General features: G+C 36.3%; 1 protein-coding gene across 1 annotated transcript; it reads left to right on the forward strand.

Annotated features, from left to right (window-relative positions):
• Positions 1-5,084: 5,084 nt before the first annotated feature.
• LOC133336848 (uncharacterized) lies at positions 5,085-55,198 on the forward strand. Its single transcript, XM_061545124.1, has 6 exons — positions 5,085-5,397; positions 50,576-50,825; positions 50,895-51,100; positions 51,181-51,436; positions 51,527-52,236; positions 54,885-55,198. Exons 1-6 carry the CDS (start codon positions 5,085-5,087, stop codon positions 55,196-55,198), a joined length of 2,049 nt encoding a protein of 682 aa, XP_061401108.1.
• Positions 55,199-72,089: the final 16,891 nt, after the last annotated feature.

Consider the following 72,089-nt stretch of genomic DNA (forward strand, 5'->3'; position numbering starts at 1 on the left):
AATTTTTAAAAAAATTAAGGTTTACTGTAAAAGTGGGCTTTTAAAAAATTAATTGTGAGCTAGTTATTTTTGGATTTTTTAAAAAAATATTTTTTTCAAGTCTTAAATATAGGCGTGGATTTTTAATTTTTTTTCAAGTCTTAAATATAGACGTGGATTTTAAAAAAAATGTTTTTTCAAGGCGTGGATTTAAAAAAAAAACATTTTTAAAGGCGTGAATTTTTTTAAAAAAATGTTTTTTCAAGGCGTGGATTTTTTTAAAAAAATATTTTTTTCAAGGCGTGGATTTTTTAAAAAAATATTTTTTTCAAGGCGTGGATTTTTTAAAAAAATATTTTTTTCAAGGCGTGGATTTTTTAAAAAAATATTTTTTTCAAGGCGTGGATTTTTTAAAAAATATTTTTCAGTGTCCGTCCTCAAGGCGTGGATTTTTTAAAAAAATATTTTTTTCAAGGCGTGGATTTTTTAAAAAATAATTTTGAGGTCCTGACAAGGCGAGGATTTTTTAAAAAAAATATTTTTTTCAAGACGTAAATTTTTTAAAAAAATATTTTTTTCAAGGCGAGGATTTTTTAAAAATATTTTTTTCAAGGCGTGGATTTTTTAAAAAAATATTTTTTTCAATGCGAGGATTTTTTAAAAAAATATTTTTTTCAAGGCGAGGATTTTTTAAAAAAATATTTTTTTCAAGGCGTGGATTTTTTAAAAAAATATTTTTTTCAAGGCGTGGATTTTTTAAAAAAATATTTTTTTCAAGGCGAGGTATTTAAAAAAATATATATTTTTCAAGGCGTGGATTTTTTAAAAAAATATTTTTTTCAAGGCGTGGATTTTTTAAAAAAATATTTTTTTCAAGGCGAGGATTTTTTAAAAAAATATTTTTTTCAACGCGTGGATTTTTTAAAAAAAATATTTTTTTCAACGCGTGGATTTTTTAAAAAAATATTTTTTTCAACGCGTGGATTTTTAAAAAAAATATTTTTTTCAAGGCGTGGATTTTTTAAAAAATATTTTTTTCAAGGCGTGGATTTTTTATAAAAATATTTTTTTCAAGGCGTGGATTTTTTAAAAAAATATTTTTTTCAAGGCGTGGATTTTTTAAAAAAATATTTTTTTCAAGGCGTGGATTTTTTAAAAAAATATTTTTTTCAAGGCGTGGATTTTTTAAAAAAATATTTTTTCAAGGCGTGGATTTTTTAAAAAAATATTTTTTTCAAGGCGTGGATTTTTAAAAAATATTTTTTTCAAGGCGTGGATTTTTAAAGAATATTTTTTTCAAGGCGTGGATTTTTTAAAGAATATTTTTTTCAAGGCGTGGATTTTTTAAAGAATATTTTTTTCAAGGCGTGGATTTTTTAAAGAATATTTTTTTCAAGGCGTGGATTTTTTTAAAAAAATATTTTTTCAATGCGTAGATTGTTTGAAAAGTAGGCAAGGCGTAGATTTTTTAAAACATATTTTGTCAAGCGCAGATTTTTTAAAAAATATTTTTTCAAGGCGTAGATTTTTTAAAAAATATTTTTTCAAGGCGTGGATTTTTTAAAAAATATTTTTTCAAGGCGTGGATTTTTTAAAAAATATTTTTTCAAGGCGTGGATTTTTTAAAGAAATATTTTTTTCAAGGCGTGGATTTTTTAAAAAATATTTTTTTCAAGGCGTGGATTTTTTAAAAAATATTTTTTCAAGGCGTGGATTTTTTAAAAAATATTTTTTCAAGGCGTGGATTTTTTAAAAAATATTTTTTCAAGGCGTGGATTTTTTAAAGAAATATTTTTTTCAAGGCGTGGATTTTTTAAAAAAATATTTTTTTCAAGGCGTGGATTTTTTAAAAAATATTTTTTTCAAGGCGTGGATTTAAAAAAAATTTTTTTCAAGGCGTGGATTTTTTAAAAAATATTTTTTTCAAGGCGTGGATTTTTTAAAAAATATTTTTTCAAGGCGTGGATTTTTTAAAAAATATTTTTTCAAGGCGTGGATTTTTTAAAAAATATTTTTTCAAGGCGTGGATTTTTTAAAGAATATTTTTTTCAAGGCGTGGATTTTTTAAAGAATATTTTTTTCAAGGCGTGGATTTTTTAAAGAATATTTTTTTCAAGGCGTGGATTTTTTAAAGAATATTTTTTTCAAGGCGTGGATTTTTTAAAGAATATTTTTTTCAAGGCGTGGATTTTTTAAAGAATATTTTTTTCAAGGCGTGGATTTTTTAAAAAATATTTTTTTCAAGGCGTGGATTTTTTAAAAAATATTTTTTTCAAGGCGTGGATTTTTTAAAAAATATTTTTTTCAAGGCGTGGATTTTTTAAAAAATATTTTTTTCAAGGCGTGGATTTTTTATAAAAATATTTTTTTCAAGGCGTGGATTTTTTAAAAAAATATTTTTTTCAAGGCGTGGATTTTTTAAAAAAATATTTTTTTCAAGGCGTGGATTTATTAAAATATATTTTTTTCAAGGCGTGGATTATTAAAAAATATTTTTTCATGGCTTGGATTTTTTAAAAAAAATATTTTTTTCAAGGCGTGGATATTTTGAAAATATGTTCTTCAAGGCGTGGATATTTTGAAAATATGTTCTTCAAGGCGTGGATTTTTTAAAAATATTTTTTTCAAGGCGTGGATTTTTAAAAAATATTTTTTTCAAGGCGTGGATTTTTAAAAAATATTTTTTTCAAGGCGTGGATTTTTAAAAAATATTTTTTTCTAGGCGTGGATTTTTTTAAAAAAATATTTTTTTTCAAGCACCACCAACAGAGGCGTGGATTTTTTTAAAAAATATTTTTTCAAGGCGTGGATTTTTTAAAAAATATTTTTTCAAGGCGTGGATTTTTTAAAATATATTTTTTCAAGGCGTGGATTTTTTAAAAAATATTTTTTCAAGGCGTGGATTTTTTAAAAAATATTTTTTCAAGGCGTGGATTTTTTAAAAAATATTTTTTCAAGGCGTGGATTTTTTAAAAAATATTTTTTCAAGGCGTGGATTTTTTAAAAAATATTTTTTTCAAGGCGTGGATTTTTTAAATAATATTTTTTCAAGGCGTGGATTTTTTAAAAAATATTTTTTCAAGGCGTGGATTTTTTAAAGGCGTGGATTTTTAAAAAATATTTTTTTCAAGGCGTGGATTTTTTTAAAATATTTTTTTCAAGGCGTGGATTTTTTAAAAATATTTTGATCAAGGCGTTTTTTAAAAAAAAAATATTTTTTTCAAGGCGTGGATTTTTTAAAAAAATATTTTTTTCAAGGCGTGGATTTTTTAAAAAATATTTTTTCAAGGCGTGGATTTTTTAAAAAATATTTTTTCAAGGCGTGGATTTTTTAAAAAATATTTTTTCAAGGCGTGGATTTTTTAAAGAAATATTTTTTTCAAGGCGTGGATTTTTTAAAAAATATTTTTTTCAAGGCGTGGATTTTTTAAAAAATATTTTTTTCAAGGCGTGGATTTTTTAAAAAATATTTTTTTCAAGGCGTGGATTTTTTAAAAAATATTTTTTTCAAGGCGTGGATTTTTTAAAGAATATTTTTTTCAAGGCGTGGATTTTTTAAAGAATATTTTTTTCAAGGCGTGGATTTTTTAAAGAATATTTTTTTCAAGGCGTGGATTTTTTAAAGAATATTTTTTTCAAGGCGTGGATTTTTTAAAGAATATTTTTTTCAAGGCGTGGATTTTTTAAAAAATATTTTTTTCAAGGCGTGGATTTTTTAAAAAATATTTTTTTCAAGGCGTGGATTTTTTAAAAAATATTTTTTTCAAGGCGTGGATTTTTTAAAAAATATTTTTTTCAAGGCGTGGATTTTTTAAAAAATATTTTTTTCAAGGCGTGGATTTTTAAAAAAAATATTTTTTTCAAGTCTTAAATATAGGCGTGGATTTTTTAAAAAAATATTTTTTTCAAGTCTTAAATATAGGCGTTTAAATAGTTTTTAAAGTTAAAGTAAATTGCAAAATATTGAAATATTAAAAAAATAAAAACAAAATTAATTAATCGTAGCTTCCACTCAATGTTAGTTACAGATGTAAAATAAGAAAAGCTACTATCTTTAATAAGAAACTCTACTCATTTCTAGTTGGAAATCATGATCATGTTAGCCCACTCAAATGTTAAAGAATAAATGGTGGGGGGAAAGCTTTCACACTTACCTACTCTTTCTTTCGCTCTCTATGACTCTCTCTCTTTTCTGACACCAAACAGCTGGGTCTTGTTGATCAATTTTACCTCTAGCAGCTTGGGTTTGTGGCAACTGACAACTTGGCTAGCTCCCCATTGCATTAAGAGTTTAACCGGCCAATAACATATCAGCCTTGGCATTGACTTTGACTTCTTCGTTCGTTCGGTCGGTCGTTTTTCTTGTCTACAGCTGTTCAGCCGTTTGTTGGCTAAGAGCAAACCAAACACCGAAGACCATACATCAGTTGTTGAAGGTTTCGGCTAACAAAAGGTTGTGTTTCACGGGAAAAATACCAAAACGTCGACACGCGTAGGTTTTCTTCCACCAGAAGAAAAAAATTGCCTGAAAGAACAAAGAAATAAAAAAAATTTAAGAATTTGTTGCGCTTGAATCTAAGAATAAAGAATGCATAGTGTGAAGAAGAAAATAATAAAAAGAAATTAAAAGAAAATATAAATTAAATAAACAACGAAATAAACCCTAATTGAAAAGTCGTGTTTGTTGCTTAAGTCTTTTATTTTTGATATCGGAGAGAAGAAATTAAATAACAGCGGGTTGCAAGTTCGAGTTAAGTTCTAAGCTGTAAACTTGATTGAATGTTGAAAATCTAGCAAATCACTTGATTGATCATAAATTTTACAAAAACAAAAAAACAAGTGTAGTAGACAAAGTCCATTAGCTGACCCCAGGTTATTCATTCTATCCCTCTGCCAATCATCATCATCAGCAGCAGCAGTCATTGTTGGGGTTTTGAATTTTAAAAATATTATTATAAAGGCAATTCACAACTTAATCACATGCGTGTTTAATGCCAATTTCTGTGTGTGTGCATTATTTAATTTTTATTATTAAAATAATTACGACAAAAAAGATATAATAAATAACAAAAAGTAAAAAAGGCAAATAAAATATTCTTTACAAAATGAGTGTGCATCCAGCGTGTAATGATCAGCGGAACAATTGCAATGCAAAGAAACAGATCTCATCAAGACAGGCCTCCCCTTTGTGCATTTTTATTTGCACACTGTTGCTGGCCATTATTGGCAGCAATCATCATCATCAGGTGGTGGCTGAGGCATCTCCCGCCACTGCTGGTGGTGGTGGCATTAAAGGATTACGCATGCGTTCACCGAAAATTGCTCACATTCACGTGCTGCAGGCAGTAGCCGAAAGTTTACCAAAGAATACAGAAAATCAACAAAATAGTGAAGGAAAGAACCCAGTGGGTAAATATGGTAAGTGGAAACATAATAAGATTATGTCGTTAAAAGTTAAAAAAAATACTCTAAATTTTATAGGATTTCTTAAAAAATGCTCTATTATAAGCGTAGAGTTCTTCAAAAAAATATTCCATACTCTATTATAGGAGTGCATTTTTAATATTATGTTCATTCTCCTATTATAGGTAGGAATGTTAAAAAAACTATATTTCTATATTTGTTTAGACATATTTTGAAGGCTTATCAATAGACGTGGATTTTTACATTTTTTACGGCATAGCAATAGGCGTGGATTTTTTTTAAATATATTTTTTAAGACTTGTCAGTAGGCGTTGATTTTTTTAAAATATTTTTTCAAAGCTTATCAAGAGGCGTAGATTTTTTACAGATTTTTTTTCTAGGCTTATCAATAGGCGTGGATATTTTAGAGATTTTTTTCTAGGGTTATCAATAGGCGTGGATTTTTTTTATAATTTTGTTTTAAAGGCCCATAGTAGATAATTTTTTTAAAAATATTTTTTCAAAGCTTTTATAAAAGCGAGGATTATATTATTATTATTATTTTAAGGGAACATTTTTTCATGCATTTTTTCAAAGACTATCAGAGGCGTGGACATTTCAAAAATATATGTTTTCTATGGCTATTGTCGTGAATATTTTAAAACATATTTTTTCAATGATTATCAGAGGCTTGGATTAGGCATAGATGTAGGCATTTATACCTGTAGGCATTTATACCTATAAGCTTCCACAAATCATCTACGAAGTTGTATCCTCCACTCTCTCCAGTTGTCGTATACATTCACTTCCAAAGGAAAGACCTCATAGTCGGTCTAAAAAACTTCCTTCACACCTTCTGTAAGGGCTCAATCCAACTGGTCTATATAAACTTCATCCTGCCCTCGTCGAACTCATCAATAAACACTCGCTTCACCTCTCTGCCGTCAGCTCGTCTATAGAGACTCCCTTCAGCTCGTCTATGGAGACTCCATTCAGATAGCCTATAGGACTCCCTTCAGCTCGTCTATAGTGACTCCCTTCAGCTAATCTATAGAGACTCCCTTCAGCTCGTCAACTGAACTCAGGAAAATATGATTTTGAAAATATGCTAGAGAAGAAAGAGGAGCTGTTGACCTTTAATCAGTTAAAAAGATGCAAATGTGGCCCAGACTTGTAGTGTGTAGGCTATCATATGGTTGGGCCCGTCCGACAGCAACGCTTACTGGTTTTAAAAATGTTTTTCAATGATTATCTCCCTGATGCATATGTATGGATTTTAATGACTATCACAGGCGTAGATTTTTATACCCTACACAACTATGTTGTCAGGGTATTATAGCTTTGTGCAGCCCCAAGAGTTTGTAACACGACGAAATATTGGTCATAGACCCACCATTAATTATACCGATCGTCGTATCTCGACTAGCTGAGTCGATCTAGACATGTATGTCCGTCCGTCTGTCCATGTAGGATGGGTTCTGGCCAATGAAGACCCCTATTGTTTATTGTAAGATCGATTAATATTTAGCGGATGAAATGGACAAAAACTTTATTTTTGTCTGATTTTCTGGTGGCTCCAGAGTCCGCAATTATGGCCCAAACATTGCAAATTTTTACATGGAGAAGGGGATCGGGACAAAGTATAAGCGTGCCTGTTTTGATAAAGATCGTTAGTATTTAGCGGGTCAAATGGAACTTGACTTTTGTGTGAAAAATGACCAAATTTGCACTCTATGGCGTATATATTTACTCCTGAAGGACTTGAAGCCGAGATGTTGATAGTATATTTAAGAGGAGTAGTTGACCTTTAAATTGATTGTCGTATGTACTCGGATGTGGGAGTTACACTTAAATATTTACCGGTGCTTGCATATTCAGATATTAGTTATTAAACCATTACCATAATAGAGGACGGAAATATAACGCTTATCGCTTTGAAATGTTCCATGAGATTCCAGTTATGGTCAAGGACAGCGCCTATAATTTTCGGTGATGATCAGAATATTAATTTTGGGATGAAGTGAACCGAAAACTTAATTTTTTTGTATTTTTCAAATCGATCTATATGCCACTGTTATACGCCGAACATCACCGTACAACCCACGGTGAAGGCAATCTGGACAATTAATTAGCAGGGCTGTACTGAATATTAGAAATATTCGGAAAATATGTCAGTGTATGTAAGAGGTGCTGTTGACCTCTAATCGGGCAAGTGGTATAAATATCCACAGAAAGTTATAACTCCGTCGTAGTTGTGTAGGGTATCGTATGGTCGGCCCCGTCCGACTATACTGCTCCGCTCACTGGTTGTTTAAATAGTTTTTCATTATTTAATGCGTCTTGGCATTATTTATAGATTATTGTTAAGTAGAGATTTAAATTTAAATTGTTTGCCATATAAGGGAACCCCCATTCTCGGTGTTATTTTTTTTTATTTTATTCAAAACCGTTGGAATTTTCGGATTCCGATGTTCCTGTGAGGAGTTATCACGGCAGCCATCTAAAATAAGGACTTTAATTAAAAAAAAAACAACAACAAAACAATAACAAAAATTTTTTGTAAATTATTTTTCTTTTCTTTTAAATTTTCAAATATATATCTGCAAAGTTACAAACCTTAACAAGCAGTGGTATTGACTTACTTACTTACATAAGCTGAGCTTTGAAAAGATTTCCAGGCCTTTTGCGCAGTTTTTCCAATTTGAAAGACCATTTTCGGCAATGTTGGCCTTCCGCTTCTGCGTGAACCACCAGCTGGTTCGTTTTTTTTTTTTTTTTTTTGCCTTCTGGGCTGGTGCTTCTTTATCCATTCTCGCAACATGACCTAGCCAACGTAGTCCCTGCAGCTCAATACGTCTAACAATGTCAATGTCCGAGAATATCAACTCATGGTTCATTCGACGGCGATATTCACCGTCAACGCAGATCGGCCCATAGATCTTTCGGAGAATTTTTCTCTCAAACACGAGCTACCTCATCTGCTTGCGAAAGTACCCATGCTTCAGATCCATATAACAGCACGGGTAGTATCAGCGTCTTGTAGAGTGTGAGTTTGGTGTGGCGGGAGGTGGCATTTGTTTTTGAGTTGTTTGCTCAGACCATAGTAGCATCTGTTGGCCATCACTATCCTTCTCCGAATTTCAAAACTGATGTCATTCGTTTTAGTTATGGCGGTACCAAGGTATATAAAATCCTTAACTACCTCGAAGCTGTAGTTCTCAACTTCCACAGTTGGTCCGAGTCTACTGGACGTCTTGCGATGGTATCAACCATCAGCTTTGTCTTCTTGCCGTTTACTGCCAGACCCACTGTGGCAGACTCCTTCTAAATTTGTTCAAATGTGGCTGTTATCGCCCTCGGTGTTCGACCCATTATGTCGATGTCATCGGCGTAGACGAGTAACATGTGTTGTTTGTTATGACCTTTTCCATTAGGATGTTAAAATCACACGACAAACTGTCACCTTGTCTGAATCCTTGTTCGGTATTGGAGGGCTCCGATAGGTCCTTTCCGACTTCAACTGCTGATCTTGTGCCAGTTAAAATTAATTAATTTTGCAGGAATGCCAAACGCAGATATGGCTTTAAACACCTCTGAACTAATAGGGCTGTCGAATGCGGCTTTATAGTCGACGAATGGGTGGAATGTGTCGATGTGTTTTTCGTGGGTTTTTTTCAGGATTTGGCGGAGAGTGAAAATCTGGTCAATGGTTGATTTGCCAGGTCTGAAGCCGCATTGGTATGTTCCAATAATGTCATTGACCATTGGCTTCAGTCGTTCACACAGTACGCTGGATAGCACTTTATATGCGATGGGAAGGAGACGTATTCCTCTGTAGTTGGCACATATCGTCTTGTCTCCTTTTTTTGTGCACGGGACATAGGGATTGATTTACCAGGCCATTGAAAATCTGGAAAAATTTAAATCGAGAAATCGGAGGTTCCCTTAAAGTTTTTTTCCTCTAAAAACAATATCGAAATTTAAAACCACTTTGTTGTTATTATAAAACATGTTTTGACAATGCAATATTTAAGGGTCTTGATTATGTTGCTTAAAAATCGTATAATTGCAATTGATATAATTTAAGGTTAATTGTAATAAATCAAAAAGATCTCTTAAGCAGCAAATATATAGTTTCACCAAAAAAACTTGAAGTTGCAAAAAAGTGAAACGTTGTTTTTTTTCTGTACATAAAAATTTATATTTGAAAACGTTTGCAAACATGATTTACATGCCCACACAACCGTGATGCCTCCACTTCTTTGCTAAAAAATACTATTTAGTAATTTATTGCATATATAACATAACATTTACAACAAATTTTTAATTAATTTCATTTTATGGGCAACTTCGGCCGATCATTCACACCTCAGCCTAGACTAATGTGAAAATGTGCAGCAGCAGTGGCAGTGGCAGCAAACAAGCCAAAACATGCAACGTTTTCAAATTATTAAGCGATTGAACACTTGTAATTAATTTTTTAATTTTTTCGATTTTGTTTTTTTCATTAACATTATTTTGCAATTTATGTTGCAAATGTTTTTTACAACATCAAATGGTCTGTGTGTGTTTTGGATGGTTACTTTCGTTCGTCCGTTCATTCATTCATTCAGCCATTAACGGTGGAGATTGCCAATAAAATCGAACGAATGACTCTACCAATAATAAGTTTGGATATTTTTTTTGGCGATTTTCTACACCTTGGCAATAAATGACAAATGGTTGCTGTTGATGAATGAAAAAAAAAATAAAGAAGAGAAGATAAGTAGCTATTGATGTTGAAAAACTATTCGAACTAAATAGCAGTCAATAATAGCAAAGCGCATAAACTCTGAAAATTTCAAAGCGACTGAATTTTAGCTCTGCAGTGTCGATTTGCTTTGGATGATAAAAAATATAGTGGCCAAACTAAATTTCACTTTCTTTCAGTTTTTTTTGTGGTTAGAAATTTAGATTGATTTTTTGGTGTTTGAAAAGGGAATTTTTATTCGAAATTCGGAATTTAGAGGAGCAGTATTATTTTTTTGTTCAGTTTTTTTTTTCAAATTTGTCAAAATTAATTGTAGTTGTGATCGAGATTTGCAACAGATGGATTTAAAAAAGATTTGGAAATGATGTTATTTTCTTGTTTTAGAAATTATATGTGTTTTTTTTTTTAACTCTATGATTTGAAAATTAAATAATAAACCCCATCTGTTCGGCTTGGCTCAAAAGGCCAACATAACATGTTAAAATTTCCAAAACAAGAAAATGAAATCATTTTCCAACCTGAAAACCATTATATCATTTTTGTTTTCAAAAGCCATCTTGTCTCTACAGGTATTTTGGAATTGTGGCGGTCTGCCCTTTTATTTCTTTTTTAACCATCTGGCCTATAGCCAAGGGCGCCGCATGCCATTTTTAAACGAGCTTAAAGTACTTTAAATTTTATGATTTTATTTTTTTATGATGCACTTTCTTGTCTAGCTCAAGTCTGGCATGTTTTCTAACAAAAAACCAGAAACCAAACTTTATGTGTTGATTTGACCTATCACCTCTTCATAAAATGTTTTTTTTAACTTTCTTTGGGGTTGGAACTTTTGTAGAGTAATGCTGTAATAAGAAAATGCTGTAATAAATTAAGAAAAATTAAGGGTTTAATTATAATTTTGTTTAAGTTTTGCCGAATCGCTCTTTCCCTTTGCATAGATCTAAGAGATCTGTTTTGTGATACAATCTACAAGCTCAGAGGGAAATTTAAATATCCTACTATGTCCTTTTATGTCCTTTTTTGATATAGCGCCCTGGTAAGGGCTCTGACGGTTTTTTCTACTGAAAGCATGGTCATTTGGAATTTGATAATAAATATAACTTCTTTCAGAACACTTTTTACCCTCAGCCTTATGGCTAATGAGGATATATACACTTTGCTACGGCAAAAATGTGCCTCATCAAAATATTGGTTTCGGATCAAATCCGTTTCAGACTCCGTTTGGAGTCGATTTATACAAAAGATCGTCTGTCTGGTCTGGTCATATTTGGCATCAAATCGACATTCCACACAGTTGTTATTGGAGTAACAATTTGTCAAAATTTTGACCAGACGAAATTTTCTCTATAGAAAAAATCTCCTCAAGGACCTGACGAATTTTTTTACAGAAAAAAATCTGCTCAGACGACTTGACAAAATTGTTTCTATAAAAATACTGTCTTCAGATTCCGGATGATTTTTCTATAAAAAAAACCTCCACAGGGACCCGAGGAAACTTTCTTCAAAGACCTCAGGAATTTTTCTACAGAAAAAGTCTTCTAAGAAACAAATATTCTCTGGGACTTGATAAAATGTTTTCTATGAAAAAAACTGTCCTCAAATTACTGATGATTTTTCTACAAATAACAAAAACCTGACCTCAGATTCCTAATGATTTTTCGACAAAAAAAAAAAACTTCTCAGGGACCTGAGGAAACTTTCCTTAAGGAACCTAGGGAATTTTTCTATAAAAAAGTATTTCCTAAGGGTCCTGACGCTTTTATTCTATAGCACAAATTGTCAGCTGGGTTACGATTTGAACTTTGCACAACCTAATAAAATTGGAAGATGGGATTTATCGGTCCACTCCTTCTAGTACCACCCACACAAAAAGGTCTAAATTTTGAAAACTAGTTAATCTCATACGGGGCGAAGATAATATTTTTTTTTCCTTTTTAAATAATTTTTTTAAGAGCCAATTTACGCTTAGATTGTTTTAAAAAAGTTTTTCAAGGCGTTCCTTAGGCTTAGACTTTTTTAATTTATTTTCCATGGGAATCCACAGGCGTAACTTTTTTTAAATAATGTTTAAAGAACCACAATAGGCCCGTATTTTTTTTAAAAATTATTTTCAAGAGCCTTAATTAGTGTGGATTTTTTAAAATAATTTTTTGAACCTAAAGAACCTCGATAGGCCCGTATTTTTTAAAAATTATTTTCAAGAGCCTTAATTAGTGTGGATTTCTTTTAAATAATTTTTTGAAATTTTCTAAAATTTTTTCTATAGTAAAAAAATTCCTTAGGGACCTGACGAAATGTTGTTCAATAGAAAAAAAATTTGCTCTGAGACCTAAGTGTTCTTTTTTTTCTGTAGGAAAAAGGTAGTCCTCAGGATCTTGACAATTTCTTTCTATCGGAAAAAAGTCTTCTCAACATGTTTTCTATAGAAAAATCTTCTCAGGGACCTCACGAAATTTGTTTATAAAAAAGTCTGCTCAGGCACTTGACAACATCTTTTTAATATGGAACAACTGTCCTCAGATTTCTGATGATTTTTCTATAAAAAAAACCCCTACTCAGAGACCAGAGGAAACATTCTTCAAAAACCTGAGGAATCTGTCTCCCAAGGGTTTCACACGATTTTTTCCCCATAGAGCAAATTGTCCGCAAACCATAGGCTGAGGATCAAAATTATTATTTTTAACAGAGATGTTCGCTACACAAAAAGAACCCATAGTACAATATTAATTCGAATTCAATTGAAAAACGTGACCAACATCCTCGAAATACCGAATATTGAGGCTATCGAGAAGTTATATCAAAACGTGGACCCCATTTGCAATATCAAAAATCCTAGAAGTACTAGCAATGTATGTGCAAAATTTCAGAGCCCCATCTTAAATACTTGCGATCTCTATCGGGATTTCAACTGATAGGCGGATATGGTGACATAGAATTTTATTCTGAACAAGATTATGGGGCCTTGGTGATCCCACCTTTGACACCCTTAAGCATAAACAAAAGACAGTGACAACCTGTGATAATAACCCATAACCTGACAAATTATTCGAAAACAATTATGAAAAATCTAAAGTAAAGCAAGCTTCCTCGTTGTGTGCCAATAAAGCACGCTGGACGTTGGACGATGCACGTTGGGTGTTAATGAAGCAAGTCCCACTAAGAATATTAATTGTGTCATACAGAACTACTAAAAAACAGACAAAAATTAGGTCATTCATCCAAACCTCCAACACATTGGCCAAAACCTGACCTTCCATACGATAGGTCCATATTACCGATCTATAGATCAATTATAATAATCGAATGGTCAAAGATATGTCAAGATATGACTATCAGAAAGCTAGAGTCAATATTTCATACCATTACAAACTATATTACTCTCTCTCTCTCTCTCTCTCACAGCTTTAACTGTATATGGTATAAGGTACATATAAAGTCCCATTCAAAGTTCATACCAAAGAGGAAACCCCCCACAATCAAATAACCGCATTCAAAACAAAACCAAATTTCAAATATGAATCGCTGCTTGGTTGTTCCAATCAAATAAAACAATTATGGACAAAGAAGAAGAAAGTGTGCTTACAACAAAAAGCGAAACAAAAAATATTTTTTTATTCTAAAGAATAGTGAGTGAAAAGCCCTACCAATTATGGTTATAGTTAGGAGTGCGTAGAAGAAGAATGAATGATTAATGAACGGCCTTTTAAACTTTCTATAATTATATTTAAATTAATACGGTGCCGAACAACCGTTGGCAGTACACTTCCCAAAACTGCAGGAAAGGAAAAACAAAAACAACAACAGCAAACAATCAAATGAAATGCGTTCGGCTAAGGTCATAACAAAGCCAAGTTGAAATTAAAAAAAAACGACAATTTTATAATTAAGATTTATTTATTTTTAATTTAAAAACCTTCCACGAGGTTTCCACTTTTAATAGCTTCTTCTTTATTTTTATATAATTTTAAAAAGTCACCATAGAAAATTGTTATTATATTTTGAAAAAGAAGAAGAAAAAAATTTAACTTCCACCGAAGAAGACGGAGCTCCCTTTTTGTTGTTTTGTCGAGTAAACAAATCAACTAAAAATTTGCCGCATAGTGACTCAGTCAGTAGCATATATGTAGTTGTGCTATATCTACTATGTACTCGCGTGTGTCTGAGCTTTTGTGCAAAGAACAAAACAATGGTCGATTAATTTCGGCATTTCACCATTTGAGGACCGGTGTGCAGCTACCACCACTACCGCCGCCGCATTAGGCAATTGTCCGTAAAAATTTAATATGTAATTGTCTATTGTTCTCGACCACGAAAGCGATCTAAACCAACAAAAAAAAGGAAAACAAAAAATCATAACAAAAACTCATTGAAGTTAGTTGAGAGTGAAAGTTGCAAGTTTTTGTTTTTTTTTTTTTGTTCTCCTCTATTTCTTTGGTATAATATTTGTGGTAGCTTCTTCGTCTTCTTGACAAATCACCGTGTTTCGAAATGAAAAGAATTTTGAATGGTTTTGGATTTTTGTAAACCATAATGTACAGCAAAAAAAAAATTTCAGCCATTTTTAATTGAGATTTTTTCTAAAATCGCACCCAAACCCAAAAATGTGGAGCGATATTGACGATTCTCAAAATACTGCAATTTAGAGGACAGAATCATATGAGACTATCACCAATGTACACAAGATTTTATTTCGAGGGTGGAAGCTGCTGGTTCAATGTGAAAATTGTCATTGCAGAAAAAAAATGTTTGTATGCGTATGTCCCTGGAGCCTATATCTAAACCAGGACCAATATTGATTGCATCGTGTTGGAACTACCGAACATTTAAAGTTATCATTATATGAGGTGCTATGCCCAACATTTTTACATTACGCTCAATATTTATCAGTGAGCGGAGCAGTATAGTCGAACGGAGCCGACCATATGATACCCTATAGAATTTCCATGAAAATCGAACTTTCTGTGGTTCAATATTTTGAGCTAAAGCAACATTTCGCGATATTTGCACTTGTTCTTGACCGACTAGAGGTCAACAAATATTACTAATATTCAGTACAGCCTTTCTAATTACTTGTCCAGATTCCGTTCACCTTGAGTTTTGTTGTTATGTTCGGCTTATAATTGTGGCCTATAGATCGAAGCGAAAAAACACACAAAAAATTAAGTTATAGGTCCACTTCATTCAATAATTATTATCTGATCATCACCGAAAATTATAGACGTTGTCCTTGCCCATACCTGGATCCTCATAGAAAATTTCAGAGCGCTATATTTCCGCCCTCTAGTGTGGTAATAGGTTACTAAATAATATGTGAATACGTAGGCATAAAAATACCTTTAGGGTATAAAAATACCTTTAAATATTTAAGTGTAACTCCCACATCGGAGTACATTCGAAAATATAATTGGTATTAATTTAAAGGTCAACCACTCCTCTTGGATATACTATCAACTTCTCGGTTCTATGTCCTTCATTAGTAAATATATACGCCATAGTATACAAATTTTGTAATTATACACACAAAAGTATGGGTCCACTTGACCCGCATAAATATTGACCGATCTTTATCAAAACAGGCATGCTTATTCTTTGGGCCGATTCCCTTCTACATGTAAAAATTCGCGATATGAGGGTCATAATTGTGGCCTCTAGGACGGCCAGAAAAACAGAGAAAAAAACTTTTTTGGTCCATTGCATCCCCCTAAATATTAACCGATCTTTACCAAAAACAATAGGGATATTCATAGGTCAGAACAGGTCCTACATGCAAAATTTCGTGTAGATTAGTACATTACTATGGCCTGTATCGTGTTTGCATATTAAAATGGACAGACGGACGGAGGGACACACATGTCTAGATCGACTCATCTAGTTGAGATATGGCGATCGGTATACTTTAAGGTAGGTCTAGGACTATTACTTCGAGGCTTTACAAATTCTTGGGGCTACACAAAGCTATAATACCCTGACAACATAGTTGTGTAGGGTATAAAAATACCGAAAATGGGTAGGTATTGCTATATGGGAGCTAGGACTAAATGCGGACCCATATAATGCATTCTAGAACCTGACGTTCTAGTTTTATTTTAACTCGATATCCTCCGAAGGTAGAGTGATTACAATAGATCGCTAAATCAGCAAAATCGTCTTTATATATCTATCCCCAATATTATTGTGGAATACGGCTATATGGGGACACACCCAAAATGAACTCATCTATGGTTGTCTAGAAACAACGCCTCCTTAATTTTGTTTGCATGGTTATATGACGGATATGAGGGAGAAAGAAAATATTCCTGAACGGGAGAGAAAAATTTATTTATTTTAGATTTATCCAATGGTTTGTGGAAACCCTATGACCCCAAAAGGATTGACATGAAAAAAATCAAGATTGCATAATACTTTTAGTTTTAAATTGTGATATTTTCTTTTTATATTCAGTCACTGTTCGCTGTCCAGCCTCTTCACCTTCTTCACAATCTATACAGTAGGCATTTTAAAAATATAAGTCCGCATAAAAAATCAATAACTTTTTTTTGGCAAAATTTCAGTTTCATCCAAGCAAACAATCGTCATCATCCTTAGCCAAATATATATATTTTTCAATACCAACAATATCTAGTGGATCACAAGGGAAAAACAACAACAACAATGACTAGAAGAAAAGCATATCAAATGATGCGGTTTGCCAGACAGTCATTTCTTACAAAAAAGGTAACATAAAAAGATGCCGTGTTGCAAAACCACAACATTGTAGAAACTATGTGACAGTGAGGTCCAAAGTCAGATGGTTACAGTCTCATCTGCTTCATTGTATTATTTGTGGAATGATTGCAAGGAATTAATATACAAAATGTATGGTAGAAATGGACTGGGTTGGATGAATCGAATGCTACTGGATTGGAAATTAATTCTCAATCTCCAAAGCTTGCTTAATAAATCTGCAAGCGATGTTGATTAATTTTATATAAATATCCCTAGAAAAAATCGGTAGATATTTGAGAATAACATATTTTTGGAAAATATGGCGCCCAATGATAACTAAATTATCTCAAAACTTTTATGATGTCGTACATATTTCCCATGCAGAAGGAAAATTCTTAGATTATTGTTATTCTCACACTGAACATTTCAGAGGCAGAGGACTTATCTACCTAATCTATATATAATATTAGAAATTATATTTATATATAAAAAAACTAGAATGATCAGCAAAGAATCGAAAACTTGAAAAATAATTTACGTTGAAAAAATATCTGTCGGAGAATCTCAAATCTGCTTTAGCCTGTCCTAGGTGATTAGGTTGCCATCTATAGTTGTCTAGAAACAACAGCTCCTTTAATTGTGTGCAATGGTTGGTATTTTGGCTCAGTTAGTATTGCCAATGCTAACTAATTATTCATAAAACTTATATGATGGATTACATTTTTCCCATGCCGAAAGATAATTTTTGTTGACTATAGGAAATTCTTTGATTAATATTATTCTCATTCCGAACATTTCAGAGGCTGAGGACTTAGTATATTATACAATATTATTAAAAAATTATTCTTTATATAAAAATAACTAGAATGATCAGCAACGAATCGCTGATCTTCCCTAACTAACAAAATTGTCCAATACTGTCGGAAACATTTTAGGTTACGGTGCTTACATCATATGCTGTAGCCTGTCCTAGGTGATGATGCTGCCATCTAGTGTTGTCTAGAAACAACACCTCCTTGAATTTTATGCAATGGATGGAGTTTTGGCTCAGTTAGTGTTGCCATATTCTTCATGGTGGTGCTATATTCTGCCATTTCTATTTTGTGTTAACCTCATCTTACTGATAAATCAATTTTCACAATCAGAACTAATTTTTCTTAAAACCTCTATGGTTGATTAAATGTTTCTCATACAGAAAGAAAAACACCATACGCTGAAAAAATATCTGGCGGTGGATCTTTAATCGGCTGCTGCAGCTTGTCCTAGGCGATACAGCTGCCATCTGTCGTTGTCTAACAACCACACCTCCTTAAATTGGAGTCTTGGCTCGATTAGTGTTGCCATTTTCCTCTTGGTGGCGCTATCTCCTGTCATTTCTACTTTGCGATATCCTCCTTTATTTTAATATAAAAAATACTAGACTGATCAAAATCGAATCACTGATCCTTCCTAGAAAAGAAATTAAGTCTACGCTAAAAAAATTATCAGGCGACACTTCTTAAGTTGATTATGTTATTGTAGTCTGTCCTAGGTGATAATGCTGCTATGGCTCAGTTAGTGTTGCCATGTTCCTCTTGGTGGCGCTATCTTCTGTAATTTCTACATTTAGTATTTTGCTATAGAGGTAAACTAGCTTATATTTTTCCAATATATATATATATATATAAATATATATTTCTTTTATATAAAAATACTAGAATGATCAGAAATTCATCACCGATCTTTTTTAACAAAGAAAAGCCCTATACGCTGAAAAAATACCTGATGGTGAATCTCAAATCGTCTGCTGTAGCCTGCCCTAGATGATGAGGCTGCCATCTATCGTGGTCTAGAACAAACACCTTGAATTATGTCTTGACTCAATTATTGTTGTCATTTTCATCTTGGTGGCGCTATTTACAGTCATGTCTGAAAGAAGTCTGTCTCCTACGTTGGAAGGATTCAAGTCCGGGACCCATTGGTCGATATTCTGAGACTCTATTTTTCCTAGCGAAAAAATCCACCAACGCTGAATAAAATATCAAGCGGTGGATCTTATGCTTACAGAAAAATATTTAAGGGACCTAAATAAAATTGTTTTTTATATTTTTTTAATCCCTAGTCTTGAATCCTGTCCTAGGTGATGAGGCTGTCATTTATCGTTCTCTTGAAAGAACACCTATTGTCATTCCTGAAAGAAGTGTGTCTCCAACGTTGGAAGGATTCGAAATCCACCAACGCTGAATAAAATATCAAGCGGTGGATCTTATGCTTACAGAAAAATATTTAAGGGACCTAAATAAAATTTTTTGATATTTTTTTAATCCCTAGTCTTGAATCCTGTCCTAGGTGATGAGGCTGCCATCTATCGTTCTCTAGAAACAACACCTATTGTCATTCCTGAAAGAAGTGTGTCTCCAACGTTGGAAGGATTCGAAACCGGGACCCATTGGTCTTTATACTGAGACTCTATTTTCCGTAGCGAAGAAAATCCCCTACACTGAAAAAATAGCGGTATATCTAAACTTAAAAAAAATATTTTAAGCACCTTAACAATTGTTTTTAGTTTTTGTTTTTTTTTTCACATACAAAAAATCCCTAGGTTTTGAATCCAATTTTACTATTCATTCTTAAGCAATCTGCATAACCCTATCACGACCTATTCTTCGAGAATGTATCGTATTAGAAAACAATCAAATTTTGTCTTTTTTTATTGCTCAGCAATTCATTGCGAAATTAACATTTAAAATTTATGAAAATTATGCAACCACTTTAATGTTCTGTCAAAGAGCCTCCCTCCTCTCTCTCGTTCTCTCTCATAAATTGTTACATTGTAAAGAAGAATTTTGTCTGCACATACATGTTGTGCCGAGCATCATTCGTATAAAGTTGTATGGGATGTTACTTCCTCACTCACTTCGTTCGTTCGTAAGTACCTACCATCCACATGTACAGTATGTAGTAGTACATAAATATTGTCTGGCCATTGATGTTGACATGGAACTTCATACACCAACCATCAGGATGGTAGTATATGTGCTTGGTGGAGGTAAGGGGCCTTGAATACCATCTTTGGATGTTAAAGGTAAATTAAAGTTTGTTTAAAGTCATTGTCTGGCAATGCTTGCAATGGTATGATAATGTTAGTGTATATACCCAATGGTGCAGGGAACTAATTGAGGGTGTCAAGAATTTATTAAATGAGAAAAGTAGAATAATCAATAACCTCTCTATAGGTTATTGATTGATGACTTGTTACGAATCATAGAAGGAACCTCTATAGAAAACTGGTAAGGACTATTGATAGGAAACTGTGGATGATTTGTAAGGAATACATTTTTGGGTAAGGATATTCTATAGTTCATTGGCAAGGATATTCATCCGAATCCACCTAAATTTGTAATAAAAAACCTGAACATGTATGGCAGGAAACAGCTTCACCTAGAGGAAAATGGCAACACTAAAAAGCAAGGGCCCAAACCACTGCAAAATACTTTATAGGCCATTGGTAAGGAGAATCTATAGAAATTGCTAAAGAGTTTCTATCCACATGAAATTACACTGTAATAACCAACCTCAGCAATAACAGAAAATAGGAAAGACAAGACAACTAGAGATGGCAGCATCATCGCCTTAAACAATTTTTCCGAACGACACAAATGTACTAATTGATCATTTGTGGAAAAAGAACTATTGGAACGAAAGAACCGGACTTAATACCTAACGTTCCTTTTGCGGAGTAGTTCATTTAAACTATTTTTTCCACAACGACACAACTCAACTCCTTCATAAAACTCTTCGATCTTTTTCGGTTATTAATTTAGTTCCATAGCTCATTTTAGTTTGATTATTCTTTGGTACACTTCGGTTTAAAGGAACTAAGTGAACGAGAACAAAATGGAATGACTGGAGCAAAAGGAACATGAGGAACGAACCTAGTACCGATCGTTGATTTTGCAGAATAGTTCCTTTGAACTAGTTTGTTTCGAACGACACATTCTTTGTGGAAGCCCTGTCCTCCACTCAACGTACCCACTTGTTTAACGAAAGCACTTCTTGTCCAAATAATAATATAGAAGCACAGTGGCAAAGAAAATCACCATCAAGAAACCCGTGGTGCGATCAGGTTTGTCATAATGCTACTGAGGCGAAAAACGCAGGGTATAGGGCAACACTGCAGACAGTAGCAACACGTAAATCAATGAACATTATCGGGCGAAAAGGAGAGAGGGGTAACGTATTTTCAGAAAAAAGATGAAAGAACAAGAGCGTGAGCAAATCGAGATGTACAGGAGTCACAATGAAGTCTGGAAATTTTACCAACGAGTAAAACACCAAACCGAAGGCTTTGAGGCAAGCACATCCTTCTGCAGAGATGAAGATGGAAACTTTGACAGATACAGATAGCGTGCTGAGGATCTGGAAGGAGCATTTTGAAGAGCCTCTGGTATCAAATAGTGACGGGGAAGAAGATACCCCAGAACCAATAAGAGATGACGGTATAAAGAGTCACCTAGCCAAGAAAAGGTCAGAGTAGCAATTAATAGGATGAAGAACAATAAAGCAGCAGGTGCGATAGATTGCCAGCCGAACTATTCAAGACCGGTGGTCAGATGATGGTCAGGAGCATGCAGCAGCTCATTTGTACAATTTGGCTAGAGGAATGCATGCACAAATGGTCAATGACACAATTGGACCATACCAATGCGGCTTCAGGCCTGGCAAATCCACCATTGTCCAGGTTTTCACTCTGCGCCAGATCCTGAAAAAAAACCCACGGAAATCACATTTACACATTCAACCTATTCATCGACTATAAAGCCGCATTAAAAGCATTGTCTGCGTTTGGCATTCCTGCAAAATTACTACGGCTATACAGCATAACTTAACTGGTACAATGTCAGCAGTTAAATTAGGAAAGGACCTCTTGTAGCCTTTCAATACCGAACGGGGATTCAGACAGGGTGACAATTTGTCGTGTGATCTTTTTAACATCATACTGGAAAAGGTCATGTGAGATGCAAATGTGAACTGTACACCAAACAGCATATGCTACTCGCCTAGGCGGACGACATCGAAATAATGAGCGGTAACAGCCACCTTTGAACGAATTGAGAAGAAGGAAAAGACCAAGCTGATGGTATCAATGCGCAAGGCGTCCAGTAGACTCGGACCAACAGTTGAATTTGAAAACTACAGCTTCGAGGTAGTGAACGATTTTATATACCTCGGTACCGCCATAAACCAAACTAATAACATCAGCTGTGAAATCCGGAGGAGAGATGAGGCAGCTCTTGGAGTGTTTGAGAGAAAAATTCTCCGTAAGATCTATGGGCCGCTCTGCATCGATCGTTTAGTGAACCATGAGCTGTACAATCTATACTCAGACATCAACCTGCAGCGACTATGTTGGCTAGGCCATATTGTGAGAATGGATGAAGATGCCCCAGCTCAAAAGGCATATAAAAGCGAGCCAAGTGGTTCCTATAGGCGACTAGGAAGAAAATAAATTTCTAAAGAAGACTGGTAGGAAGTGTATAATATATATATAATGTTTCTTAGGGGACTCTGCAGAAAACCGGTAAGTAGTTTCAGAGGCAGGCGACTGATAAGAAATTCCTGTGGCCTCATATCGAGTTGTTGTTGACTTCTGGTTAGGTGACACTAGAGAGAACTAGTAAGGTGTAAAAATAAACGGCTGATATAGAGCTTCTATAGAGAGAAGCATATATCTTAGTAACCCAATTAGTAACCTGTAGACAAGTACCACTTTCCCTCCCCACACACACGCGAATAATGTTAGCGCGGCAATTTCAATTGCCAGAAATCATGCCTACCGACAATTCTACACATGTAGATGTATGTGCAATATATTTTTTTGCTTTTTTTTAATGAAAATTCCTTTTAGAATTCTTGTCACGATTTGTGTTTAAATATGTTACGGATGGATTGAGACGGGCAGAATTAAATCCCTAATGCCAAGGTATGGAAGAGTAGATGTTTCATATCCTCCTTCTTCTTCTATTGTGGGATGCATTTGTTGTCAATTCAAATTGGCAACACACGAAGGTAAGCATAAAATGCATCACACATAAGGTAACGATCAATGCTCGTGTCTATCCACAATTGACATGAGAGATGGGTATGGGAATTATTTGGCGCCCAATAGTTACAAGCAAGGGGATTTAAGAAATGCAATTCGTGTCCATGGAGACCGCGTGTGTGGTTTATCTGAGTAGGCTTGACCCAATTTCAAGAAATTATTTCTAAGAATACTTCTTGCGGAAAAAATAGAAGGAACCAGCTGACAGAGGTGGTAAATCTTAGGAAGATTTTACAAAAAAATACCGTTTAAATCTTTATCACATCACAGAGGTATTAGCTCAAAAATAAAATTAGTTAACTAAGTTGTTGACTGTCATGTTTAGTGTATATTGTTTTGTAGTTGTTGTTGTTTTTGTGGTACATCTCTCATCTCAACCGTTTACCAGTTACAAGTCTTGAAATGCCGTTGTCATATTTTTTAGCCAAACATGTTAAGTAGTTGTAGTAAGAAATAGAAAAAAAAACGAAAATAACGAAGGAAGATGTTCTGACTCACAGCACACAAATCATCTTCTTCATGAATATTCATGCATGTGCCTGCAAAAATGAAGATAGCAACAGAAAACTAAAATCTACAAAAAAATCTACTCTAAAGGAAAATACGAAATGTCGACAATGTTTTGGCGCTTATTGCCTACATGTTGGCAAAGTCTGTACTTACATTAGGGTGGAACGAAAAAATTGCTGCAAAGGAGTTCAGAAGGGACTGGGCGAGTCTTCAGCAAGACAAAAAATGTGGCAGCTTCAAAAAGTGATGTGATACGATTGTCTGGTAAGTAGTTTCTATAGGCGACTGGAAGGATACTCTTCAGACCATTAATCGAGACGTCTAAAATATCTACGCCTTAATAGATGCTTGAAAAAATATTTTTAAAAAATCCATGCTTGAAATACTAACTTACTTACATAGCTGGCTTGTTACAGAACGTTTGTTCCATAAGCCGAGCTTAAAAAAGATTTCCAAGCGCGTCGATCTTGTGCGCATTTCCTCCAATTTGAAAGACCACATTCCACGATGTTGTTTTCTACTTGGTCTTTCCATCTGATTCGTGGCCTTTACCTTCTACGGGAACCATCAGTAGGCTCGATTTTATATGCCTTTTGAGCTGGGGCATTCTCATTCATTCGCTCCACATGGCCTACCCATCATAGCAGCTCAATACGACTGACTATGTCGATGTCCGCGAATAAATTGTAAAGCTCGTGATTCATTCGACGTAGATATTCACCATCGACGCAGATCGGCCCGTAGATCTTTCGGAGTATTTTTCTTTCAAACATCCCAAGAGCTGCGTCATATGCTTGCGCAAGTACCCATGCTTCAGATCCATATAACATCACGGATAGTATCAGCGTCTTGTAAAGTGTGAGTTTGGTCTGGCGGGAGGTGACCTTGTTTCTAAACTGCTTACTTAGACCATAGTAGCATCTGTTGGCCATCACAATCCTTCTCCGAATTTCAAAACTGATGTCATTCGTTTTATTTGTGGCGGTACTAAGGTATATAAAATCTTTAACTACCTCGAAGCTGTAGTTCTCAAGTTCCACAGTTGGCCCAAGTCTACTGTACGTCTACTGGCGCTTTCATACCATCAGCTTGGTCTTCTCGCCATTTACTGTCATACCCACTTTGGCAGACTCCTTCTGAATTTGTTCATAGGTGGCTGTTACCGCTCGCAATGTTCGGCTCATTATATCGATGTCATCGGCGTATTCGAGTAGCATGTGATTTTTGGTGTACAGAGTGTCATTTCTGTTCACCTTTGTGTTCGTATGACCTTTTCCAGCAGGATGTTAAAAAGATCGCACGACAAACTGTCACCTTGTCTGAATCCTCGTTCGGTATTGAAAAGCTCCGGTATGTCCTTTCCGACTTTAACTGCTGATCTTGTGCCACTTAAAGTTATCCTGCATAGCCGTATTAATTTTGCAGGAATGCCGAACGTAGACATGGTTTTAAACACCTCTGAACGGATAGGGCTGTCGAATGCGGCTTTATAGTCGACGAATAGGTGGTATGTGTTTTCGTGGATCTTTTCCAGGATTTGGCGCAGAGTGAAAATCTGGTCAATGGTGGATTTACCAGGTCTGAAGCACCATTGGTATGGTCCAATAATGTCATTGGCCGTTGGCTTCAATCGTTCACACAGCACACTGGACACCACTTTATATGCCATGGGAAGAAGGCTAATTCCTCTATAGTTGGCACATATCGTCTTGTGTCCTTTTTTGTGTACGGGACACAGGATGCTGAGGTTCCAATCATTGGGCATGCATTCCTCTAGCCAAATTGTAATAATCAGCTGGTGCATGCTCCTGACCAGCATCTGACCACCAGTCTTGAAAAGTTCGGCTGGTAACACATCGGCTCACACTGCTTTATTGGTCTTCGGCCGATTAATTGCTATTCGGACTTCATCTTGGCTAGGTGATATACATATACATATATACAGAACCGTAATATCCTATTGGTTGTGGAGTATCTTCTTCACCGCCACTATTTGATACCAGAAGCTTTTCAAAATGCTCCTTCCAGATCCTCAACACGCTGTCTGTATCTGTCACCAGTTTTCCTTCTTCATCTCTACAGGAGGATGTGCCTGCACGAAAACCTTCGGTTTGGTGTTTTACTCCTTGGGAAAATTTCCGGACTTCATTCTGACTCTTGTACATCCCGATTTGCTCAAGCTCACGTTTTTCTTGTTCTTTATTATTTTTTCTGAATGTGTGTGGATGGCTTGAAAAAATATTCTTTAAAAAATTCACGCCTTGTGTGGATGGATGGCTTGAAAAAATATTCTTTAAAAAATCCACGCCTTGTGTGGATGGATGGCTTGAAAAAATATTCTTTAAAAAATCCACGCCTTGTGTGGATGGATGGCTTGAAAAAATATTCTTTAAAAAATCCACGCCTTGTGTGGATGGATGGCTTGAAAAAATATTCTTTAAAAAATCCACGCCTTGTGTGGATGGATGGCTTGAAAAAATATTCTTTAAAAAATCCACGCCTTGTGTGGATGGATGGCTTGAAAAAATATTCTTTAAAAAATCCACGCCTTGTGTGGATGGATGGCTTGAAAAAATATTCTTTAAAAAATCCACGCCTTGTGTGGATGGATGGCTTGAAAAAATATTCTTTAAAAAATCCACGCCTTGTGTGGATGGATGGCTTGAAAAAATATTCTTAAAAAAATCCACGCCTTGTGTGGATGGATGGCTTGAAAAAATATTATTTAAAAAATCCACGCCTTGTGTGGAAGGATGGATGGCTTGAAAAAATATTCTTTAAAAAATCCACGCCTTGTGTGGAAGGATGGATGGCTTGAAAAAATATTCTTTAAAAAATCGACGCCTTGTGTGGATGGATGTCTTTTAAAAAAATATTCTTTAAAAAATCCACCCTAATACACTTCCTAAGCAAACATGTGTATGTCAATTTAAACATTTTACTGCAACGTTGTTCTTTTGACATTTTGGCAAACTTCTACTGTGACTACCACAACTACATTCTTATTTGTTTTACAATTCACAGTCAGTAAAACTTGTTGGTGGTAGAGATATAACCAACAACAAAAATTAGGATTTCTTGGCAAAGAAAATAACCCCAAAGTCACTGCAAAAGACGGCATGCTTTTTTGTGTTAAGCCTTTTCTTAATGATTGTCTTGGGCGCATATCAAAATAGCAACAACAACAACGACGACAACAATTGCAACAAGAAAGTCATTTCACATGTCATTCGAAAATGAATTTGTCGTGGAGGCGCTCATTCGTGAATGTGTGTGTGTTGGTGGTGATGTCGATGTGTGAGTGTGCAAATGAGCGAATATTATGACAGTCATTATTCATTTCCTTAAGTTTTTTCTTCTTCTCCACTTCTTTTCTTTTGCTTAAGTCATTAAAAAATGGTGTCATTTGTCTGTGTGTATTTGTATGACAGTCATATGTCAGTCTATCCGCCTGTCTGTCCTGCCTGACAATTTCAAATGCCATTTTATTATGCATTTTTATTATTTGTGTATGTATGTGTGTGTAGATGTGACTGCAGCAGTTGATTAAAGTTAATTTACAATAAATTTCTTATTTCTGTAATCATTACATGACGACAATGGCGATGATGAAGCTGACGATGATTCTCATTATGACATTTCCATGGCAGTGATTGTGTTGTCGTGGTGAAGTTGGCATGCATTCTTGGAAAACAAAAAAAAATTGTTGATGCATGTCAGTGTCATCATCATAATCAACGTCATCGTGTCATCTAAGATAGGCATATACATATTTTTTAATATCAACAATTTTTATTGTTATGCTTAAATAAGTTGTAATTTATTTTTTGAAAGATATATTATTTTGACATATTAACGTCATAAATTATGGGGAAAGACGTTAGAGACTCAAGTCAGATTGGGATAACGATTTTATTGCCTTTGGATTCTTAAAAAATCCACGCCTCTTTGGATTCTTAAAAAAATATTCTTTAAAAAATCCACGACTCTTTGGATTCTTAAAAAAATATTCTTTAAAAAATCCACGACTCTTTGGATTCTTAAAAAAATATTCTTTAAAAAAACCACGCCTCTTTGGATTCTTAAAAAAATATTCTTTAAAAAAACCACGCCTCTTTAGATTCTTAAAAAATATTCTTAAAAAATCCACGCCTCTTTGGATTCTTAAAAAATATTTTTTAAAAAATCCACGACTCTCTGGATTCTTAAAAAAATATTCTTTAAAAAAACCACGCCTTTTTGGATTCTTGAAAAAGTATTCTTTAAAAAATCCACGCCTCTTTGGATGCTTAAAAAAATATTCTTTAAAATAGCATATGCCCGCAACTTCGTTAGCGAATGTGGTTAATATTTAAACATATCATTTTTATTTTCACAGCAAACTGCATATGCCAGAAAAACAAATTCACACATTAATATCGATCATAAATTAAATTTGATTACCATTTAGTACTAAATTTCATGATTCGATCTCTAATGTTGCACCCAAATCCAAATTTCCCATTTAGTACCCTGTTCAACCATCCAACAATACTTCATGTCTACCCCGATCCTACACCCAACAATGATTCCAAATTGAAATTTCAGGGTTCCAACTCTATTGGTTCACCCACAATTTAAATTGTACCAAATTTAGAACACACTGGTACGAATTTCCAAAACCTCCTAAATACACACCGATAGTGATTCTAAACCCTAGTTTCAGGATTCCAACTCCATAGGTTCACCCACAATTCAAATTGTACCAAATTTTGTACATAGTAGTACCAATTTCCAAAACTTCCCACATACCCCAATCATCCAAATCCAAGTTTCAGGACTCCAACTTTATCGGTTGACCCACAATTCAAATTGTACAAAATTTAGTACACAGTAGTACGAATTTCCAAAACTTCCTACTTAACTCAAACCAACACACCCACAGTGATCCTAAATCTGAGTTTCAGGATTCAAACTCTATCAGTTCACCCACAATTCAAATTGTACCAAATTTAGCACAAAGTGGTACGAATTTCCAGAACCTCTTTCGTACCCCAAACCAACATCCCCACAGTGATCCAAAATCCAAGTTTCAGGATTCCAATACTATCGGTTCACCCACAATTCAAATTCCACAAAATTTAGTACACAGTAGTACGAATCTCCACAACTTCCTACTTAACCCAAACCAACACACCCACAGTGATCCTAAATCTAAGTTTCAGGATTCAAACTCTATCAGTTCACCCACAATTCAAATTGTACCAAATTAAGCACAAAGTGGTACGAATTTCCAGAACCTCTTTCTTGCCCCAAATCAAAACCCCCACAGTGATCCAAAAACCAAGTTTCAGGATTCCAATACTATCGGTTCACCCATAATTCACATTGTACAAAAAAAAATTTCCTACATACCCTATTCCTACACCCCACAGTGATCATGAATCAAAATTTCATGATTTCAACTCTATCGCTTCACTCACAATTTAAATTTTACCAAATTTAGTACATATTAGTACAAATTTCTTAAACTTCCTACATATTTCAATCTTACACCTTAACAGTGATCCTGACTCCAAATTTCATGATTCTAGCTCTATTGGTTCGCCTAAAATAAAATTGTACCATATTTAGTACCATTTAGTACCCATAAGTATTAATTTGTTAAACTGAATCCTGACCCTAATCCTACATCCCTACAATGATCCTAATTCAAAACTTCATTGTTCCAGCTATATCGGTTCACCCAAATCCAAATTGTACCAATTATAGTACGATTTAGTACTTTTCGTACACATAAGTAAAAAATTTCCAAAACTATGTACATATCCCAATCCTACACTACGGCGGTAATGTTACTTTCAATTTTCAGGATTTCAGCTCGTTTTGTACTCCCAAATCAAATTTGTACCAAATATAGTTCCATATAGTACTTTTCGTACACATGAGTACACGCTTTCCAACATCTCCTCATATCGAAACCTACTTCTCAACCTTAATTTGCATTCAATGTTCAGGATTTCAGCTCGATTTGTACTTCCAAATCAAATTTGTACCAAATATAGTACCCTATAGTACTTTTCGTACACACGAGTACACGCTTTCCAAACTCTCCTCATATCGAACCTACTTCTCAACCTTAATTTGCATTCCAAATTTCAAGTTTTTAGCTCAATCCATTCACATGCTACGAAATCGTACCAAATTTAGTACATTTCAGTACTTTTCGGATACTTATAGTTCGAATTTTTTTGCTACATCTATTCTACACTCCATCAGTGACCCTCAATCTAAATTTCACAGTTCTAGCTCTACTGGTTTGCCAAATACAAATGATACTTTTTAATACTGTTCATACCGTTCTAGTACGAATTTCCAAAAATCCAGCCTTATCTGTCACCTTTGGACCAAGAGTGATAATCACCTAAAATTTCAAGATTCTAGCTTCAGCCGTTTCGTCTGGGCGTTGATGAATCGTTAAATCAGTCAGTCACTCAATCACTGTACTCTTTCGTTAGTACACATAATCCACGCCTTGTTGGATGCTTGAAAAATATTAAAAAAAAAATCTCGCCTTGGTTGATGATTCAAAAAAAAAATTAATCATCTAGAGGGTCAATTATGCCGGGTCTGCAGGTCTTCTTGCTATATATAGATGGGCAAACGTTCTTCTTTTAGAAACAAGACCAGAATGACTTCATAAATAAGACTGGATGTACTTTAAGAGAAGGCCAAAAGACTCTCTTGAAAGGTTGGCTAGAGGGTCACTCAACAGGAGACCAAAAAAACCTTGTTATAGAGGTCCCAAATATCTTCCACTAGGAAAATCTTCCAATGTGGCTGGTCAGGGAGTATAAAGTATAAAGTTCAAATTCCTGATGTTATCATGTCAAGTTCCAAGTGGATTAAATATAGCGGATTAAATATTTTATCTGGCCTAGAATATATTATATTTTTCCATCAGGAAATTTGTTGGTTCTTTTTCTTCTTGATATAAAAAAACCCTTCATTATATTCCTTTTCTTCTCCCTTCTTTAAAACTCTTCACTTCGATTCTTGGCGTAGAATCTCCCCTAGTTTTTTTTTTTTTTTGTAAAGAACTCTCATTTGTAAACATGAATGCAGTCAGGCATTTAGTCATTCGTCCATCCCATGATGTTCAACATTAAGTCCATGAGCATGAATATTTCATGGCATGTCACCCAACACTCTTCCAATCACACACTCATACACACAAGCGCACTCCCGTACGCATCCATACACACATGACAAACATTGACACATGTAGGTGAATTAAATTGTCCACTAAGCTGTTATTACAATTCACCTGACAAGAAGGGGTGCTATTACACAGTCAGCAAGACAGTTAGTTTGGGGCCGAACGGGACGGGCTATGAAGACATTTTCCATTTTCATCGTTGATAACAACAACCACAACCGTAATAGCGGATAATAATAGTAACAACAACTATAATTTTTTTTATAGGTTCGGTGCCCTTTAAGCGGTACATTTAATATACCTCCCGCCGGAAGGCATTGCCATCAGAATACGTGAGCCATTAAATAGATTTTCGTGGTAGTTGTTTTTATTGAGCCATGAAAATAGGCAGTGGTTCTAACTACCGAATAAGGATAGCAGTCGAGGGATTTTTTTGATGGAGATGGTGATAGTGTGACCGTTATAAAATATGCAGACCATTGCCGGGGCATGTAATGATGTGATAGGGTAATAAATTGTTCGGTGGAATGTCGTAATTCGATTGATTGTCCATAGTTGAAGAAATTGTTAGTTTTTTTATTGACAAAACAACAACAACAAATATTTGAAAATAATTTGCATTGAAATTGTTTTGGGTTACAAGAATGGGAATTGAAATAGCAATTGGAGAACGGGTGTTCGATTATTTAAATGAAACATGTCACGTGAGAATTTACCTTACATCACTATGACCACATCGTTTTGATAGTCTCAAGTTAGAATTGTAGTTCTTCAAGAAGAAAACCCAATGCTCTGAGACCAGCAGATTTTCTTGTATGCAGAAGGCCAAGAGGTCTCATTAAAGAAGGTCAGGAAGTTTTCTTATGCTAGACCATATGAAGAATTCCTGACCTTGTATGAAGGGTCAATGAATTTCTTTAAATACCTCAAGAGATAATTTTCTGAAAGGCCAAAAGTTAATCTTATACATGGCCAAGTATTAACCTTGGTCATCTATAAGATGGACTTGTTTTGTAAAAGAAGACCTTTGGGTCTTCTATATGATAAGCCAGGAGATCTACATATAGAAAATCACATGTCTTCTCGTAGTGGTAAAAGAGATCATCAAATTTTTTAATTATTTTTGAACTCTTGGCCATCCAAAATAGGATCTCTAGGCTTATCCTAAAAAATGCTTCGACATCCCATAAGAGGTACGCTATTCCATAAGAAGACCTATTGACGTAATATATACAAGAAACCCTTGGCTTTTATAAGAAAATCTCCTGGTCTCTTGAACCTCTAATTAAAATACCCTATGTTTTAGATCTACAGTTGACCTCTAATAATTTTGGTCTCACATGTCATCTAGAAGGCTTTTAGGTCATCTAGGTGTACATCTATTGGCCGTCTGTAAGAAGCAATAAGACTTCTAATGGGAGTCCTATTTTCATTCTAAAAGAAGATCTTATGGCCTTCTATAAGAAATGCTTTTATAAAAATACCCATCGATCTTCTATATGCAGACCTGTAGCGCATCTATAAGAAGAACTATTGGTCTTCCTAAGATGGCCTCTTGGCCTTCTACAAGATGATCATTTGGAATTCCATTAGAAGATTTCTTGACCTTCAATCAGATCACCTTTCGGCCCTCTAATATGAACACATATTGATCTTCTAAAGAGGAGTTATTGGCCTTCTATGTGAAGATTTATTGGCCGGTTGATTTGTAGAACCATTACCTATCTGTAAGAATATATATGTCTTCTAATAGTAGTTCTAATTTCTTTCTCAAAGAGGATCATCTGAACTTCTATAACAAACCCTTTCATAACCTGTCCTATTATAAAAGGACTACTTTGGTTCCTTCATAGGCAGATCTCCTGCTTTACCCTAAGAAGACCTCTGCCTTTAGAAGATTTATTGGCCTTCCGTAACTAGACCTTTTAGCCCTCTATATTCACACATATTGACTTTCTAAAGAAGCTTCCTATTGGAAGACTGTCATTAGAAGATTTATTGGCCTTCCATAGCCAGACCTTTTAGCCCTCTATATGCACACTTATTGACTTTCTAAAGCAGCTTCCTATTCGTCGATGTGATGACCTATTAACCTTATATACGAAGAAATAAATCTTCTGCTATAATTTTTATTATTAGGGATCCTTTTATAAAAATACCCATTTATCTTCTATAAGAAGACCTGTGGCCCATCTATAAGGCGACCAATTAGCTCTCTATAAAATGACCTTTAGCCTTTCAATAGTAGGACCATCTAACAATGTACAAGAAGATCATCTGACCTTTTATAAGCAGTCCACCTGGCCTTCAATAAGAAGACCGGCTGCACAATATAATGAAGACTTTCATATTTTTGGTAAGAACGCATTTAGAGTTCTCTACGAAGTCATTCAGGTCTTCGAAATGACATCCTATTTTGTAAATAAAAACTTCTGGACTTTATGAGAAACCCTTTTATAGAAATACCCACTGTCCCGCTATAAGAAGATTAGAAGCCCATCTTTAAGAGGATCTATCAGCTGCCTACAAGAAAAAATCCTTCTATAAGAAGGCCCATTGATCCTCTATGAAAAGATCTATTGCGATTCTAAAAGTAGACCTCTTGCACTCTTCACCAATTAAATATATCACCATTTTCGTATTCAATTTTTAAATATATCAAATACATCACCATTTATTTCAATATTTAAATATATCACCATTTTCGTATTCAAATTTTAAATATGAAAACGCCAATACAGCGTATTTTTCTATATGATTAATTCAATTGAAATTTGAAAAATTTTAATAAAATACGTCATTTAAATTGAGGAACACAGCCTACTCACCTATGAATAACTTTAATTATAGAATAATTAAATCAAGGGGCTAAGAATATTTTTACATCAAACTACCGCCCGCTTTTTATTATAGAGTGAAGTTGGCTGCAGTAATGTCAATTCAGCGTTTTTTCTTTCTGATTTATCATAATGTTTGGGTGTGGTCCCCAAAAACGAGAAATCGATATTTTAACGTTTCATTTCTAATTTTAACCCCGAAATGCGTATTTATCAATAAATTCTGTATACATTCCTAATTATGTAGAATTGTCGGTTGCGTCCAAATTTTTGTTATCTAAATATTCGGTTCAAAATTTTTGAAAATCGCTTCTTTTTTTTCCTCGAAATTTACTTAATGATGACAATTTCACCTGTCCTCTACCTCATTTGCCTTTCAACTTCGTATACATTTTCTTTTAATTTCTTCCAAACTAAGGATTTCCTTGATAAGTTTACGGCCCACTTGAACGGAACTCATGATACGCTCCACTTGTAAATCTAATATTCGCTAGTGTGCATACATGTGTGTGTGTGTGTGTCTCACTCTCGTCACAACCATACCTATGGAAATGTGTGAATAAATTAATGAAAAACCTAGCATGACCAATCTGGTATTCTCATTCGCATCCTCATTCATATACCTTGGCATTGACTCTGTTTTTTTTATATTCTTCTTGTTCTTCCTCATTTATTCGAAACGGTTACACCTGTCACTGCCAATGTTCGTTTAGTTTAGTTCAGTTGTCCGTCCATGTTGTTAGCTTTCTTGTTGTTGTTGCCTCAACAAATTGAGACATTCTGGCTGTCAGTGTTACCCAAAACAAACGGTTGGTCGGTCGGTTGGTTGGTTGGTTCGTTGGCTGGTTAGCAGTAACAATGCGTTTTGTGTTTCCTTTATTGTTCTGTTACTTCGTCGTTGTCGTCTTCTTCTTCCTCTTCATTGTCGACTATCGAACGAAGAAATCTTTTTTTTGAAGTCGATACAGTTGTTTTTCCATCACCGCAATCATCATCAGAGTTTCCTCACACGTTCTGCGGGTATGGTGTGTATGTGATTACATAGATTTAGCTGACATAACATTTAGACGATGAATTTGTTGTTAAAGTGCGGATTTATTAAGGGGGGTAATATAAATACAAAAAAAATGAAGATAAATTAAAATGGTCACATGTTTTCCAAAAGAAGACCTCTGGCCTACTATAAGAAAATTTCGTCTTAGTCATCTATGGGAAGATTTACTGGTCTTCCTCGAGGAGACCCTTTGATGGGTCTCCAGGATCCCTGATTTGTCTTCTATAAGGCTTTGCAAAAATTCGATGGTTATTTCGAGGCGTGGATATCCTTGGCGTAGGGGATGATAGATACCAAGCAACGACTCTGATTGGCTTTAACATGGCGAAGTCCAGGCTTATCTTGGTCACCCTTTCATCTCAATTGCGGACACTGACCTCCCCGTGGTGTCACCTGGGGTAGCTATTTTCATCACCCGTTGAAATAGTGAGCTAATATCTGCCGCGAGTTTACCCATAAGAACTATAAAAAATGGGTTGAGGCGTCGGGTTAGTTGCCCACACTCGGAAAACCCATCCTACTATGAAAAAGCTAGAAAAAAAAAACCAAACCCCCCTAATTTTGACGACCCCCGCAAACGTATAAAGGACCACGATCTGCATTTGGAATGTGTGCACGTTTTACATAACAGGCGCAGTTTTCGCTCTGGCGGATGTACTCAAGAAGTACAAAGCCGATATTATTGCCTTACAGGAAATGCGATGGAAAGAGACAAGCGTAAGTAAATCAGACGATTACGCACTGTATTATAGCTGCTATGAAGCGAGGCATGAAGTTGGCTGCGGATTTATGGTTAATAGGAGAATAAAAGACCTCGTCTCCCGATTCACTCCTGTAGATGAACGAATTGCTATAATCCGTATAAAAGCGCAGTTCTTCTACTTCAGTCTTATGTGCGCCCATGCTCCGACCGAAGACAAAGATGAGCAGACCAAAGACTTATTTTACGAGCGTCTAGAAACAGCATATGACCGCTGCCCTGGCCATGGCATTATAATTCTGCTAGGAGATTTTAATGCAAAATTCGGAAGCGCAAATGTCTTTGGCCCCACCGGAGGAAAATTCAGCCTCTATGAAGAAACATCCGACAATGACATGAGGTTGATTGACTTCGCGGCAGGAAAAAACATGACAGTTAGCAGCACCGGATTTAAACCTCTCGATATACACAAGACCACCTGGATTTCTCCTGATCAAGCAACGAGAAATCAAATTGATCATGTTGTGATAGACAGAAGGCACTCATCCAGTGTTTTAGACGTTCGATCGATCCGAGAAGCGAATATCGATTCGGACCATTACCTTGTGGCAGTCAAGGTTCGCACGCGTCTTAATGTAGCAGCAAAGGTGCGATCTACGGAGACACGGAGACTCCACGTCGAAAACCCGCAAACACAACAGTTAGCAGAAGCCTACTCCGCTCAACTTACCCACCTGCTTGACGAAAGCATTTCTTGTCCAGATAATAGTATAGAAGCACAAGGGCAAAAAATTCCCCACTCCCTATAAACTGCAGCAAAAGCAACACTTGGGTATCAAAAAATCACCATCAAGAAACCCCGTGGTTCGATCAGGAGTGTCGTACTGCTACAGATGTGAAACATACAGCGTATAGGGCAACCCAGCAGACAGTAGCAACACGTAGTGCGATAGAGAATTATCGAGAGAAAAGGAGAGGGGAAAGAAGAAGAAAGAACAAGAAAAACGTGAGCGTGAGCAAATCGAGATGTACAGGAGTCAGAATGAAGCCCGAAAATTATACCAACGAGTAAAGCACCAAACCGAAGGTTATGGTGCAGGCACAATTTCCTGTAGAGATGACGAAGGAAACCTGGTGACAGATACACACAGCGTGTGAAGATCTGGAAGGAGCATTTTGAAAAGCTTCTGGTACCAAATAGTGGCGGTGAAGAAGATACCCCAGAACCAATAATAGTTGATGGCATAGAGTGTATACCACCTAGTCAGGTTGAGGTCAAAGTACCAATTAATCGGCTGAAGAACAATAAAGCAAAAGGAGCCGATGGGTTACCAGCCGAACTATTCAAGACTGGTGGTCAGATGTTGGTAAGGAGCATGCACCAGCTGATTAGTAAAATTTGGCTAGAGGAATACATGCCCAATGATTGGAACCTCCTGTGTACCATGCCCCAAAAAGGAGACAAGACGACATGTGCCAACTATAGAGGAATAAGCCTTCTTCCCATCGCATATCACGTGTTATCCAGTGTGCTGTGTGAACGACTGAAAACAATGGTCAATGGCATTATTGGACAATACCAATGCGGCTTCAGACCTGGCAAATCCACCATTGACCAGATTTTTCACTCTGCGCCAAATCCTGAAAAAGACCCATGAAAAACACATCGACACATACCACCTATTCGTAGACTATAAAGCCGCATTTGACAGCCCCATCCGTTCAGAGGTGTTTAAAGCCATATCTACGTTCGGCATTCCTGCAAAATTAATACGGCTACGCATGACAACTTTAAGTGGCACAAGATCAGCAGTTAAAGTCGGAAAGGACCTGTCGGAGCCTTTCAATACCAAACGAGGATTCAGACAAGGTGACAGTTTGTCTTGTGATCTTTTTAATACCCTGCTGGAAAAGATCATACGAGAGGCAAAAGTGAATAGAAATGGTACTCTGTACACCAAACAACACATGGGTCGCACATTTCGAGCGGTAACAGCCACCTTTGAACAAATTGAAAAGAAGTTGGCGAAAGTGGGACTGGCAGTAACCGCCATAAATAAAACAAATGACATCAGTTTTGAAATTCGGAGAAGGAATGTGATGGTCCACCGATGCTACTATGGTCTAAGTAATCAGTTTAGAAACAAGCCCAATCTCACACTTTACAAGACGCTTATACTACCTGTGCTGTTGTATGGATCTGAAGCATGGGTACTTGCGCAAGCAGATGAGGCAGCTCTTGGGGTGTTTGAGAGAAAAATTCTCCGAAAGATCTACGGACCGATCTGCGTCGACGGTGAATATCGCCGTCGAATGAACCTTGAGTTGTACCAGCTATTCTCGGACATCGACATAGTCAGTCGTATGGAGCTGCAGCGAGTACGATGGCTATTCCATGTTGTGCGAATGAATGAGAATGCCCCAGCTCAAAAGGCATATAAAAGTGAGCCTACTGATGGTTCACGCAGAAGGGGAAGGCCACGAACTAGATGGAAAGACCAAGTAGAATACAACATCTCGGAACATGATCTTTCAAATTGGAGAAGACCGTCGCGCTTGGAAATCTTTTTTTAAGCTCGGCTTATGGAACAACCGTTCTGTAACAAGCCAGCTAAGTAAGTAATTTAGATTCGTAGGTTTTTTAAAAATATTTTTTCAAGGCGTGGATTTTTTTAAAAAAATATTTTGTCATTACATTTTGAATTCCGATGGTAAGACCCACTCTAATATTCATTTGGTGTTCTAGCAATCGAAGTAAAAAAATAATAAAATTGCTGTTAGAATCACATAATCGGAAGGCAAAACAACAGTAAAAGACTGTCGTAAACACTCGTGTAATTGGTAGCACAGACAGACACACACTCGCACATTAACTCTAACAAATGATTGACATGCACAACGCAATTCATATTCACTTTCCATCATTCCTCGGCTGAATACTCAGCCAAGTCAGTCATCTTGGCCATTCATTCATTCGCTCGTTTGCTGAGGCCCCGGCCCATCTGTCCGATGCTTCATTTATGTGACGACCATTTATATAATTGTCACCTTGTGTTAAAGAGATGTGCCATTAACCGACTATTACACGCATAGCCGCGGAGAATGACTGGAATGGTAGATGGATGGATGGTATTCGGTGAGGTGTCATAGCTGGTGTCGCAGATGGGTGACATGACAAATTAATCACTTTTAATGACGTATTCGGAAATGTAACTTTAAATGTTAGGCCACGAAGTGAACTTGCATTGTTACATCATTGCAGGGGGGGCTATCGCTAATATCAGGTATTTGGTGTTGGTGTTGTTGTTTTTTTTTGTCACCGAAATAAAAAAAAAACTGTTTAATTTATCACCTTATTCTCGCACACGCACATTCTTCACTCACCTTCCAGCATTTTACTTCTTGGCTGGGACTAACTGAAAACGCCGTTCTGTGGTTGTGTGTGTGTTCGTGTGCGTCTATGCGTAACCAGAACTATGTACCGTTTAATACCTCTAGATTTTCGCTTCCCAACCAACTCTAACTGGTTGGGAAATGGGTGCAAATGAAAATTTCCACCAGAATCTCGACAGCATTTCAAAGAGATGAGAAGAAGTAGCGGTGAATAGAATGACGATGGCTGAAAAGCCGGTCAAAGGAAGTAAGCCAGTGTAAACATTAACATCAACAAACACACACACACACGCACATAATATTGTACAATAAGTTGTAGTCGAGGCCAACTTCGGACAATATATCAGCCAACTTTAGATGAGAACTAGAATTCAAATTGATTCAGATATCCATAAACTTATCATGCCTATTGAGGTTATTTCGATGGCTTCGTTATTTGAGGCTGATAGAAAATGGGTTGCCATATTTTTTTTTAAATATATACTTTTTCAAAACTCTAATAGAGACTTACTTAGCTGGCTTGTGACAGAACTTTCGTTCCATAAGCCTAGAAAAGATTTCCAGGCGCGTCGGTCTTTTGCGCAGTTTTTCCAATTTGAAAGACCATTTTTCGGCAATGTTGTCTTCGACTTGATCTTTCCATCTGATTCGTGGCCTTCCCCTTCTTTTATATGCCCCTCCGAATCGATATTCGCTCCTCGGATCGATCGAACGTCTAAAACACTGGATGAATGCCTTCCGTCGATCACAACATGATCGATTTGATTTCTCGTTGCTTGATCAGGAGAAATCCAGGTGGCATTGTATACATCGAGATGCTTGAATCTGGTGCTGCTAACTACCATGTTTTTTGCTGCCTCATGTCGTTGTTTAATGTTTCTTCATGGAGGCTGAATTTTCCGACGGTGGGACCAAAAATATTTTCCCGATTTTTGCATCAAAATGTCCTAGCAGAATTTTAATGTTATGGCCAGGGCAATTAAAAATGTCTTTGGTCTGCTCATCTTTATCTTCGGTCGGAGCATGGGCGCAAATGAGTCTGATGTAGAAGAACTTCCCTTTTATACGGATTATAGCAATTCGCTCATCTACTGCAGTGAATCTGAAGACGAGGTCTTTTATTCTCCTGTTAACCATAAATCCGCAGCCAAATTCTTGTCTCGTTTCATGGCAGCTATAATACAGGGCGTAATCATCTGTTTTACTTACGCCAGTCCCTTTCCATCCTTTCCTTTGTACTTCTTGAGTACATCCGCCAAGGAAACTGCGCTTGTTCAGATTCGCAGATCGTTTGCGGGGGTCGTCAACATTGGGGGATTTGGGCAACTAACCCGACACCTCAACCCATTTTTATGGGTGGCAACGCGGGGAGGTCAGTGTCCACAATTGAGATAAAAGAGGAATAAGATAAGCCTGGACTTCGCCAGGCAATCAGAGCCGTTGCTTGGTATCTATCATTCCATACGCAACCCACTCTGATAGCGATAGAGTTATTAAAAATATTATTTAAGGTCCTGTACTAGGCGCGGATTTTTATACCCTTCACCACACTGTGGTACTGGGAATAGAGATAGACACATGGTTCCTTTTGAGAATATGCATAGAATCACTTCTTAAGTCGATTTATGCATGTCCGTCCTTCCGTCTGTCAGCCTGTCCATGTTAAATTGTAAACAAAGTACAAGTCGCAATTTTGATTCGAATTGGATGGAATTTGGCACAGTTCATTCATTGGGCCCAAGGACGAACCCTATTGGAATTGGGAAAAATCGGTTCAGATTTAGATATAGCTCCCATATATATTTTCATCCGATTTAAGGTAAATGGTGCACCAAAGTCCCTCTATATCATTCGATGTGCACGAAATTTGGCATAGCGTACTAAATTGAGTCTAGAATAGTGTGTATTAAGTTTCGTGAAAATCGGTTCAGATTTAGATATAGCTCCCATATATATTTACGTCCGATTTAAGGTAAATGGTGCACCAAAGGACATAAATATCTTTAGATTTGCAATAAATTTGGCACAGGGTACTTAATTAAGCCTAGAATGATGTGTGTGAAGTTTCGTGAATGTCGGTTCAAATTTAGATATAGCTCCAGTATATATTTTCGTCTGATTTAAGGTAAATGGTGCACCAAAGTCCCTCAATATCTTGCGATTTGCACGAAATTTGGCTCAGAGTACTGAATTAAGAGGAGAATAATGTCTGTTAAGTTTCGTGAAAATCGGTTCAGATTTAGATATAGCTCCCATATATAGTTTCGTCCGATTTGAGGTAAATAATGCACCAAAGTCACTATATATCCTTCGATTGGCACGAAATTTGGCATAGCGTACTGAATTGAGTCTAGAATGGTGTGTATTAAGTTTCGTGAAGATCGGTTCAGATTTATATATAAATTTTCGTCCGATTTAATGTAAATGGTGCACCAAAGTCCCTATATATCATTCGGTTTGCACGAAATTTGGCAAAGCGTAATGAATTAGGCGTAGAATGTCTTAGTCTTAAGTTTCCTGAAAATCGGTTCAGATTTATATCTGATTAAATGAAAAATTTCGTATCGGTTGCAGAATGACATGTTTATGAATCGAATTTCATTTCACTGGTCCTTTAAAAATGCGACGTCTGTTAGGATTCATCTGTTGAATATACCCAAAGTGGTGAAAGGTATCATATAGTCGGCCCGTCCGACTTTACTACTTTCCTTACTGTGTTTTTTCATGGATTTTTTTTTAAATTTCAATCTCTTATATCTCATTATCTATCACAGGCCCTGGGCAACCCTGGCTAACAAACATCACTAACAATTAGTTCACATTATCGCATTAAATAGCTGTGTATTAATAAACAGCTAAGAAGAAGAAAAAAGCAATGCAAAACAACAACGACAATAACTGTTACAAAAAAGAGCATGTTTATTAACTAGCCTGGAAATTGAAATTGGCGACTATAGTCGTCAACAACGTTGTTGTTGTTGTCGTTGTTACGGTGTTCTGTTCAAAGGTTGTTCGGTTAATGTTTTGTTGAAGTTTTTTTCCAGGTCTTGTTTTATGGAAAATTCCGTTTGCCATAAATCTTTGTAAGATTTTCCTCCGGTAGAAATAGATTTACATATGTGTGTATGTGACTTACAAATCTACAATGTTGTTGTAGTTGTTGGATTTTTTTGCATTTGAAAAATTAGGTTTTTATGTTCTATCGATTGATGATCATTAACATATCGTCCAACAAGTTTAGCACCAAGCAGAACACCACCACACCACACCAAAGTTTTTTCTTGTTAAACACCAGAATAACTTGTTCTCGTTCTGCTCCAGGAACAAAAACAACAATAAAAACAAATGAGAAGAAAATAAAAATCAGCATATTTCCTTCTTATTTTTTTTATTTATTTGTCTTGTGGGATTTTCTATTTGATTTATTGATCATTGCTATTAATGTATATATATATATATATATATATATGTGTGTGTGTTCGGGGGGTTTTCATAGAATGAATGTGTGGGTTGGAAACATGTTTGAAAAGGATACATGTTTCGAAGAAAACTACAGTGGGCCAAAGGATAATTCATGATAAAAAATATTCTTTTTAAAAATCCACGCCATGTAAAGACCTCCAAAAAATATTCTTTTTAAAAATCCACGCCTTGTAAAGACCTCCAAAAAATATTCTTTTTAAAAATCCACGCCTTGTAAAGACCTCCAAAAAATAACCTTTAAAAAATCCACGCCTTGTAAAGACCTCCAAAAAATAATCTTTAAAAAATCCACGCCTTGTAAAGACCTCCAAAAAACTCTCCAAAAAATAATCTTTAAAAAATCCACGCCTTGTAAAGACCTCCAAAAAATAATCTTTAAAAAATCCACGCCTTGTAAAGACCTCCAAAAAATAATCTTTAAAAAATCCACGCCTTGTAAAGACCTCCAAAAAATAATCTTTAAAAAATCCACGCCTTGTAAAGACCTCCAAAAAATAATCTTTAAAAAATCCACGCCTTGTAAAGACCTCCAAAAAATAATCTTTAAAAAATCCACGCCTTGTAAAGACCTCCAAAAAATAATCTTTAAAAAATCCACGCCTTGTAAAGACCTCCAAAAAATAATCTTTAAAAAATCCACGCCTTGTAAAGACCTCCAAAAAATAATCTTTAAAAAATCAAAAAATAATAAAAATCCATGCCTTGTAAAGACCTCCAAAAAATAATCTTTAAAAAATCCACGCCTTGTGTAAAAAAGACCTCCAAAAAATAATCTTTAAAAAATCCACGCCTTGTAAAGACCTCCAAAAAATATTCTTTAAAAAATCCACGCCTTGTGTAGGACCTCGAAAAAAATTATCTTTAAAAAATCCACGCCTTATGTAGGACCTCCACGCCTTGTGTAGGACCTCCAAAAAATATTCTTTAAAAAATCCACGCCTTGTGTAGGACCTCGAAAAAAATTATCTTTAAAAAATCCACGCCTTGTGTAGGACCTCGAAAAAAATTATCTTTAAAAAATCCACGCCTTGTGTATGACCTCCAAAAAAATATTCTTTAAAAAATCCACGCCTTGTGTAGGACCTCGAAAAAATATTCTTTAAAAAATCCACGCCTTGTGTAGGACCTCGAAAAAATATTCTTTAAAAAATCCACGCCTTGTGTAGGACCTCGAAAAAATACTTTAAAAAATCCACGCCTTGTGTAGGACCTCGAAAAAATATTCTTTAAAAAATCCACGCCTTGTGTAGGACCTCGAAAAAATATTCTTTAAAAAATCCACGCCTTGTGTAGGACCTCGAAAAAATATTCTTTAAAAAATCCACGCCTTGTGTAGGACCTCGAAAAAATATTCTTTAAAAAATCCACGCCTTGTGTAGGACCTCGAAAAAATATTCTTTAAAAAATCCACGCCTTGTGTAGGACCTCGAAAAAATATTCTTTAAAAAATCCACGCCTTGTGTAGGACCTCGAAAAAAATATTCTTTAAAAAATCCACGCCTTGTGTAGGACCTCGAAAAAATATTCTTTAAAAAATCCACGCCTTGTGTAGGACCTCGAAAAAATATTCTTTAAAAAATCCACGCCTTGTGTAGGACCTCGAAAAAATATTCTTTAAAAAATCCACGCCTTGTGTAGGACCTCGAAAAAATATTCTTTAAAAAATCCACGCCTTGTGTAGGACCTAAATAAAAAAAATATTCTTTAAAAAATCCACGCCTTGTGTAGGACCTCGAAAAAATATTCTTTAAAAAATCCACGCCTTGTGTAGGACCTCGAAAAAATATTCTTTAAAAAATCCACGCCTTGTAAAGACCTCCAAAAAATATTATTTAAAAAATCCACGCTTTGTAAAGACCTCCAAAAAATATTATTTAAAAAATCCACGCCTTGTAAAGACCTCCAAAAAATATTCTTTAAAAAATCCACGCCTTGTAAAGACCTCCAAAAAATATTCTTTAAAAAATCCACGCCTTGTAAAGACCTCCAAAAAATATTCTTTAAAAAATCCACGCCTTGTAAAGACCTCCAAAAAATATTATTTAAAAAATCCACGCCTGGTAAAGGCCTCCAAAAAATATTCTTTAAAAAATCCACGCCTTGTAAGGCTCTCCAAAAAATATTCTTTAAAAAATCCACGCCTTGTAAGGCTCTCCAAAAAATATTCTTTAAAAAATCCACGCCTTGTAAGGCTCTCCAAAAAATATTCTTTAAAAAATCCACGCCTTGTAAAGCTCTCCAAAAAATATTCTTTAAAAAATCCACGCCTTGTAAGGCTCTCCAAAAAATATTCTTTAAAAAATCCACGCCTTGTAAAGACCTCCAAAAAATATTCTTTAAAAAATCCACGCCTTGTGTAGGACCACCAAAAAATATTCTTTAAAAAATCCACGCCTTGTGTAGGACCTCCAAAAAATATTCTTTAAAAAATCCACGCCTTGTGTAGGACCTCCAAAAAATATTCTTTAAAAAATCCACGCCTTGTGTAGGACCTCCACGCCTTGTGTAGGACCTCCAAAAAATATTCTTTAAAAAATCCACGCCTTGTGTAGGACCTCCAAAAAATATTCTTTAAAAAATCCACGCTTTGTGTAGGGCCTCCAAAAAATATTCTTTAAAAAATCCACGCTTTGTGTAGGACCTCCAAAAAATATTCTTTAAAAAATCCACGCTTTGTGTAGGACCTCCAAAAAATATTCTTTAAAAAATCCACGCCTTGTAAGGCTCTCCAAAAAATATTCTTTAAAAAATCCACGCCTTGTGTAGGACCTCCAAAAATATTATTTAAAAAATCCCTGCCTTGTGTTGGTCTATGAATAAATAATTTGTCGTTTATTTTTAATATTCAAATCTAATTTAGAATTCCGATCCCAGTGACTTAATAGGTTTTACTTTCACCAAATATCGCCCAAGTTCGAGATGAGGTCATGCTGGAACACCCCATTTGCCACCACGTTTTTGATAACTTAATAGATTTAGATGCAAATGTAAATGCCGAAAATATGAGTTTTTCTTTTTCTAAACCCATGCCTTTCAAAACTACAATTTCCATAAATTTCTAATAATCCGACAATGCAGAGCAGCAGAGAGAGTAGAATTTTCATATTTTTTTCCAATTTTCCTTTTGGCAACTTGTTATATTTTCTAGCCTTGCTTAGTTGCCGGACGACGTAGTCTTATCACATCTTTTGTAGTTTCACCTCGACATGACCATCTCAGAGCATCGGATGACTGACTGTCTGTCTGACGGACTGCCTCATGGAATAACTAACATTGTTGTTGTTGTTGCTTTGCATAGCTACAAACATATTTTCATAAATATTCTTATTTTGTTTTTCCCGGTTTTTTTTTTGGATTGTGGCTGGGGCTGAATCGTCATCAGCATTCGACGGATTTTTATTTTTTATTCCGAATTCTATTCAAGTTTTGTTTTAGGCGGCTATTTTTTGTTGTTGTTGTGGCATTGCAATGCAATCTATGCCATTGACATAATTTCTCCTTTGGTGGTTATATACATACGTCACTGTGGATATATGTATATGTGCATGTGTGTGTGTTTGTTGTTAGATGCTATTGCATGCATGCCATGTTGCAACATACAGTGGCAATGGACAACTGAACTTTTGCTGTTGCCTGAATGTTGCTGCTACTCGTTTGCTGCTGTTGTTGTTCATGTTGTTGAGGCCGCATTATGAGTCTAAAAAGTGAGTCAAGACCTTCACGTTTTTGCCATGATGATGTTCTTGATGTTGTTGTCGTTGTTGTTTTTCTTGTAAAGTGTTGTTCTTCGACTGATACTGCTTGCCACTTGCAACACGTTCTTATTCTAATATAAATCTCCGATTACAATTGCTACTGCTTGCCATTGCCTAGCCTCCTTCTTGGTGTATGTGACCAGAGGAGGAAGGGAGAAGCAGGAGGTAAGGATAAAACTACCACCTCATAGCACCATGACTGTCAGTTGTTATTGCTTCTGTGCTGCAGTAGAAACGAAAAAAAAATAAAAACGTCATGATTTTCACTTGAAATCCCATTAAAACAAAGTTCTGCTTTTGACAAAGTCAAACGGTGGGGTAACCAACCAACCAACCGCCAAGTGGCCTAACACCAATGGACTTCACTTCAGTACGCCACAATCTGACACTCCATTAGGATTTCCAAAACCCAGTGAACATGTTCGGTGGAATTTGAAAGAAAAATCAATTTTTTTAAAATAAGGATTTTTTAAATATTTTTTCATGGACCAATACAAGGCGTGGATTTTTTAAAGATAATTTTTTCAAACACTTACTTACTTAGCTGGCTTGTGACAGAACTTTCGTTCCATAAGCCGAGCTTAGAAAAGATTTCCAGGTGCGTCGGTCTTTTCCGCATTTTTTCCAAATTGCAAGACCATATTCGGCAATGTTGTCTTCGACATGATCTTTCCATCGTATTCGTGGCTTCCCCATCTGCGTGAACCATTAGCTGGTTCGCTTTTATATGCTTTCTGGGCTGGGGCATCATCATCCATTCTCACAACCTGACCTAGCCAACGTAGTCGCAGCAGCTCAATACTTCTAACAATGTCGATACCCGAGAATAGCTGGTACGACTCATGATTCATTCACCGGCGATATTCACCGTCAACGCAGATCGGCCCATAGATCTTTCGGAGAATTTTTCTCTCAAACACGCCATGAGCTGCCTCATCTGCTTGCGCAAGTACTCATGCTTCGGGTCCAAATGACAGCACGGGATGTATCAGCGTCTTGTAAAGTGTGAGTTTAGTCTGGCCTTGTTTCTAAACTGCTTACTTGGACCATATTAGCATTTGTTGGCCATCACTATCCTTCCCCGAATTTCAAAGCTTATGTTATTCGTTTTATTTATGGCGGTGCCAAGGTATATAAAATCTTTAACTACCTCGAAGCTGTAATTCTCAAGTTCCACAGTTGGTCCGACTCTACTGGACGTCTTGCGCGTTGATACCATCAGATTGGTCTTCTCGCCATTTACTGCCAGACCCACTTTGGCAGACACCTTTTCCAGCGGGATGTTAAAAAGATCACACTACAAACGGTCACCTTGTCTGGTCCTCGTTCGGTATTGAATGGCTCCGAGAGGTCCTTTCCAACTTTAACTACTACACTTGTGTCACTTATAGTTATCCTGCATAGCCGTATTAATTTTGCAGGAATGTCGAACGTAGGCATGGCTTTAAACACTTCTGAACGTATAGGGCTGTCGAATGCTGCTTTATAGTCGACGAATAGATGAAATGTGTCGATGTGTTTTTCGTGGGTTTTTTCCAGGATTTGGCGCAGAGTGAAAATCTGGTCAATGGTGGATTTGCCAGGTTTGAAGCCACATTGGTATGGTCCAATAATGTCATTGACCATTGGCTTCAGTAGTTCACACAGTACGCTGGATAGCAATTTATATGCGATGGGAAGGAGACTTATTCCTCTATAGTTGGCATATATCGTCTTGTCTCCTTTTTTGTGCACGGGACACAGAATGCTGAGGTTCCAATCATTGGGCATGCATTCTTCTAGTCAAATTGTACAAATCAGCTGGTGCATGCTTCTTACCAGTATCTGACCACCAATCTTGAATAATTCAGCTTGTAACCTATCGGCACCTGCTGCTTTGTTATTCTTCAGCCGATTGATTGCTATTCTGACTTCATCTTGGCTAGATGGTATATACTCTACACCGTCACCTATTATTGATTCTGGGGTATCCACTTCGCTGCTACTATTTGATACCAGAAGCTTTTCAAAATGCTTCTTCCAGATCCTCAGCACGCTGTCTGTATCTGTCACCAGGTTTACTTCTTCCTCTCTATAGGAGGGTGTGTCTGCACCAAAACCTTCGGTCGGAGCATGGGGGCAAATAAGACTGATGTCGAAGAACTTCGCTTTTATGCGGATTATAACAATTCGCTCATCTACTGGAGTGAATCTTGAGACGAGGTCTTTTATTCTCCTGTTAACCATAAATCCGCAGCCAAATTCATGTCTCGTTTCATGGCAGCTATAATACAGGGCGTAATCGTCTGATTTACTTACGCCAGTCCCCTTTCCATCGCATTTCCTGTAAGGCAATAATATCGGCTTTGCACTTCTTGAGTACATCCGCCAAAGCGAACACTGCGCCTGTTCTGTACAACGTGCGCACATTCCAGGTGCAGATTCGCAGATCGTGGTCCTTTGTACGTTTGCGGGGATCGTCAATATTAGGGGGGTTGGGTTTTCTTTTTCTTTGCTTTTTCATAGTCGGTTGGGTTTTCCGAGAGTGGGCAACTAACCCATTTTTTATAGTTCTTATGTGTGAACTCGCGGCACATATTAGCTCACTATTTCATCGGGTGATGAAAATAGCTCCCCAGGTGGCACCACGGGGAGGTCAGAGTCCACAATTGAGATGAAAGAGGGGCCAATATAAGCCGCTGCTTGGTATATATCATCCCCTACGCCACCCAAAGCTTCCACACAAGGCGTGGATTTTTTAAAGAATATTTTTTCAAGCATCCACACAAGACGTGGATTAAAAAAACATAGTCCCATTTGAAGTATTTAAAAAGCCTTAGACGTATTTTCAAAAAAAATTGACTGAAGATTACTTTAATATTCTTACCTTAGATGTGTTCCACTTAATTTATCCTCTTCGGTTATGTGATGGTGTCTCCCATCTGCTTCGTATTTCGTTGTGGATCTAAAAAGAAAACAGATCAATAATTCGATTAGTTAAGTTATCCTGAACTATGAAATTATTTTTTAGGTATACAGAAAAAAAATTAGTCAAAATGTTTGCTGGGTTGTATGTCTGCCCATCAAGGATTTAGAACAACGAAGCAAAAACGAGAAAAAAACACTACTTCAACTAATCATATAAATCATTTGTCGACTGCCACTGAAGTTGCTGCTGCCTCTGTTGTCGACTGGTCACAATTTAAGTTATTTCCTACCCAGGAGTAGTGGTTGGTGCCCAGCAGCTAAAAGTCATCAACAATGTGTCGAAGGAGCAGGGGGTAACAATAGCAGCAAACAATTATGACTTTCCTTAAAACATAGTAGCCTTCGCAGTCGGGCCGACAACATTAAGAATTTCTTTGAAATGAAAGTAATCCGTAAATTGTCTATTTAATTCCACCTGCTTTGCATTGAGGAAGTTAAGTTGTAAATTGTTCGACAATGATGAGGTAGCAGTAAGGACTTGGAAAAAATATTCTTTAACAAAATCCAAATGTAGGTCTTGAAAAAATATCTTTTAAAAAATCCACGCCTTATGTAGGTCTTGAAAAATATCTTTTAAAAAATCCACGCCTTATGTAGGTCTTGAAAAAATATCTTTTAAAAAATCCACGCCTTATGTAGGTCTTGAAAAATATCTTTAAAAAATCCACGCCTTATGTAGGTCTTGAAAAATATTCTTTAAAAAATCCACGCCTTATGTAGGTCTTGAAAAATATTCTTTAAAAAATCCACGCCTTATGTAGGTCTTGAAAAATATTCTTTAAAAAATCCACGCCTTATGTAGGTCTTGAAAAATATCTTTTGAAAAAATCCACGCCTTATGTAGATCCTGAAAAATATCTTTTAAAAAATCCAGGCCTTATGTAGGTCTTGAAAAATATATTTAAAAAAATCCACGCCTTATGTAGGTCTTGAAAAATATATTTAAAAAAATCCACGCCTTATGTAGGTCTTGAAAAATATCTTTTAAAAAATCCACGCCTTATGTAGGTCTTGAAAAATATCTTTTAAAAAATCCACGCCTTATGTAGGTCTTGAAAAATATCTTTTAAAAAATCCACGCCTTATGTAGGTCTTGAAAAAATATCTTTTAAAAAATCCACGCCTTATGTAGGTCTTGAAAAAATATCTTTTAAAAAATCCACGCCTTATGTAGGTCTTGAAAAAATATCTTTTAAAAAATCCACGCCTTATGTAGGTCTTGAAAAAATATCTTTTAAAAAATCCACGCCTTATGTAGGTCTTGAAAAAATATCTTTTAAAAAATCCACGCCTTATGTAGGTCTTGAAAAATATCTTTTAAAAAATCCACGCCTTATGTAGGTCTTGAAAAATATCTTTTGAAAAAAATCCACGCCTTATGTAGGTCTTGAAAAAATATCTTTTAAAAAATCCACGCCTTATGTAGGTCTTGAAAAAATATCTTTTAAAAAATCCACGCCTTATGTAGGTCTTGAAAAAATATCTTTTAAAAAATCCACGCTATATGTAGGTCTTGAAAAAATATCTTTTGAAAAAATCCACGCCTTATGTAGGTCTTGAAAAAATATCTTTTAAAAAATCCACGCCTTATGTAGGTCTTGAAAAAATATCTTTTAAAAAATCCACGCCTTATGTAGGTCTTGAAAAATATCTTTTGAAAAAATCCACGCCTTATGTAGGTCTTGAAAAAATATCTTTTAAAAAATCCACGGTATTGATCCCTTTTATCTAATTTGCATTTCTCTGTTTGCCTTTCCAGAAATCCGCAGTGTTTCCGGCGAACCAAATTACAAATCTGTCAACCTGACATGGGAGGTGGAATTTGTACCCTCACCCAATGACATTGTAACGAATAGCAGTGATGAAATCGAACCTCCAGTAGCATTTCAATTATTTTTCTGTGAACTGCAATCGTTTGGACCGCATCGATGCCGATCCAAGGTGGTAAATGCCACAAAATCCGTATATGATAACAATGAAGACAATAATTTGGAGGTGGTTGATAAAATGTAGGGTCGAAACACACATTCTTTTCCCCGTTTATTTTTTTATTAAAAAAATGTTCCTAATTTTTTTAGACGCCAAGTCCGCCAATATGTGGCCCAGGTGGATAATTTACGTATGGCCACCAAATATAGTTTTCACATTCGTTCCATACCGAAAAATAAACAGCTGAAGAAGGTTACTGGCCGTTCTGAGATATTCGATAATGAAATAGAGGGTAGTGATTTTCTGAGTTCATCGAATTTGGGTGGACCCACCATTGTTATACCTACGAAAGGATGTAAGTCTTGGTCCCCAAATAAGGAATACGGGGAAGGAGGTAATAATTAAAAAAAAATATTTTTTATTTCATTTCCTTAGTCTCGGCCCAGGCCACACGATGCCTGCCCAATGCCTCAGAAATCGAAGTGGAGACGGGTCCAAATTTTGGTGGCAAAATTGTGGTGGATGGTGGCAACTGTGGTGTGAAGGGGAATCCCAATGACTCCAAGGATAAATATGTTATGCGCATCGATCACAAGGCTTGCGGTAGTATGGTCAAGCCCGAAACCAATACCGTGGAAACTTTTATAACGGTACAAGAAAATTTGGGTATATTCACACACAGTACGAGGAGGTAATTTAGAGGAGGGGTGGGAGATTTTTGGGTTCCCAATTGCTAACCGAAAACAAAATTTGTTTTTTTTCTTTTGTTCTCCCTCATCAGATTTGTGGTGGTATGCAGCTATCAATCGGGTATGCAAACAGTACGCGCTAGCTTCTCTGTCCCCGGCCGGGGTGGAGCGGTGGCTGCTACCCATGATTCTCTCGAGGAGGAAGAACGTATGGGTCGTGGCCTTAAACCTTTTCGATTTGTCGACAAATCGGAATTAATTCTTAAAGAAAATAATGAAGAAGAATCTGCTACACCATTGTCAGAGGAAATTGAGGCCGTGGTAGAAGAAATGGACAATCCCACTGTGGCCAGTAGTTTGAATCAAACTGAAATTACTCAGGCAGCGGCATCAGCAGGAGAAGCTGCGGACACCACTTCAAATGAAGAGGTCATGGCTGCAAATGACGATGAAGATGCCACAAATGCTGTGGCGATATTGGAAAATATTATACCCGGTGTTAATGAAGATCACATAAAAGCCAATGCGCTACAACAACAACAGCAGCCGGGAGAAGAAAATGTAGAGGTATCAAGTGTGGATGAAGTCGCAGATAATGTTGTGAGTAGTGGTGACCAAGAGACCAAGCCAGCTGAAGACAGTGCAGATGATGGCAATGAAAGCAATGTGAAAAATGAACGCTTTTCCGCAAAATTTGCTAAATTAATATTGGAGCGCAATGACCGTGACCAGGAGGTGGCAGCCCAGGCTAGGAGTTATGATGGCGAGTCGGCGAAGCTCAGTGATACACCCACTGGAAGAGGTGAGTGCATTTTTTTAATTTAATTAAAAAATAAATACGTAAATGGGGTATGCAGCATAGAATATTTTTTGAAAAATTGTCCGAACATAGGATTCTTTCGAAACTTATCGGAATTCAGATTTTTAATTTTGCAAGCTTCACCTTGTGGTGTAGGTTATACCACAAGGTGAAGCTAGCAATATTAAAGATAGAACTTTCAAATTTGCCACATACATTGTCACTACTTCTAGAATGTGTTGTATTGGAAATGGAAATCATCGGTCCACATATTGGTAGGGGTCCCCCATTACAGTACCCTTAAAAATTCGGTATTTTGAGAAGTTTGTGTAAATTGTCCAATCAAATGAGATTAATTTTGGGTTATTATTACTTAGCAAATCTTTTTATTAAAAATGAGTACCATTGGCACAGGTTTCAGGGTATCCTCCATACAAGGGTACCTTCCGATTTTGGGGAGTTTTGCAACCAAATTGGCTGATATTTTGTATTTTGGGTACACATTGGATAGCAAACCTTCTCACCAAAATCTTTCAATATCGGTCCAGTTTTTAGGGTAGGGCACCTTAAAACGGTATCCACGATTTTCGGTATTTTAGGGTGCTTGGACACATTTTTCAACCAAATTGGCTGTAATTTGGTATTTTTGATTCTCATAAGGTAGCAAATCATACTACCAAAAATGATCAATATTGGTCCACTTTTCGGGGTAGTCTCCATATAAGGTAACCATTAAAATGTTCGTATTTTAGGGAGCTTGAACACATTTTACAACCAAATTGGCTGAAGTTTGACATTTTGGATTCTCATTGGGTAGCAAATCTTCCTACCAAAAATTATGAATATTGTACCACTTTTTAGGGTAGCCTCTATATAAAGGCACCTCTCGAAGTTTGGAATTTTTTGTAAGTTTTTCAGCCAATTTGGCTGTAACTTAGTATTTTTCGTTCTCGTTGGGTATCGAATCTTTCTACCAAAAATTATAAATATTGGTCCATTTTATAGGGTAGTCCCCATATAAGGGTACGTCCCAGATTTCTGTAATTTAGGGAGCTTGAGCACATTTTTTTTAGGGAACAGTTTCCAACCGAATTCGCTGTAATTAGGTAGTTTGGGTTCTCAATGTGTAGAAAACCAGCTCACCAAAAATTATCAATATCGGTCCACTTTGTATGGTAGCTTCCATGTAAGGGTAATTCTCGAAGTTCGGAATTTTTGGGAGTTTTTCAACCGATTTGGCTCTAATGTAATATTTTGAGTTCTCATTGGATAGCAAATCTTCCAACCAAAAATGAGAAATCTTTGTCCACTTTTTAGGGTAGCCCCCATATAAGGGTACCTCCCAAATTTCCATGTTTTAGGGAGCTTGGGCACATTTTTTAACCAAATTGCCTGTAATTTCGTATTTTGGGTTCGCTGTGGGTGTCAAATACTCCTATCAAAAATCATTGACATTGGCCCAAATTTTGGCATAGACTTTATATAACGCTACCTTCCGAATTTCGGTATTCTAGGGATTTTGGGCGTATTTTCCAAAGGAAGTGTATCTTATTTGATATTTTCTATTCTCCTTGGGTCGGAAATATACCATTTGAGTAAAAAAAAATCCCCATATAACGATATCAAAAATTTTTGGTATTTTTCGGATTTCGGTATGCTCAAGGTCCTGGACCAATTTTCCAACCTGAAAGTCTGTAGTTTTATGTTTGGTTTTTTTTCTCTGGCAGTACTTCAGCATGACATGGCACGCATATAAAAGTCCCAAGGAATTTTTAACTGTACACCAAAATCAGCAATTTTGGTCCACTTTTTAGGTTCGTCCTAAATTTTTCGATATTTTAGGGAGCTTGGGTGCATTTTTCACACTAATTGCGTGTAATTTGGTATTTTGGGTTCTTATTGGGTGTCAAATGCTTCCACCAAAAATCTTTGATATTGGCCCAAATTTTGGCATAGACGCCATATAACGCTACCTTCCGAATTCCAATATTTTACGGAATTTTGAGCATGTTTTCGAAATTTTTGGTTCCCGTGGGGTCGGAAATATACCATTTGAGTAAAAAAAATCCCAATATGACGATGTCTCCAATTTTTCGCATTTTCAGGATTTCGGTATTATCCAAGGCCCTAACCCAATTTCCAACCTGAAGGTCTGTAGTTTTAGTTTTAGTTAGTTTTATATTTCGTGGATCTTATTTGATATTTTCGATTCTCATTGGGTAGAAAATATCCTATTTCGTTACGATATCCCCCAATTTTTAGTATTTTCAGGATTTCTGTATGTTTAAGGTCCTAGTCCAATTTTCTAACTTGAAGGCCTGCTGTTTTATATTTTGTTTTTTTTCCTGGCAGTAATTTAGCACCATATAAAACTCCCAATCGGTTTCTAACTGTCCGTTTCATGGTGGAGAGTATTAAAAGCTCGGTCGGACCGAACTTAAGAAATTTTTTATTAAAATTTTAATTTCCAATATTTTTTCAAGGTCGTAATATTTCTAATTTTTTTTTCAAGGTCCTAATTTTTTAAATATTTTTTTCGAGGTCCTAATTTTTTAAAATATTTTTTCAAGGCCCTAATTTAAAAAAAAAAAAATCAAGTTCCAATGTATTTTTTTCCTAATTGTTTAACTTTTATTTCTTCCTTTTTCCAGCTTTCGGTTCGATGTTAGAATTGATCTCCAGCAATATGGGTAGCGTGCTGCTAACTGTTATGGTATCTGTGATATTAATTGGTGTCTGTGTGTACATTCTCTATCGTGAGACAAGTAAGCCGGTCGCGGCAGTAGCAGCATCACATATGTCACCCACAACAACACCGCCAGCAACGGCAATCTTGTCGCGGCATCAGCATTTAAAGGAACACCAACATCAGCACCACCACCATCATCAGCATCAACATCGTCACCAACAGAAACACACACTGCCGCGCACATTGGCAAGTAATCACGATGATTTAATGGCCTAAATGGAGAAGAACGAAAAAATTGAAAGGCCCTATCCTCCACCTCAAAAAAGTAAAAAGAACAAATAGAAAATCCTATCTCCAAAAAAAGTACTCCCGCCTTGTAGAACAGCCCCATTGGAAAATATAAACACCCTACACCCGATATCTCTCTATGTAAAGGTGGAAGTTAAAGAAACTATGCTTTATTGTCTTGCTGGAATACGATGGATTGTCGGTTGGTTGCCTTTGGTGACAGAACAAAAAAACAAAAAATAATCTGGAAGGGGCAATAAGAAGAAGGAGAAGTTAAAAAAATCGTATTTCTTATCAAGTCGACAGAGCATAGTTTTACAAACGTGATGCTACATGTTTTTTTTTTACATATTTACATATAAGCACACACACACATACAGTTATACAAATACTCTTATATTATATACGTACTCTTAGAATAGCGCGATATTAGGTAAAAGAAAAAAATCTCCATTGGGGAGTCATTGAAGTAACTTCGCTGACTCGTCCTCGGGCCACTTTCTTTTTTGTCGTCTAATTTTTTTCTTTCTTTAAGTTTGTCTTTAATTAATTAATTAGTTTTTTAATTAATAAGCCCTTTTAATAAAATATATTTAATGATAAGAATTTAGTTGTAAGTTTATATTTTTTACTTTTTTTTTACATATACACATATATAAATATTTATATATTTAATGTATATTATATACATACACACATACAGAATCTAATTTAAAATAAATAAAAAAAAATAAATTATAAAAAAAATAATTATTCCCTCATTCTCATTTATTTTAAAATTTATAACAACACGAATACGGAGAGATGAAAGATGGGCTTATTTAACATTCGGCACAGTGGGGTAAGTTGTATCACGTAAATGATTATTTATTTAAATTTATCGAGATTATTAGTCGTGGAGTTTTTAAATATATTTTTTGAGGATTATCAAGACGTAGATTTTTTTAAACATATTTATTAGAAGAATATCAAGACATAAGAACACTAAAAATGGGTTGAGGCGTCGGGTTAGTTGCCAACACTCGGAAACCCCCTCCTGCTATGAAAAAGCAAAGAAAAAGACGACCCCCGCAAGCGTACAAAGAACCACGATCTGCGAATCTGCACTTGGAATGTGCGCACGTTGTACAGAACAGACGCAGTGTTCGCTTTGGCGGATGTACTCAAGAAGTACAAAGCCGATATTTTTGCCTTACAGGAAATGCGATGGAAAGGGACTGGCGTAAGTAAATCTGAAGATTACGCCCTGTATTATAGCTGCCATGAAACGATACGTAAATTTGGCTGCGGATTTATGGTTAACAGGAGAATAAAAACAATTGCTATAATCCGTATAAAAGCGAAGTTCTTCTACATCAGTCTCAATTGCGCCCATGCTCCGACCGACGATAAAGATGAACAGACAAAAGACATATTTTACCAGCGCCTAGAAACAGCACATGATCGCTGCCCTGGCCATGACATTAAAATTCTGCTAGGAGATTTTAATGCAAAAATCGAAAGGTAAAATATTTTTGGGCTCAGCCTCCATGAGGAAACTTCCGACAACGGCATGAGGTTGATTGACTTCGCGGCAGCAAAAACATGCTTCAATCATCAAAAACACCAGATGCAAGCATCCAGATATACACAAGGCCACCTGGATTTCTCCCGAGCGAACAACGAGAAATCAAATAGATCATGTTGTGATAGACGGATGTTCCAGTGTTTTAGACGTCAGATCAATCCGAGGAGCGAATATCGATTCGAACCATTACCTTGTGGCAGCCAAGGTACGCACCCGTCTTAATGTAGCAACAAAGGTGCGATCTAATGTAACACGGAAATTTGACGTCGAAAAGCTGAAACACAACAGATAGCAGAAGCCTACTCCGCTCATCATACCCAACTGCTTAACGAAAGCACTCTTTGTCCCGATAATAGTATAGAAGCACAATGGCAAAGAATTGTCCACTCCCTAAAAACTGCAGCAAAAGCAACATTTGGGTACCAAAAACCACCATCAAGAAAACCATGGTACGAGCAGGAGTCGTAATGCTACTAGTGTGAAAAAAGCAGCGTATAGGACAACCCTGCCAGACAGTAGCAACACGTAATGTGATGGAGAATTCTCGGGAGAACAGGAGAGAGGAGACACGTGTTTTCAGAAAAAAGAAGAAAAAACAAGAAAAACGTGAGCGTGAGCAAATAGAGACGTACACTAATCAGAATGAAGTCCGAAAATTCTACCAACGGGTAAAACACTAAACCGAAGGTTTTGGTGCAGGCACATCCTCATGTAGAGATGAAGAAGGAAACCTGATGACAGATACAGACAGCGTGTTGAGGATCTGGAAGGAGCAGTTTGAAAAGCTTCTGGTATCAAATATTGGCGGTGAAGAAGATACCCCAGAACCAATAAGAGATGATGATATAGAGTGTATACCACCTTGCCAAGAAAAACAATCAATCGAACAATAAAGCAGCTGCTGCCGATGGTTTACAAACCGAACTATTCAAGACTGGTGGTCAGATGCTGGTAAGGAGCATGCATCAGCTGATTAGTACAATTTGGCTAGAGGAAAGCATGCCCAATGATTGGAACCTCAGCATCCTGTGTCCCGTGCACAAAAAAGGAGTCAAGGCGAGATGTGCCAATTATAGAGGAATAAGTCTCCTTCCAATCGCATATAAAGTGCTATCCAGCGTGCTGTGTGAACAACTGAAGCCAATAGTCAACGACATATTGGACCATACCAATGCGGACAACTCCATCATTGACCAGATTTTCAACCTTCGCTAAATCCTGTAATAAAAACAGACGAAAAACACATCGACACATTTCACCTATTCGTCGACTATAAAGCCGCATTCGATAGCCCCATCCGTTCAAAAGTGTTTAAAGCCATGTCTACGTTCGGCATATCTGCACAATTAATACGGCTATGCAGGATAACTTTAAGTGGCACAAGGTCAGCAGTTAAATTCGGAAAGGACCTATCGGAGCCCTTCAATACCGAACGAGGATTCAGACAAGGTAACAGATTGTCGTGTGATATTTTTAACATCCTGCTGGAAAAGGTCATACGAGACGCAAACATGAACAGAAATGCCACTCTGTACACCAAACAACACATGTTACTCGCCCTCGCCGATGACATCGATATAATGGGTCGAACATTGAGAGCGGTAACAGCCACATTTGAACAAATTGAAAAGGAGTCTGCCAGAGTGGGTCTGGTAGTAAACTGCGAGAAGACCAAGTTGATGGTATTAACGTGCAAGACGTTCAGTAGACTCGGACCAACTGTGGAACTTGAGAACTACAGCTTCGAGAAGGATTGTGGTGGCCAACAGATGCTACTATGGTCTAAGTAAGCAGTTTAGAAACAAGGTCACCTCCCGTCAGACCAAGCTCACACTTTACAAGTGTGCACATGAGCCAGCTCTTGAGGCGTTTGAAAGAAAAATTCTACGAAAGATCTACGGGCCGATTTGCGTCGACGGTGAATATCGGCGTCGAATGAACCACGAGCTTTACAATTTATACGCGGACATCGACATAGTCAGTCGTTTGAGCTGCAGCGAGTACGATGACTAGGTCATGTTGTGCGAATGAATGAGAATGCCCCAGCTCAAATGTCACATAAAAGCGAGCCTACTGATGGTTCCCGTAGAAGGGGAAGGCCACGAATTAGATGGAAAGACCAAGTCGAAAACAACACTTTGAAGCGTGGTCTTTCGAACTGGTGGAGATGCGCAAGTTGGAAATCTTTTTTAAGCTCGGTTTAAGGAACAACCGTTCTGTAACAAGCCAGCTAAGTAAGTCAGATTTTTTAAAAATATTTTATCAGGGAAATTTTAATAAAAATATTTTTTCGAGAACCTCATCGATATCTGAGCGCCAAGATGAGTATTAGGTTTACTTACCACGTCCTTCCCTTGGTAAAGAGGCTATGTACTGGTTCTCAAGGACCCCAGGTCCTCCATATAACCAAGACAGGAGTAGTGTAAACGGCAGCATCGGCGATTAAAGTGGAAGCTGACCCCGTTCTCCTCAATGCCTGAGAACGAGTTTGTCGGAGGAACATATATATATTAGCTGAGTGTATATATGTCTGTCGGCAACAGCGACTGACAGTTTTTTACTTGCCACAGTCATCATACCCCCTTAATAATTTAAGAAATTTTTAATGTCCATTGGGTATTTGAAAAAAGGGCTAAAATGAGCTAAAATTCCACTATGGGCTAAATTTTCCAAACTAATCCACATAAAATATTCCATCACAAATTTAATAGGGCATACTCAGGGCATAGCTTCTAGAAGTTCCCACAATTTAATAATTTAATTTCTTTGAATTTTCCATAATATTTTACAAGAAACAACTACAACAATAAATTATTGTAATAAAATAAATAAAATCTTAACTAGACAACATAACCTAACTGTTCCTTTACGAATTTTAACGAAGTCTTTTGCCATTGATTTATGACAAATTAAAATATTAATCAGATAATAACAAGAAGACACACTTCCCCACTGTTTCCCAGTCTTCGCACTTCGAAGAAGGTGGGACTTAGAAGAACACATCGAATTAGGGAATAAAATCCCACACCATTGCATCGGCAGCAGCAGAAGTAATACCAATTCAAAACGTGACTCCAGCCACCGCCACAACAACAACCAACAGCAGCAACAACAAGAACAACATCATCAGCTTAAGCTGATGAGTTTTTATGGTCGGCTGGTGGTTGGTTGTGCAAGAAAAAGTGGAACAATTTTTTCACGAAGCCCTTTTTCCAACAGCGTGTTCTTCTTCTTTGCGATTACGGAGAGTGTTAGCAGTTTGTGTGGCAACAGCAAGAACAACAACAAAATGTGTCTATTTCATAGATATAAGTGGGTTATCTGGTCGCTTAAGTTGGTCTTTTGCTTCCAGAAAGTCATGGCCACCAACCAACAAACCAGCCAACTGGAGAAATGGTGGCAAACAAATGTTGCAAAATTGTTTTTGGCCTCAAACAAGCAACAACAACAACAGTAATAACAACATTTTGTAATATTACAAAATGTTGAGAAAAAAAATAAATACGAAAATATTAAATTAAATTGTTTGCCATAACAAGAACAGTTTCAACCCTGATCCGTTGCAGAAGGTGGGGCAGGCCATTTAACCCGATCGATCACTGCCAGTGAAAGATGTAATTCAATTCGATTGGAAAAGCCATTCAGCTTAATGACGGTAAATGATAATAATTTAAAAGTAATTTGGGTTCAATTTTAACGAAGACGAATGAAGGGAAAGCATAAAAAATAATTTTGAAAAATAGTTTTTTTTTTTTAATCCACGCCTTGGGTGGATGGATGGCTTGAAAAAACATTCTTTAAAAAATCCACGCCTTGGGTGGATGGATGGCTTGAAAAAATATTCTTTAAAAAATCCACGCCTTGGGTGGATGGATGGCTTGAAAAAATATTCTTTAAAAAATCCACGCCTTGGGTGGATGGATGGCTTGAAAAAATATTCTTTAAAAAATCCACGCCTTGGGTGGATGGATGGCTTGAAAAAATATTCTTTAAAAAATCCACGCCTTGGGTGGATGGATGGCTTGAAAAAATATTCTTTAAAAAATCCACGCCTTGGGTGGATGGATGGCTTGAAAAAATATTCTTTAAAAAATCCACGCCTTGGGTGGATGGATGGCTTGAAAAAATATTCTTTAAAAAATCCACGCCTTGGGTGGATGGATGGCTTGAAAAAATATTCTTTAAAAAATCCACGCCTTGGGTGGATGGATGGCTTGAAAAAATATTCTTTAAAAAATCCACGCCTTGGGTGGATGGATGGCTTGAAAAAATATTCTTTAAAAAATCCACGCCTTGGGTGGATGGATGGCTTGAAAAAATATTCTTTTAAAAAATCCACGCCTTGGGTGGATGGATGGCTTGAAAAAATATTCTTTAAAAAATCCACGCCTTGGGTGGATGGATGGCTTGAAAAAATATTCTTTAAAAAATCCACGCCTTGGGTGGATGGATGGCTTGAAAAAATATTCTTTAAAAAATCCACGCCTTGGGTGGATGGATGGCTTGAAAAAATATTCTTTAAAAAATCCACGCCTTGGGTGGATGGATGGCTTGAAAAAAATATTCTTTAAAAAATCCACGCCTTGGGTGGATGGATGGCTTGAAAAAATATTCTTTAAAAAATCCACGCCTTGGGTGGATGGATGGCTTGAAAAAATATTCTTTAAAAAATCCACGCCTTGGGTGGATGGATGGCTTGAAAAAATATTCTTTAAAAAATCCACGCCTTGTGTGGGTGCTTGAAATATTTTTTTAAAAATCCACTGTCCTCATTAGTTTTGTATTTACGTTTCATTTCGTTATGAAGGTTATAAAAAAGAAAAGGTCTGCTAAATAATTCGAACCTTCACTCCTATGTGGAACATCATCGATATGACTGCTGATATAATTATTAATTTATAATAGCTTGGCTATTTTTTTTTTTTCTCTTAACGACTATTATTGCAAACATTTCCCAGCCGATTACTTCATTATAAATTGGTCTTCCCTCGGGAAAAAACACAGGCGATACGATAACAAAAGCGGAAAATGTGGAGGTAACGACGAATGTGGCAAAGCTTCTCCTGTAGCCATAGAGCAACCAACATAGCCAACACCACAATCACCACCTCAATCTTTCTATTCAACCTTCCTCCATCAACCTATATTTAAGTGTAATAAATTGTGGCAATTTCTGTTGCTGACGCTGTTGTTGTTGCTGTGGTATTCTTGTGGAGCACCATTGCCAGCCGGAAGGTGCCAAAAACATAATTAATAAATACAGAAAAGAATGACGTTTAACAGAATAACTAGAATTTTTATGAGAAATTAATTTAATTATCAAAGTGCCGGTGAGCGAGTGAGACCAACGGAGAGAAGAAAAAAAATAATTGTGGGAATTTTTTAAAAAATTTATAGCAATACCAAGAGGTGTTGCAACATAGCAGAGCAGTACCCTATACAAATTTGCGTAGCAACGTAAATAATAAAAAAAAAAGAGAAGAAATAAAAACAAATGGTTTTAAAATTCGGTCAATATTGACTTTTGGGGTTTTATTTAATATTTGGTAATATTATTGGAAATAATATTTTACCTTAGTTGTAATAGTGTTGTGTGGACGTAATCCAAGTAACGAAATTAACAATAGTTACAATGTAACTAGCGTATATGCTGCAAAGCGGCGCTAAAAACTCGTTAGAATTTGACAGTCCTTCAAGCACAAAGCTGTACTTAAGGGTAGTAACAAATTCTAACGTAGACAAATTGTACAACAATTAGCTTAAAATTAATTGGATAGGAATCCAATGAAATATGTGTTTTGAAATTAAACATTGCCGCCAGCGTTGCAACATATAGCTATGTTGCAAAAATAAGTAAATTTCAATTTTAATGTATTTAATTCATTTTTTCAAAAACAATTCATAGTTAATAATAAAAATAATTGGCGCTTGTAAAGCTGCGAGGGCAATTGAAGATTGCCCTCGAGACCAATACAAAATAAAAAAGGGGTTAGTGGAAGCCGGGGTACCGTATAGCGGTTGTCAAAGGCTCACATTGGACATGAACCGGAAATTACCCATCCAAATATGGTGAGTTGGGCCCATGGGAAACCCGGGCTCGAGTATGTTTGGGCCTTCATTATTCTCGGGTACACATCAGGGCCGAGTACCATTATAATAGGACCGGATCGGAAAAATTGTGGATCAGCCAACATCATCCCACCATAGTGATCCTTTATGGTTTCAGCTGCCGACTCGGATGGAGAGACAATATGTCGTAAGTCCATTACACGAGCCGACAGGAGAAGACGTTGTGTCCGGTCGTAAATTGACTCCAAAGAAATTTGGCAATATTGATCTGGTCCCAGATTTATGGGAGCCAGACGCAGGGATCGGACGAATGATTGGCATATGCGACTATTGCCAGCACAATTATCCAATAGGGCTCGAATGGGAATGCGTCGCTCACCCAGGACCAGTTGTGCCACTAGAGTGGGCCCTAGTGTCACAATGGGCTGAATGGCGAGCATATGTGTGGGATTAGCAAATTGTACAGGCGGACCGATCGGACGTGAAACAGCGGACCGACTATTTGACCTAAACGGACGGACTTGAAGTTGCTGCTGGGATTCAGCACGTGATGGGTAGGGGTGCAGAAGCGTGTGGTGTTGCTGCTTACACTCTTGACACCTTGACTTAATTTTGCACTCTCGCAGAGTGTGAGTTGCGGAAAGGCAATTCGTGCAGCTATTGCGCTTTTCCAACATTCGCATCTTCTTTCCCAAGGACAAGCCGATGAAGCGCTTGCATTTGTGTAGTGGATGCCACCGTCGACACAAAATGCAGGATTTGTTTTCACTTTTAGAGCCCGTGCTTCCTTTTGTCGCTTGTGAGCCCGGCGAAACCAATTGACTGCCGCCTATAGGTTTTGCAACGGAACCCGACGGTGCAATCTCCATTGGAGGAGCGTCAGAATCCGTGCTCCCGTTATTATATTTATTCAATTTATTTTGTGGTGCTGACTTAGTCTCCTGTACTGGAGCGGCAGCGTTGACCACTTCAATGGTGGTATGGGAAGGGGATGGAGCATTCTTCTCATTGGGAATCGCATCCTTCATAATTTCCTGTGGCTGGTCCTCTACTCCTCTTTCCTCATCCGACATGGGGACATCATCCTCAAAATCAGGAAGAGATGCAGCCATCTTACTTAGATTTTCCATTCTGTGAAAAAATAGAGAGGCTACGAATTTAAGAGAGGAAGTGCAATTTTAATTGGTCAAAATGACCAATTTGACTACTGGTCGTCTTACAATACCGTTTTCCGTTTGTAAATCGGCGACACGAACGCGACCGTCGATACCGGGATAAACTTTTATTACGCGACCTAATTTCCACGCTGTAGGAGGTAATTGCTCATGGCGAATTACTACAATATCGTCCGTTTGCATATCGCGCTCGGGATACTTCCATTTATATCTTTTATGGAGACTTTTTAGATACTCATCTTTCCACCGTAAGCAGAATTGTTGAGTAAGAGCTTTTACTTTACGATACCGATTCACGATATGCAAGGGAGATTCATCAATTATTGGCTCTGGAGGAGCAAGAATAGGAGACCCAATTAAAAAATGACCTGGTGTCAACGCTACAATATTTTCGGGACCGTCATTCATTGGACAAAGAGGCCTAGAATTTAAGCACGCTTCAATTCGAGAAAGTATCGTAGATAACTCTTCAAATGTATATTTTATGCTAGTTGCGTGTTTTCTAAAGTGGAGCTTGAAGCTTTTAACCGCAGCTTCCCAGAGACCACCCATATGTGGAGCTCCAGCTGGAATAAATTTCCATGAAAGTCCTTGGTAACTATATTGTAAACAAACCTTATCTTGACTTTCACGAAGTACCATTTTTAACTCACGCCCTAACTCTCTTGATGCGCCAACAAAATTGGTACCATTATCCGAAAATATAGTCTTAGGGCAACCACGACGAGAAATAAATCTATTAAAGGCGGCCAAAAACGTTGCCGTTGATAAATCTGAAGTGGCTTCTAAATGCACTGCTTTTGTAGAAAAGCAAACAAATACACACACATAACCCTTTGTAATTTTACAACATCGACCTGTAAATGACCTTATATCAAAAGGACCAGCGAAATCTATGCCTGTAGTGGCGAATGGTCTGGTAATGGCTGTTCTCTCCGGAGGCAGAGATGCCATAATTTGGGAACAAGTTCTTTTTTTCTCTAAAATGCAAGGTTTACATTGTCTTACAACTTTACGAATTAAGGAAGTTGCTCGAGGTAGCCAATATTGCATGCGTAACATGCGCAAAACTAACTGAATTCCACCGTGAATGGAAATACTGTGCAACTGTTGTACCAAAAGAGTAGAAAATTTGCAATGGTAAGGTAACAAAATAGGATGTCTTTCGGAATAAGACAGAGTTTGCGATTGAGATAATCGGCCATTGAGTCGCATAACTCCTTTATTGTCTATAAAAGGATTCAATGATAAGAGTGAACTTTTGGAATCTATCGACCTACCATTCAATAAGCAATCATATTCTTCCGCATAGTGAACCTTCTGCGCTATCATAGCAAGGCGTAACCTAACCATATTTATTTCAGAGGTCGTTGGATATTTTTCTTGGAATGTATGTCGACCTTTATGGGATGGATGAGTTTTATAAAAGAAGCGATAGACCATCGCTATAACGCGTAACGCTTTGTCCAAGTTAGAAAAATCTTCTAAAACATCCTGATATTGCGAAATGAATGCTACATGGCACTCTATAGCGCGTTTTTCAATGTCTGTATCGAGTTCAGACGAGTCTTGAATAACCCATGTGGAACTATCCTTACGAAGCCACTGTGGCCCATGCCACCAAATTTGTGACGAAGAAAGCTCTGAAGGCGAAAGCCCTCGACTGCCTAAGTCAGCAGGATTGTCTTCCGATCGAACATGATACCAATTACTCTGACCAACATTTTCATGAATCCTACAAACCCTATTTGCAACAAAAGTGGACCAAGTAGAAGGGGTTTTCTTTAGCCAGGAAAGGACGATCGTAGAATCAGTCCAACAATAAACCTTTTTAAAAACAATATTAATTTCAGCTGCAATGGCTTTGTATAATTCCGAGGCTAAAACTGCACCGCACAATTCTAGTCGAGGGAGCGAAATTGATTTTATGGGTGCTACCTTTGTTTTGCTAGATAATATATTTGTAAAAATTTCACCATTTGAAGTAATGATACGGATGTATACTACCCCCGCATATGCCTTTTCAGAGGCATCAGAAAAGATATGAAGTTCGGCTTCCACATCAGGAGTATAATTAACCCAACGAGGTATTTGAATTAAATTGACTCCCTGATAAGTTTCAACGAAGTTGTGCCATTCTCTTTCCGTCGAATACGGAAGAGAATCATCCCAATCAATCTTATCTAACCATATGCGTTGCATGATAATTTTTGCCACTACAATTACTGGGCTTAACCAGCCTATGGGGTCAAACAATTTTGCGATAGTTGATAAAACTTCCCGTTTTGTATAACTATTTTTGTGGACCAAAGGTTTAACATTAAAATAGAACATATCCAACTGAGCATTCCATCTAATACCCAGAGGTTTAGAACTACTAGTTTCGACGAAATCGAGAATCTTAGAGTCTATTAAATGTTCTACTGGAAGCGGCTCTAGGATAGAGCGGACATTAGAGGTCCATTTTCGAAGTTCAAATTTAGCGGAACCTAAAGCATTAATAATTTGGTCTCTAGAATTATGCGCAGTCTCCAAATCGTGATATCCCGCTAATACGTCGTCAACGTACATGCACTTTCGTAAGATGTGCGAAGCAAGTGGGAATTCAGTTTCGACATCATCGGCCAACTGCAATAATGTACGAATGGCTAAATATGGGGCACAATTAACGCCAAAAGTCACTGTCAGTAACTCATAGTCTTGAACTGTAGTATTGGGAGTATCCCTAAATAGAATCCTTTGCAGAGGAGTTTGGGCTGGATCTACCCGTATCTGTCGATACATTTGGGTAATATCACAATTGAAAACAAATTTAAATAATCTCCATCGCAATATGAGGAGGACCAAGTCTTGTTGTAAAGTCGGACCGACGTGAAGAATGTCGTTGAGGCTTTTCCCATTAGATGTTTTGTTGGAAGCATTAAAGACTACCCTTAATTTAGTGGTTTGTTTATCAGGATTAATGACAGGGTGATGAGGCAGATAGCAAACCGTAGAGTTTGTCGCCGTAGTCGAGACTGGCCTCATATGGTCTAAATCTAAATATTCACGAACCACCCCATCGTATATTTCCTTAACTTCCGGTTTTTTAATTAGTGATGCCTCATTTCGAAGAAATTGTCGAAGACAATTTGTCCTGGAGTGCCCGAGAGCTAGTTGGCCTACAAATTCTTGTTTTATTGGAAGAGATACAACGTATCTACCATTAGAGTCCTTATGTGTGGTTCTTTTATAATTATCCTCGCAAAATTGTTCCGAAGGAGACAATAAATTGCGCTTAGGAACTTCCTCTAGTTCCCAGAAACGAAGGAGAGCCTGATTCAGCCTATCTTCAGGGGAATATTGCACATTTGTTGAAAAAGTTGTTATATTGTTAGAATGACCTATATTCGTAGGAACTGGACCCGTAAGAACCCAGCCGAAAACAGTTTTTTGTGCAATCAAGGAACCTAATATATTGGATTGAATTCCCTGCAGAAGTATTTTTGGATATAAGTCCGCTCCTATTAACATATCTACCGGACGACAGTCAAACAAATTTCTATCAGCCAAACGAAGATTTGGCATATTGGAGGCAAGCTCCTTGCTAATAGAAAACGATGGAAGATTACCTGAAATAGTAGGAACTACTAACGCTGTCATTTCCATAAAGAGCGTACTGTCTACGGGAGAACCTACACATAAAGAACACAATTTTCTTGACATAATGGATACAGATTGGTTTACTCCTGAAATAGTAGCTTGGGTTGAAGTGGTGGCGATACCAAGACGCTGTTGTAACCTTTCAGTAATAAATGATGCTTCAGAAGCAGGGTCTATAAGAGCACGAGCTGGGTACGTAACACCCTGATGAGCAATGTTCACCATTGCTGTTCCTAAAAGAACCGTTTTGTTCTGCGAGGTATGGAATACCTGCCTAGTTGAAGCACTAGAAGATTGACCAGATGATGTTGAAGGTAAATTGGGATTGGCATTGGATGATGGAGTGAAATGTGGAACATTTGCCGATAGTGAGGAAGTTTGGGATGTAACCGAGGAATTATTAGAACTATTTTGTGCCGTATCATGGTGTAGTAAAGTATGATGTCGTTTGTTACATCTAAAACAACTATGGGAACTGGTACAATTCCTAACATCATGTCCTCGTGAAAGACAATTTATGCAAAGTTTATGCCGTTTAACAAGAGAGAAGCGGTCGGCTGAAGTACGTTTCCTAAATTCTGGGCATACACGTAAATGGTGAGTTTGCCTAGGACAAAATATGCAAGTTTTATCAGATGACGATTGTGAAGAACGAGATGGAGCAGCATTCGTAAAATGTGTCCTAACTTTCTTCTGTTCAGCTTTTTTATTTGAATCTATTCCCTTTATATCTCTAAGGCAAGTGAGAGTTTGAATTCTTTCTGTTAAAAAGAGATCCAAATCCTTCCAGGAAGACAACGCAGATTTATCCTTAATACCTTGTTCCCACAGCGTGACTGTGTTTTTGGGAAGTCTTTGTAAACAAAGGAAAACTAAAATTGGGTCCCAATTGTCAGTGGCAACATCATAAATTTCCATGGCAGAAATACACCCATTAATACCACGTTGTAATCCTTTTAACCCTGTGCTAGTTTCACTATCAAGGACTGGGAGATCAAACAAAGCTTTACTTTGGTTGTTAACCAGAATTCTAAAATTATCATATGTCTCTTTTAAAGCTTTCCAGGCTAAACTGAAACTCTTGTGAGTAAGAGAGAATTTATAAACTATATCTTTTGCATCACCACTTGTTTTCTTAAGTAAGTGACATAATTTCTCTATATCGCTAAGACGAGAATTACTAATGTATACAGCCGAAAAGAAATCCCTAAATGTTGGCCAAGTCAGAATGTCACCAGTAAAGACATCGATATCACATGGAGGAAGATTTATAGCATGTGTTAAACTATCATTAAGCGAAATGTGAGTTACATCGGCAAGGGTAACGGTATGATGCGAAGCACCGGATACCGAATCAGTTTCCTCATATTGGGGAAGATGTACCCTAGGAGTGGCCGGTTGATTGCTCGCTTGAGCAGGGACAGACGCTTTCGGGGAACCTCGAAGTTGATCCACTTTTCTATTAATGGACGATAAAGTGTTCACATAAGCTTTATATGCGACGTGATATTTACTCTCTACAGAGGTAAATTCGTCGTCAGACGGTTCATCGGCGGAGCGAAGGTCGTTCAAACATGTTTCACACCTATCTTTTACCTTAGCCCAAAGTTCTTTTACCTCAGAAGCTTGAATTTCTAAGGCGTATATGTCCATATTGTCACCTTGAAGATCACTAAAGTTCGCATCGAACTTAATAAGAGCATCAGTGGCTCTGATGAAAAAGTCCAGCGAAGTTAAAGGCATATTGGAAAAGTTAAAATAATCTTTTTGACCGAAAGAAATCAAAAAACCAAAATATCTCGAAGGACCACAAACAAAAATCGATATTTATTTGAAAAAATTAGAAAAAAGGAAGCAGAAAAATCGAAAATTGTAATAAATATAAGAAAAACCCCACAAAAGGATGTATTTTCTTGGCTAAATTGAACGAAAATTCAAGCCAATTATTTATATCAATAGCAGAATGCTAAAAAACGAACAATTTCAATGATGTATCGTAAATATAACACTATTTTTTTTGAAAAATGTAGCGAAAACTACTCAAATTTGAACAAAAAAGCAAAAAAAAATAGATATTCAAAATTTTCCTCAGTGTACGAAAATACCAAAAATTTCTCTCAGTGTATACGAAATATACAAAGTTTTAATAAGAACACCGACTGTGTCCAAAAAATATTAAAACTTTTGAAAAAAGAGAGAAAAATTAACAAAAAATTCAAAAAATTGCAATTTTCTTAAATGCCGTATGTAGTGTGCACGGACTGTAGGGTACACACAACCAAAATAAATTTTTAAAAATGGTTAAAATTCAAAAATATTTAAAAAATGTTAAAAAAACAAGTTAAAATAATATATATAATAAAATATAAAAATAATAAAATTATTTTATATATAAATAAGTTTTAACGTGGGCCGACTGTAGGGTGTACCACGATTTTCCAAAATTTTTTTTATATTTTTTCGAAAAAATTTACGAAGATAAATTTCAAAACTAAAAATTTAATTTGTCACAAAAAAAATATTTTTCAAAATTTTTAGTACCAATTTAATAACCCTATTTGTCGTACACAAAGGTTTGAAGTGGGAACAGTGATATTACCATCCAACATTAACAACAACAACAATAATGGTTAATGATTGTAATGCTGTTGTGTGGCTCACTCAGTGTCTCTAGACTTGTTATTGTATTTTTTTCTATTTTCTTTTGTGCGATAGCCTTATTTTTTTGTTATTCACACAGAATGTAGGCTTTTTGTTTGTAATTAAAACACGCACTGATCGATGATTAGACACTTTTCACTGTTCTCACTGTTTTTTTCTTTTATTATTCTCGTAGAGAAATATCACTTTTGTACACAAATGGGTTTAGCGAGAATATTAACAACAACAATAAGCCGCGTATTGTAAGACGACCGGAGATTTTTTTGTTTGTTTTTTTATTTTAGCGAAATAAAAACGAAACACTCCGAATGCACTCTCTTAAATCAAATTACGTACCTTATTGTTTTTGTTTATTTATGTGTAAATAAAGAAAAAAATGAAGGTGAGTGTTTGATGAGATGAGTGTATGATGAGATAAATTGGCAGCTGGTTGAGCTTCTAGGGGAAGAAGAAGAAGACCATGTAATTAATTGTTGTAAACAACTAATTTATCCGGCTCGCTCAGGACCAAATGTTTGCGTAGCAACGTAAATAAAAAAGAGAAGAAATAAAAACAAATTGGTTTTAAAATTTTTGTCAATATTGACTTTGGGGTTTTATTTATATTTGTAATATTATTGGAAATAATATTTTACCTTTGTTGTAGTGGTGTTGTGTGGACGTAATCCAAGATAGCGAATTAACAATAGTTACAATGTAACTAGCGTATATGCTGCAAAGCGGCGCTAAAAACTCGTTAGAATTTGACAGTCCTTCAAGCACAAAGCTGTACTTAAGGGTAGTAACAAATTCTAACGTTTCAATAAAACTCAAAATAACAAATTACAGTCAATTCGGTGGAAAAATATAATTCAAAACCCCCAAGATACTGCAAATTAGAGGTACCCTTATATGGGAGCTATGCATAAACGTGGACCGATATATCCCATCTTCGAACTTGACCTTCCAGCAGACAAAAGACAACCCTATGCAAAATTTCAGCACCATATCTCAATTCCTTCAGAAGATAGCGTGATTACAACAGACGGACATGGCTAGATCGTCTTAGAATTTTACCCTGATCAAGTATATATATATATACATTATAGGGTCGGAAATGAATATTTCGATGTGTTACAAACGGAATGACAAAATTAATATACCCTCCATACTATGGTGGAGGGTATAAAAATACCATTTTTAACATTGGAAAAAATGTCTATTTTAAGTGTACCGTTATTCCGTTCTTACTTATTAATTCGGATTATTTTATACGGACTTAAGTACACTCAAGATTCTACTTTAAAACTGCATTAAAGTTTTAAAGTTTCCTTCAAGTTCATTTAAAAAAAAAAAATCATCAAATACGTCAGACAAGACAATTGACTTGTCTTTTAATTAAAATTCACATTGGCCGTAGACATGATAAGAAGCTTATAGCTTAGCCACAAACAAAAGTACAGAACTAAATTGTATCCATTCTATGTGCATCTATGTCCTTCATCACAGAATTAATCGTCTTTTCAATATTCAGTCAGTCGGATGTAAAGCGAATGAACCCTTTTCTGCTCCTGCGTGATGCTATTGATGAATATTTGATTTTTAATATAGTCTGTCAAATTGTTTCAACACGCAAGCTTTTACAACACACTCTTCTTCGAGTTCCCTCGCAAGCGTCCTTATGGAAATTTAATTAATTTAAAGCATATATTTATTGCATTGAAAACAATAGTCCCTGGGAATGGTTTGTGACGATGTGAAAAAAATATCGACTGTTTTTTAATTT

Source organism: Musca vetustissima, unplaced genomic scaffold (genome assembly GCF_032173495.1).
Source record: "Musca vetustissima isolate MV318-11 ecotype Yass unplaced genomic scaffold, APGP_CSIRO_Mvet_v1 utg16716, whole genome shotgun sequence".
Classification (NCBI taxonomy): domain Eukaryota; kingdom Metazoa; phylum Arthropoda; class Insecta; order Diptera; family Muscidae; genus Musca; species Musca vetustissima.

What these genes read in the sequence shown, in the direction of transcription:
- LOC133336848 (XM_061545124.1), top strand. Translation starts at nt 5,085, where the DNA reads ATGAGTGTGCATCCAGCGTGTAATGATCAGCGGAACAATTGCAATGCA. An exon ending in TGTTATACCTACGAAAGGAT is followed by an intron (nt 51,101 to 51,180) that starts GTAAGTCTTGGT and finishes TCATTTCCTTAG; the next exon opens with TCTCGGCCCAGGCCACACGA. An exon ending in TTCACACACAGTACGAGGAG is followed by an intron (nt 51,437 to 51,526) that starts GTAATTTAGAGG and finishes CTCCCTCATCAG; the next exon opens with ATTTGTGGTGGTATGCAGCT.